Source organism: Pseudophryne corroboree, chromosome 1, assembly GCF_028390025.1.
Source record: "Pseudophryne corroboree isolate aPseCor3 chromosome 1, aPseCor3.hap2, whole genome shotgun sequence".
NCBI lineage: Eukaryota > Metazoa > Chordata > Amphibia > Anura > Myobatrachidae > Pseudophryne > Pseudophryne corroboree.
This window is the reverse complement of record NC_086444.1, coordinates 976,176,894-976,248,982: the sequence shown is the minus strand read 5'-3', so window position 1 is coordinate 976,248,982 and position 72,089 is coordinate 976,176,894. Positions and strand designations below refer to the sequence as shown.

The 72,089-nt window shown below is 46.1% G+C and overlaps 1 long non-coding RNA gene across 1 annotated transcript; it reads right to left on the bottom strand.

The window, feature by feature from the left end:
* Nucleotides 1–41,929: 41,929 nt before the first annotated feature.
* LOC134980234 (uncharacterized) lies at nucleotides 41,930–59,584 on the bottom strand. Its single transcript, XR_010190363.1, has 2 exons — nucleotides 59,338–59,584; nucleotides 41,930–43,140 (listed from the first exon to the last, which is right to left on the bottom strand). It is a non-coding gene; the product is annotated as an uncharacterized LOC134980234 (long non-coding RNA).
* Nucleotides 59,585–72,089: the final 12,505 nt, after the last annotated feature.

Sequence of the window (72,089 nt, the reverse complement as noted above, 5' to 3'; positions counted from 1 at the left end):
CCTGTGATCCAGCTACAGTGCAATCCTGTTATCCTGCTACAGTGCATACTCTACCACAGTGCTATCCTGTGATCCAGCTACAGAGCAATCCTGTTATCCTGCTACAGTGCATACTCTACCACAGTGCTATCCTGTGATCCAGCTACAGTGCAATCCTGTTATCCTGCTACAGTGCATACTCTACCACAGTGCTATCCTGTTATCCTGCTACAGTGCATACTCTACCACAGTGCTATCCTGTGATCCAGCTACAGTGCAATCCTGTTATCCTGCTACAGTGCATACTCTACCACAGCGCTATCCTGTGATCCAGCTACAGAGCAATCCTGTTATCCTGCTACAGTGCATACTCTACCACAGTGCTATCCTGTGATCCAGCTACAGTACAATCCTGTTATCCTGCTACAGTGCATACTCTACCACAGTACTATCCTGTGATCCAGCTACAGTGCAATCCTGTTATCCTGCTACAGTGCATACTCTACCACAGTGCTATCCTGTGATCCAGCTACAGAGCAATCCTGTTATCCTGCTACAGTGCATACTCTACCACAGTGCTATCCTGTGATCCAGCTACAGAGCAATCCTGTTATCCTGCTACAGTGCATACTCTACCACAGTGCTATCCTGTGATCCAGCTACAGTGCAATCCTGTTATCCTGCTACAGTGCATACTCTACCACAGTGCTATCCTGTTATCCTGCTACAGTGCATACTCTACCACAGTGCTATCCTGTGATCCAGCTACAGTGCAATCCTGTTATCCTGCTACAGTGCATACTCTACCACAGCGCTATCCTGTGATCCAGCTACAGTGCAATCCTGTTATCCTGCTACAGTGCATACTCTACCACAGTGCTATCCTGTGATCCAGCTACAGTACAATCCTGTTATCCTGCTACAGTGCATACTCTACCACAGTGCTATCCTGTGATCCAGCTACAGTGCAATCCTGTTATCCTGCTACAGTGCATACTCTACCACAGTGCTATCCTGTGATCCTGCTACAGTGCAATCGTGTTATCCTGGTATGTTACATACTCTACCACAGTGCAATCCTGCAACCCTGCATTCCCTGTTCAAGTGCATCCTGCTATGGTGCAATATCCGCTTCTGAACAATCCTATTGCAAAGTGCCTTCACAGTCCACAGTGTCTCTAGTATTTCCACAGTCTACACTGTTTTCATGTTCTCACAGTCTCCTGGCATCCCGTGTATTCACAGTCTCCTGGCATCCCATGTCCCCTCAGTTCTCCCTTTCATTTTGTGTTCTCTAGTTATTCCTGGTTTATATTTATTGTTTACAGTTGTACACTGCTTTAATAAACTTGCTATTGTACCGTGAACATCAGTCCCTGCTAATATGTTCTCACAATGGGAAATCCAAACGGATTCTGACAATAGGCTTGCCATACTATCCCTTTAAACTGGTACACTCATGAATTACAAAGGTTCTGTGGCTGATTAAAGCATGGTGAGATGCAGGCTTGAAGTCCTCCTGCTACAGAACCTGTGTAATTTCTAAGTGTCCCTGTTTAAAGGGATAGTACGGTAAGCCTAGCTGTACAGTATGTACAGAGTATTACCTAAAATAAAATTTTCCATGTGGTTCCCTTCACTACACAACGGTGAAGCACTGATTGGCTAAAAGTCAGTCACTCTTAGCCAATCAGCAGATGCTGTCATAGAAACCATTTGCACCATTTTGTAGTCCAATAAGCAATCAGCACAATCAGGAGGGAAAACCTCTTTTTTTGGGTAAGCGTCCCCACTTTCCAAAGAATGCCTAGCCTTGGCTAACCAGTTTTGGGGCTGGTTTACGTGATGGCAGCGGGGGCCCTATGATGTTTGTCTTCCTGTCAGTAGCGGCTCCAGGGGTGCTGCACAGTCCAAACTTTAAATAGGGGAGCCTGCAGTTGCTGTGACTGCCCTATTTGAATTTTGGACTGCGCTGCAGCCCCACCTCTGGAGCCTCCACTGCTCCCTGCTATGTCGTAAGCCCTCCGCTGGTTACTGGAAAAAGTGCGGGGACTCAATGCCTTGACTTTGAAGTACCAGACCAGGCTCAGAGGTGTGGGGCTGGTTATTCTTTTGAGGGTGGAATATTTTTGAAATAAAATGTAACCCTTTTCTAACACTAGAATACACCAAAGCCTGCACAGATCATACTGATCTGTTCAGTACTTTAAATCTGCTACAGACTGTCAGTGGATTCATACTTTTATCTTTCAGTGGATTCTATTGTAAAGCTAGAATCCTACTATAATAGTACATGTACGTGCACAAAATGATGAGTGTGACACTCAAAAATGCTCTTCAGTAAATTTGTGATTTTGACTGTAAAACCTTCCGCCAATGTCCAGCTATTTAATTTAGAAGTCAACCTAAGAGGTAAATTTACTAAGCTCCCAATTTGATTTGAGATGGTATTTTCAGCCGAAAATGCATCTCAGTAATTTACTGAACACCATTCACGGCAGAGTTCTACTAATTCGTATTCACTTACATAGCTGACAACACAAATACAAATCAACAGACCAAATATAGTATATAGGGACCTATATACTACTTTACACATTTTGACACACAGAAGCGTACACAGATCTCACTGATCCATGCATGCTTCACCAGCCAAAAGCAGTTCTATTTGAAAGTTCTATTTCTATACGAATTCTATGCTTTTGCGACACTGTTTAACTATTGTCGGCATAGAAAGAAGAATACGAATCCATTGTAAATTCCCGCATTGTATGAGGTACATGTGAAAAACCAACTGTGTTTGAGCAATGGTCTATTGATTCATATTTGTGTTGTCAGCAGGGCCGGTTGTAGAGCTTGTGGCGCCCAGGGCGAAAGTTTTCTCTGGCATGCCCCTCCCCCGGCAGGTAAAACAGGGTTAGTGTGCAACGAAGGCGTGTGCAAAAAATAGGGGCATGGCTTCATAGGGAAGGGTCATGGCCACAGTTATGCCCCCTGTAGTTATGCCCCCAGTAGTTATGTCCTCTGTAGTTATGCCCCCAGTAGTTTTGCCCCGTGTAGCTGTGCCCCCTGTAGTTGTGCCCCCAGTAGATTTGCCTCCATTAGTTGTGCCCCCAGTAGATTTGCCCCCAGTAGTTGTGCCCCCTGTTGTTATGCCCCCAGTAGATTTGCCCCCAGTAGTTGTGCCCCCTGTAGTTGTGCCCCTGTGGATGTGCCCCTGTAGTTCTACCCCCTAGTAGCCCCGTTTACAAACACACACACAAAAAAAAAATAAGAATTTACTTACCGATAATTCTATTTCTCGTAGTCCGTAGTGGATGCTGGGGACTCCGTCAGGACCATGGGGGATTAGCGGCTCCGCAGGAGACAGGGCACAAAAGTAAAAGCTTTAGGATCAGGTGGTGTGCACTGGCTCCTCCCCCTATGACCCTCCTCCAAGCCTCAGTTAGGATACTGTGCCCGGACGAGCGTACACAATAAGGAAGGATTTTGAATCCCGGGTAAGACTCATACCAGCCACACCAATCACACTGTACAACCTGTGATCAGAACCCAGTTAACAGCATGATAACAGCGGAGCCACTGAAAAGATGGCTTACAACAATAATAACCCGATTTTTGTAACAATAACTATGTACAAGTATTGCAGACAATCCGCACTTGGGATGGGCGCCCAGCATCCACTACGGACTACGAGAAATAGAATTATCGGTAAGTAAATTCTTATTTTCTCTGACGTCCTAAGTGGATGCTGGGGACTCCGTCAGGACCATGGGGATTATACCAAAGCTCCCAAACGGGCGGGAGAGTGCGGATGACTCTGCAGCACCGAATGAGAGAACTCCAGGTCCTCCTCAGTCAGGGTGTGCCCCTGACCAAGTATCAGCTCGGCAAAGTTGTAAAGCCGAGACCCCTCGGGCAGCCGCCCAAGATGAGCCCACCTTCCTTGTGGAATGGGCATTTACATATTTTGGCTGTGGCAGGCCTGCCACAGAATGTGCAAGCTGAATTGTACTACACATCCAACTAGCAATCGTCTGCTTAGAAGCAAGAGCACCCAGTTTGTTGGGTGCATACAGGATAACAGCAAGTCAGTTTTCCTGACTCCAGCCGTCCTGGAAACTATATTTTCAGGGCCCTGACAATATCTAGCAACTTGGAGTCCTCCAAGTCCCTAGTAGCCTCAGGTACCACAATAAGCTGGTTCGGGTGAAACACTGACACCACCTTAGGGAGAAACTGGGGATGAGTCCGCAGCTCTGCCCTGTCCGAATGGACAATCAGATATGGGCTTTTTTGAGACAAACGCCGCCAATTCTGACACTCGCCTGGCCGAGGCCAGGGCCAACAGCATGGTCACTTCCAATGTGATTTTAGGAATCCCAGAACTACGTTGAGATCCCACAGTGCCACTGGAGGCACAAAAGGGGGTTGTATATGCAGTACTCCCTTGACAAACTTCTGGACTTCAGGAACTGAAGCCAATTCTTTCTGGAAGAAAATCGACAGGGCCGAAATTTGAACCTTAATGGACCCCAATTTGAGGCCCATAGACACTCCTGTTTGCAGGAAATGCAGGAAACGACCGAGTTGAGATTTCTTCATGGGGCCTTCCTGGCCTCACACCACGCAACATATTTTCGCCACATGTGGTGATAATGTTGTGCGGTCACCTCCTTTCTGGCTTTGACCAGGGTAGGAATGACCTCTTCCGGAATGCCTTTTTTCCTTAGGATCCGGCGTTCAACCGCCATGCCGTCAAATGCAGCCGCGGTAAGTCTTGGAACAGACATGGTACTTGCTGAAGCAAGTCCCTTCTTAGCGGCAGAGGCCATGAGTCCTCTGTGAGCATCTCTTGAAGTTCCGGGTACCAAGTCCTTCTTGGCCAATCCGGAGCCACGAGTATAGTTCTTACTCCTCTACGTCTTATAATTCTCAATACCTTGGGTATGAGAAGCAGAGGAGGGAAGACATACACCGACTGGTACACCCACGGTGTTACCAGAACGTCCACAGCTATTGCCTGAGGGTCTTTTGACCTGGCGCAATACTTGTCCAGTTTTTTGTTCAGGCGGGACGCCATCATGTCCACCTTTGGTCTTTTCCAACGGTTCACAATCATGTGGAAGACTTCCCGATGAAGTCCCCACTCTCCCGGGTGGAGGTTGTGCCTGCTGAGGAAGTCTGCTTCCCAGTTGTCCACTCCCGGAATGAACACTGCTGACAGTGCTATCACATGATTTTCCGCCCAGCGAAAAATCCTTGCAGTTTCTGCCATTGCCCTCCTGCTTCTTGTGCCGCCCTGTCTGTTTACGTGGGCGACTGCCGTGATGTTGTCCCACTGGATCAATACCGGCTGACCTTGAAGCAGAGGTCTTGCTAAGCTTAGAGCATTGTAAATTGCCCTTAGCTCCAGTATATTTATGTGGAGAAAAATCTCCAGACTTGATCACACTCCCTGGAAATTTTTTTCCCTGTGTGACTGCTCCCCAGCCTCTCAGGCTGGCCTCGGTGGTCACCAGCATCCAATCCTGAATGCCGAATCTGCGGCCCTCTAGAAGATGAGCACTCTGTAACCACCACAGGAGAGACACCCTTGTCCTTGGAGATAGGGTTATCCGCTGATGCATCTGAAAATGCGATCCGGACCATTTGTCCAGCAGATCCCACTGAAAAGTTCTTGCGTGGAATCTGCCGAATGGAATCGCTTCGTAATAAGCCACCATTTTTCCCAGGACTCTTGTGCAATGATGCACTGACACTTTTCCTGGTTTTAGGAGGTTCCTGACTAGCTCGGATAACGCCCTGGCTTTCTCCTCCGGGAGAAACACCTTTTTCTGGACTGTGTCCAGAACCATCCCTAGGAACAGCAGACGTGTCGTCGGAAACGGCTGCGATTTTGGATATTTAGAATCCACCCGTGCTGTCGTAGAACTACTTGAGATAGTGCTACTCCGACTTCCAACTGTTCTCTGGACCTTGCCCTTATCAGGAAATCGTCCAAGTAAGGGATAATTAAGACGCCTTTTCTTTGAAGAAGAATCATCATTTCGGCCATTACTTTGGTAAAGACCCGGGGTGCCGTGGACAATCCAAACGGCAGCGTCTGAAACTGATAGTGACAGTTCCGTACCACGAACCTGAGGTACCCTTGGTGAGAAGGGCAATTTGGGACATGGAGGTAAGCATCCTTGATGTCCAGGGACACCATATAGTCCCCTTCTTCCTGGTTCGCTATCACTGCTCTGAGTGACTCCATCTTGATTTGAACCTTTGTATGTAAGTGTTCAAAGATTTCCCATTTAGAATAGGTCTCACCGAGCCGTCTGGCTTCAGTACCACAATATAGTGTGGAATAATACCCCTTTCCTTGTTGTAGGAGGGGTACTTTGATTATCACCTGCTGGGAATACAGCTTGTGAATTGTTTCCAATACTGCCTCCCTGTCGGAGGAAGATGTTGGTAAAGCAGACATCAGGAGCCTGCGAGGGGGAGACGTCTCGAATCTCCAGTCTGTACCCCTGGGATACTACTTGTAGGATCCAGGGGTCCACTTGCGAGTGAGCCCACTACGCGCTGAAACTCTTGAGACGACCCCCCACCGCACTTGAGTCCGCTTGTACGGCCCCAGCGTCATGCTGAGGACTTGGCAGAAGCTGTGGTTCCTGGGAATGGGCTGCCTGCTGCAGTCTTCTTCCCTTTCCTCTATCCCTGGGCAGATATGACTGGCCTTTTGCCCGCTTGCCCTTATGGGGACGAAAGGACTGAGGCTGAAAAGACGGTGTCTTTTTCTGCTGAGATGTGATTTGGGGTAAAAAAGGTGGATTTTCCAGCTGTTGCCGAGGCCACCAGGTCCGATGGACCGACCCCAAATAACTCCTCCCCTTTATACGGCAATACTTCCATGTGCCGTTTGGAATCTGCATCACCTGACCACTGTCGTGTCCATAAACATCTTCTGGCAGATATGGACATCGCACTTACTCTTGATGCCAGAGTGCAAATATCCCTCTGTGCATCTCGCATATATAGAAATGCATCCTTTAAATGCTCTATAGTCAATAAAATACTGTCCCTGTCAAGGGTATAAATATTTTCAGTCAGGGAATCCGACCAAGCCACCCCAGCGCTGCACATCCAGGCTGAGGCGATCGCTGGTCGCAGTATAACACCAGTATGTGTGTATATACCTTTTTAGGATATTTTCCAGCCTCTCAGCTGGCTCCTTGAGGGCGGCCCTATCTGGAGACGGTACCGCCACTTGTTTTGATAAGCGTGTGAGCGCCTTATCCACCCTAAAGGGTGTTTCCCAACGCGCCCTAACTTCTGGCGGGAAAGGGTATACCGCCAATAATTTTCTATCGGGGGAAACCCACGCATCATCACACACTTCATTTAATTTATCTGATTCAGGAAAAACTACAGGTAGTTTTTTCACACCCCACATAATACCCTTCTTGTGGTACTTGTAGTATCAGAAATATGTAACACCTCCTTCATTGCCCTTAACATGTAATGTGTGGCCCTAAAGGAAAATACGTTTGTTTCTTCACCGTCGACACTGGAGTCAGTGTCCGTGTCTGTGTCTGTGTCGACCGACTGAGGTAAATGAGCGTTTTACAGCCCCTGACGGTGTTTTAGACGCCTGGACAGGTACTAATTTGTTTGCCGGCCGTCTCATGTCGTCAACCGACCTTGCAGCGTGTTGACATTATCACGTAATTCCTTAAATAAGCCATCCATTCCGGTGTCGACTCCCTAGAGAGTGACATCACCATTTCAGGCAATTGCTCCGCCTCCTCACCAACATCGTCCTCATACATGTCGACACACACGTACCGACACACAGCACACACACAGGGAATGCTCTGATAGAGGACAGGACCCCACTAGCCCTTTGGGGAGACAGAGGGAGAGTTTGCCAGCACACACCAAAAACGCTATAATTATACAGGGACAACCTTTATATAAGTGATTTTCCCTTATAGCATTTTAATATATATATACATATCGCCAAATAAGTGCCCCCCCTCTCTGTTTTAACCCTGTTTCTGTAGTGCAGTGCAGGGGAGAGCCTGGGAGCCTTCCCACCAGCATTTCTGTGAGGGAAAATGGCGCTGTGTGCTGAGGAGAATAGGCCCCGCCCCCTTTTCGGCGGGCTTCTTCTCCCGTTTTTCTGAGACCTGGCAGGGGTTAAATACATCCATATAGCCCCCAGGGGCTATATGTGATGTATTTTTAGCCAGAATAAGGTACTATCATTGCTGCCCAGGGCCCCCCCCCCCAGCGCCCTGCACCCTCAGTGACCGCTGCTATGAAGTGTGCTGACAACAATGGCGCACAGCTGCAGTGCTGTGCGCTACCTTATGAAGACTGAAGAGTCTTCTGCCGCCGTTTCTGGACCTTCACTTTTCGGCATCTGCAAGGGGGGTCGGCGGCGCGGCTCCGGGACGAACCCCAGGGTGAGACCTGTGTTCCGACTCCCTCTGGAGCTAATGGTGTCCAGTAGCCTAAGAAGCCAATCCATCCTGCACGCAGGTGAGTTCACTTCTCTCCCCTAAGTCCCTCGTAGCAGTGAGCCTGTTGCCAGCAGGACTCACTGAAAATAAAAAACCTAACAAACTTTTACTCTAAGCAGCTCTTTAGGAGAGCCACCTAGATTGCACCCTTCTCGGCCGGGCACAAAAATCTAACTGAGGCTTGGAGGAGGGTCATAGGGGGAGGAGCCAGTGCACACCACCTGATCCTAAAGCTTTTACTTTTGTGCCCTGTCTCCTGCGGAGCCGCTAATCCCCCATGGTCCTGACGGAGTCCCCAGCATCCACTTAGGACGTCAGAGAAAACAATATTCACCAGCCCCGCTCTTGCTTCCCGACCACTGCTGCCTTCCGTCTCTGGCCGCCCACTCCTCTCTATTGGAGAAACGTCATAACGTCTCTCCCATAGCGCCACACAGACACTAGAGTTCAATTATGACCTCTAGCGTCTGACAATGGTGCCGACTGCAGAGGGCGCCCACACAACCCTCAGTGCCTGCTGCAGGCGGAGTGCAGGGTGCGGATGGGCGCCTGCAGACAGCGCCCTGGGCACTCACCCGGCTTGCCCATGCCTAGAGCCGCTCCTGGTTGTCAGCCGTGTAAGTGAATATGAATTGGTAGAACTCTTCTGTTCTGTGAATGGTGTTTAGTAAATTATATTTTCAGCTGAAAATGCCATATGGAATCAAATCAGGAAGGAGCTTTTCGTAAATTTACCCCTAAGTGTCTTGTTTACTTTCTTTAATTGTATTTTGTATGTTAAAATATTGTAGCATATGTATGTTTTCTTAAATTGCTGTTTCTTTGGTCTCATACACAGACAAAACCTTCTAATTTGTCCTCACTTTTAACAGAGCACACAGAGGGCCTAATGCAGAGGTGCAGCAAGTTACATGCATGGCTGCGATTTCGCTCGCAGTGGACTTGCAAAATTCTGCTAATGACTCAGCCTCTGTCTTGTGAAAAGAGACGCCCTCTGCCGGCATCTCACATCTGCTGCAAATAAGCGGAATCATCAGGAACATTAGGCGCACAACAGTTGGACCAATGGGCCTCTTCCACTGCAAACAAATTTAAAGTAGATGACTAGGCAATGCCCAGAAAATGGTACTGAGTCTTCTGACACGCCGTTGTTTTTCTAGCTGCCCCCCATTGCCTCCCCCAAACATTGACTAGCAGTCACTCAATTTGCAAATAAATCCTCTGCGCATCAGCAATTGCTAATAATTCACTGCACATGCGCTTGTGGCTTTGGAGCATGCCCAGTGGTAAATAATCGCTCCACTGCATTCAACATTGCACCTCTGGCTCAGGTCCAGAGTGGGTTCTGCATGCCTCCCTACAATATATAGTGCTACGTACAGAGCCGGCCCTAGCCAATTTGACGGCCCCAGGCTAAATTTTGGCTGGTGCCCCCTAGCACAGCCGCTAGTTCTGCATCTGACCCAGCAGCACTAAGGCAGTGGGGTCCACCGGGGGTTACCCTGTGCCCCTGTGGGCCAGTTCAAACCTGCATAATGCCCCACAGTAATGCCCATAATACACAAAATTCCACAGAATAATGCACCTTACACATATGAACCACATTAGTAATTCCCATAATACACATAATGCCACACAGCAATTCACCTTACACTTATGCCCCACATTAGTAATGCTAGTAGCTTTTTATTTTTATTTTTTATAAAACTTACTTTTGCTTGCTGGTGTGCTTGCAGTCAGTGTGTGCGCCCTTGCAGCTCCCTAGATCCATGACTGTGTTTTGCGAGATGGGGGTGGCAGGATGGGTGAGTGCTTCTGCTCGCACCCGTTAAAGGGTTACAAGGAATGTGACCTCACAGGGTATGCCATCCTTTGCAAGCCTCATCCTTTATTATAGCTTGCTGGTTGGACACAGATGGCAGCAAAGTCCAGATACTGCCATACTTGCTGGTTATACAAAAAGACCAGTATCAAACATGTAGCAACTGTCCATTCTCTTCACTGTGCAGTGTGTTTGCTGGTGTCTGTTACTCCCGGCAACTATATGCCCTTTATTTTATACTGCAGGAGCAATATGCTCTGCTCTCCAGTCTGACGCCTTTGAAAGTCAAGCTGCACTGATGTTTCATATAGAAATAGCACAATGCAACTTACTGACCACTTTACAGTGCTGCATGGCAAGGGAATTTTACGGCATGGACTGACTGAGAAATAAAGTGTGGGGAGAACACTGCTCATGTTATATCCCTGCAGACACCTGGGGTTTGCACAGGGATAAGGGACACAGGATAGCAGGGTCCCCCTCCCCCATGTACACAAGCAGTATAGGTGATGTCAGATTTAGGTGGAGCAGTCTTCCACAATACACATGTGGTATCATAAGGAGCCATCCAGTAATAACCTTATATAGTCAGTGAAAATGTCCAGGAATTGCAGTTACTGGGCTTCTGCTGTCTAAGGTCTTACAAGGCAGGGGCATTCAAGCATGTAGAAGGGAGTTCAAGGGACAGTGTGCATTTTATTTGACAAATGTAAACAGCAGTGTATACAAGTACTGATTGAATACATTTAGAAAGTAACAGATAGTTTGCAGACTGTCCCTCCCAGCATGAGATACTGCAGGGACATGCTTGGATGCCCCTAGACATGCTTGGATGCCCTAGGCAAATACCTAGTCTGCCTATAGCTAAGGCCGGCTCTGACTACGTACTGTATAAGTGCTCCCACAGAACATCATAGTATGCCAAGCATTTGTGAATAATGCACAGATCCATTATTTTTTGGACTTTAAAGAGCTTTACTTAAGAACACAAATTGAAAGCCTGTATAATTGTTTGTGTGTAATAAAAATGAAAAACTATTTTTAAAGATACATATTGATGCTCTCCAGCTTATTCCAACAACTAATGTCAGTTTCTGTGACCAATGTCATAACAGATATAGCCGTGGAAGATAACTAAGGGTTCTTGCGTCGTATCTGAGCAAAGTATACACATATAACTCCAATTACTTCAGTCGCCAGTGAAAGAAATGTCTTTTCATGTCTTTCTTTGTGTAATTGTCTTGATCTATCACTCATTTTTCAACTTACTCAAGGTAAGGACTTTCCTTGCTCTACCTCAGAGGTTCCCAAACTCTGTGCCATGGCTCCCTGGGGTGCCTTGGGACACTTGCAGGGGTGCCCTGGGTTGGTAGTCCAGGACCAAATTTAAATTATTCATGGTCAATATAATAGGCAAAACCAGTGCTGGTGGCTGCCAGTCATAAAATATGTGGCCAAACAGAAGCAAATCTTGTCCCTCACTACACAACTGACCATAAGGATGACATATAAACACAATCTACTTAATGTAATATTTCTTTCTAAATTTCTCAACAAGAAATTTTTGGCCTAGTGGTACCGTGAAAAAAATTCTGATATTCTAGGGCGCCGTGATTCAAAAAGGTTTGGAAACCACTGCTCTACCTCATTCATTGCAACATGACACTATTGCAAACACAAAGGCTTACTAAAACACTGGCGTTAATGAGGGCATATAAAATGTCAGGCTTTTAATGAGGGATTCCTACCTCTCAAGCACTCAGCAGCTAATGGAGCTTGGTAAACATCTCGCTTTGAAATAGTATATACATCCTTTGTTATGTCCATTTAATAGACAAAGCTTAAATTGTCTGTGTTGATGAATACAAGCCAAACATCAGTGGGGGCTGTGTGGGATAAATCAGGGTCTTGTGTAGACTTACAGGTAGGACTTGAGTTTGGTTGTTTTAGCTGCTCTTCCTTTTACAATTATAGTTTGGTTGTTTTGGCTACTCTTCCATGTAAGATTATAGACACTGTAAAAGGGCTCAAATGGAAGCTGATAAAGGGCCTGATTCAGACTTGTAGGCAGATTTAATTGGGAACTGCTCATGCACAGGGCCCATTCTGTGCATGTGCAGAACGTGTCTTGCGTCCTTGCAAGCAGTGCCTCCAAAGTCTCAACCTTATTGACAGGCTGAGGGCATTTGAGGGCAGAAAAGGACGGTGACGAGGTCAATTCCATAAAACGGAGGTTCTTCCTACTTTCAAGAAACCAGCTCTTAGTGCCTGAGCTGCGGATACCCAGGTACTTCCTACCCTCCCTGATACACCTACCTCTCACCACAAGTTCCCGTCCTCTCCTCTTCTCTAGCCTGTTTGTCTATTCTGTAACTCTCTTCAACCCTTATTCCACCTTGTAGCCTGCCCTGTGTTTGTATTCCTTTCCTGTCAGAGGCAGTTCGCACTACACTCTGGAGCTGTACAGGGACCAGGCAGATTCTCACTCTTGACATGCAAGTGCCAGTGGAAGTGTGAAAATGCTTTAATGTCATCTAGCGTGGTGGTGTATTTGTTTTTCTGTGTGTGTGTGTGTGTGTGTGTGTGTTTTAATACTGTCTATGGTGGGGGTGATGTATTAATGTGTGTGTGCATACTCATATTATCTGTGTTATATGTGGGTCACTGATGGTCTCTGCATTAAATGGTAGTCACTGCGACACTCCCTGTATTATATAGCTGTCACTGTAATGCTCCCTGCATTATAAAGTGTCACTGTGATGCTCCCTGTATTATATGATGGTCACTGCAATGCGTCCCACATTATATGGTGGTCACTGTCATGTTCCCTGAATTATTTGGTGATCACTGTGACATTCCCTGTATTATACGGTGGTCACTGCAATGCTCCCGGTATTATATGGCGGTCACTCAGATGCTCTCTCCATTATATGGCAGTCACTGTGATGTACCCTGTATTTTATAGCGGTCATTGTAATGCTCCCTGCATTATATGGCAGTCACTGTGACGTTCCCTGTACTATAGAGCTGTCACTGTAATGCTCCCTGCATTATATGGCGGTCACTGCATCACTCCCTACATTATATGGTGTCACTGCAATGCTTCCTGTATTATGTAGTGGTCACTGCGATGCTTCCCACATTATATGGTGGTCACTGTCATACTCCTTGTATTATTTGGTGATCACTGTGATGTTCCTTGTATTACATGGTGGTCACTGCAGCACTCCCTGTATTATATGGCAGCCACTGTGATGTTCTCTGCATTATATGGTGGTCACTGTGATGTTCTCTGTATTACATTGTGGTCACTGAAATGGCTGTGTATAATATGGTGATTACTGTGATGCTCTGTTTATGGTGATCACTGAGATTTTTTGTACATTATATGACGATGACTGCAACGCACTCTGTATAATATGGCAGACATTGCAACACTCTCTGCTGTACCCTATCATTCGGCTGGCCACACCTCTTCAGCTTTGTGCAACCTCCCTTAAGTGGGCCCCTATCATTGCATTACCCACCCATTTAGTCCTTCATGTCCCAGTCCCAAAATGCTTGCCGACATTAGCAATTCCCTCTGTAGGAGATAGAGGTTTAGGTCAGCGAGTCTGTAGTGTGGCATGGCAAATTGTATGGCATATTGTATCACCAAAGCTTCTGTACCATCAATAGTTTGCTGGTATTTTTGTTAAAGCGTCACTGGGGCAAGCTCCATGATGAAACAATTCACAGAAAATTATGTTATGGACTCTTTACCCAGTCCACTTTACCCAGAACACAATGGGAGGCGGGAGGCATCCCCAAATTCGTGAGACTCCTGTAAATTACAGAAGCATGGAGCAAGTTTATAGTTGAAATAGTCTTGTGTTTTGTTTCTTTTTTTACATTTTCATTATTAACATTTGATCACTACTTGCACATCTGACTTACGAAGTGCCCACTGTGCCAGCCACTGGGTGAAGCTATGCAAAGTTACAATTATGAAAATGACTTAATTTACATTTTTTACTTGGATTATAGCAATGCCATCTAGGCACGTTAGTCACTATTGAACAGATGGGGCCAAATGTAATAGAGTGAGAGTTTCAGAAAGTGAGAGATTTGGTAAGGTTTTTCAGTTTTTTTAAAGCGGCAAAACCAGGTTGATCTTGCTATGTAAATGATTGCCACTTTAAAAAACAACAACTGCAAAACCTTGCCAAATCTCTCACTTTTTGAAACTCTCACTCTATTACATTTGGCCCATGGGGTTAAGGAAATTATCAAAATCTATTCTACAGTAGTTTGGTCAAATGTATTCTATTTCTGTTTTATAGTAACTGCCATGAATAGATAACATCATCAGAACAATGCACCTGATTTAGTTGCAGTTGGAGAGTGCATTCCAAGGAAGCAGTAGCGATACACTAGCATGGTAATGCAGCAGGAGGTGTCTGATAGAAGTAGACAACTCCTGATTACATTAGTGATCCATGCTGCCTCCTAGGATGCAGCATTGGATCACCTGCGACACCATCGGCTGGCTGCATGACCCATGGGGTAGCGCAAGAAACAATCCAACAAAGCAGTCAGGAAATCTCCATCTTCTTTTAGGAGATCCTGGCCTCCCCACCCCAAACGACAGCAGCCTGTCAATCACTTGACAATTTGCAGACGTAGTGCATACAATGATGCAGGACCTGTACTGTGCATGCACAGTATGGATCCTGTGCATGTGCAAAGTATCGTACACCGGTACTTTCCAACATGCAGCCCACTTGTGTTGGGATCTGAATCATAACCAATGTGACGGTAAATGGTATGCACAGGGCCGGTTCTACACCTTGTGGCACCCAGTGCAAAACTTTCCACTGGCACCCCCCCCCACCACCACCCCCGGAGGCAAAGCAGTTAGTGCGCCAAAAAATAGGGGCATAGCTTCATAGGGGAGGGGCGTGGCCACAGTTATGCTCCCAGATTTGCCCCAAGCAGATGTGCCCCCCAGTTGATTTGCCCCCAGTAGATTTTCCACCTGTAGCTGTGCCCCCTGTAGCTATGCCCCCATTAGTTGTGCCCCATTGCTTGTTGCTTTGCCCCCAGTAGTTGTGCCCTCTGTTGATGTGCCCCCTGTTGCTTTGCCCCCAGTAGATTTGACCCAGTAGCTGTGCCCCCTGTTGCTTTGCCCCCAGTAGTTGTGCCCTCTGTTGCTGTGCCCCCAGTGGATTTGCCCCAGTAGTTGTGCCCCCTGTTGCTTTGCCCCCAGTAGTTGTGTCCCCTGTCACTGTGCCCCAGTAGTTGTGCCCCCTGTCGCTGTCAAACACACACACAAAAAACCACCCAATACTTACCACTGCCCCGCTCCTGCTTCCCGACCGCTGCTGCTGCTACTCCGTCTGGCCGCGGCGGCTCCTCTCTATGGGAAAGACGTCACGACGTCTCTCCCATAGCAGCGCCGCACAGACACTAGAGGTCAATAATGACCTCTAATGTCTGTCACAGGAGCCGGCTGCAGCGAACACCCACACAGCCCACGGCGTCTGCTGCAGCCGGGGAGCGGGGTGCGGCTAGGCGGCCGTGCCTGCTGGGTGACTGCGGCTGCACCCCCAGGACGCAGCGCCCCGGGCGCAGGCACTGCTTGCCCGCACCAAGAACAGCTCCTGGGTATGCATAGGATTGGTGTAATCAGAAATGGCATGATTCAGAGGTGGATATAGTGCTGATGTTTGCACAATTGAATGAAAGATACAGAAAACCCCTACAGCGCATGCGTTTCTCTTACTGTGTGACTTTGTACGCTGTTGCGTATGGAATCATGGGCTTTAGGAATGGTGAGGTAAATCCATGGGCATTCATGGGTGGTGATTAGGAGATGGTTTGAAATGAATAGAAACAAGTCATAGGTGTGTTATGGGCGTATTACAGATGTATCAATGCAAGCAGCTGCGTTCTCAGATGCAGTACAGCAGAGGCCATGTTTAGCCGGAGTTGAGAAGGGGACATTCTACCGATGGTGCAGTATTTACAACTGCTAGTTGATTTACATCGTTCACAGTCATAGAAAGTAGGTGTCTCAGGGTTAGCAAATTCTGTTGAACATATGCATTTGCTTCCATCTCTGAATTACAGTAGGCCCATATTCTGGTATATTGGCTATAAAGAGAGTAAATGTAATTCTGTTGTTATCTTCATTAATATACTTTTTTTCTCCCTCCCTCCTAAAATATACAACACAGAACCTTTTTATACTTATTTTTTATTGGTTTTGTGCACCGGAAATTTTTCGGATTTTGTGTTTTGGTTTTGGATTCGGTTCCGTGACCGTGTTTTGGATTCGGACGCGTTTTGGCAAAACCTCCCTGAAATTTTTTTGTCGGATTCGGATGTTTTTTTTTTCAAAAACCCCTCAAAAACAGCTTAAATCGTAGAATTTGGGGGTCATTTTGATCCCATAGTATTATTAACCTCAATAACCATAATTTCCACTCATTTCCAGTCTATTCTGAACACCTCACACCTCACAATATTAATTTTAGTCCTAAAATTTGCACCGAGGTCGCTGGATGACTAAGCTAAGCGACCCAAGTGGGCGGCACAAACACCTGACCCATCTAGGAGTTGCACTGCACTGTCAGACAGGATGGCATTTAAAAAAATACTCCCCAAACAGCACATGATGCAAAGAAAAAAAGAGGTGTACCACGGTCGCTGGATGGCTAAGCTAAGCGACCCAAGTGGCTGGCACAAACACCTGGCCCATCTGTGAGTGGCACTGCAATGTCAGACAGGATGGCACTTAAAAAAATAGTCCCCAAACAGCACATGATGCAAGGAAAAAAAGAGGTGCACCAAGGTCGCTGTGTGACTAAGCTAAGCGACCCAAGTGGCCGGCACAAACACATGGCCCATCTAGGAGTGGCACTGCAGTGTCAGACAGGATGGCGCTTAAAAAAATAGTCCCCAAATAGCACATGATGCAAAGAAAAGAGAAAAAGAGGTGCACTGTGGTCGCTGGACGGCTAAGCTAAGCGACACAAACACCTCAATATCACAGGAATTATTCGTTCTAATCAATGGTATTATTGGTCCAAATCACTGGAAGAAAATGACAAAATCACAGGAATTATTCGTTCTAATCAATGGTATTATTGGTCCAAATCACTGGAAGAAAATGACAAAATCACTGGAATTATTCGTAAACATTTGTAGAAAGTCGCTGCTTTCTGATTACAGAAATGCTCAGATATTCCTGCGAATCCACAATCCCTTCCCAGAGGAAAAAGAAATTGAGAAACAGTTGTTTGAGAACGTTTGTTCTCTTTCCCTTCCAAAGGAACAAACCACTTTCCAAGAAGACTGACTTTTTTGGATTATGGAGACATAATGTTTTTGAATATAAATCCTAAAACAGGTGGTGTAATAGAGCAAGAGAGTGCAAGAGACCAGCCATGCAGTTTCTGAAATATTATGAGAAAATGTTACTGTATTTCATAATCACTCATTCCTAACTCTGCTAAGTACTGTTTGGTATACTGTATCTGGCTTCCATGAGGTAGTTGTCCATTATTTCAGCTTCCATTGACCTTTTTGAAAGCGGTAGAAGTTATTGATTCTTTTTTTTTCCTTTTTTTCTTCCTATTTTTTATTTTCTCCTGCATAGCCCAGTAAAATGTTGCAATGTTAAGTATTGACTTGTGCCTTCTGGGGTCCACTTCTTCACCAAACCCAGCCAAATCTCATCCTAACCAGAGCTGCAAGATACAGCAATGGCCTACTGTACAACTATATACTGTTGGTCACCAAAATGCTGCACTGTAATACTATATATGCTGCTCACAAAAATGCAGCACAGATATGGAATGGATACTTGCAGTGACACAGAGTTGCAAGATACAACAATGGCCTACTGTACAACTATATATTGTTGGTCACCAAAATGCTTCACTGTAATACTATATATACTGCTCACAAAAATGCAGCACAGATATGGAATAAATACTTGCAGTGACACAGAGCTGCAAGATACAGCAATGACCTACTGTACTGTACTACTATTATACTGGTGTTCCCCAGTCCCCACAATAAAGCACACTGAGCACAGATATTTGCAGCACACTGAGCACAGATATGGAGCGTTTTCAGGCAGAGAACGTAGACATTTTCAGCACACTGAGCACAGATATTTACAGCACACTGAGCACAGATATTTGCAGCACACTGAGCACAGATATTTGCAGCACACTGAGCACAGATTACGGAGCTTTTCAGGGAGAGAACGCAGCCACGTCCTCTCCGTTCAATCTCCAATGCATGAGTGAAAATGGCGGTGACGCGCGGCTCTTTATATAGAATACGAATCTCGCAAGAATCCGACATTGGGATGATGACGTTCGGGCGCGTTCGGTTTAACCGAGCAAGGCGGGAAGATCCGAGGCTGCCTCGGACCCGTGTAAAATAGGTGAAGTTCGGGGGGGGTTCGGATCTCGACGAACTGAACCTGCTCATCTCTAGTTTTGTAAAATTATTTTGCAAACGTAAGATGGGTACAGCAATAATACATTAGTTGTCTTCATGAACAAGTTATTGACAACATAATATTACATTAAATAGTGCATAGAGCCACTATGGACCTGATCTGAGTTGTACGCAATTAGAATGCATCTGCAGATTTCCTCTTTAGAAAACTGGGCATGCAGTTTCACTAGGAACTGGTAATAAAACCAAGATTCCTATATTCGAGTACTTGTATAGGAGCTCCGTCCTCTGCATGCAGCCACTGATGTGTTTCATTGAACGGGATACATACGATCATAGGCGCGCGCTGAACATTTTGTTAGGGGGTGAACCACCGAAGGAGCATGTTTAGCACCACCTACTGGGCGTGTCTAGCATCGCCTATTGGCACTCATTGCAATATTAATCACCAGGGACGGACTGGGGTCCGAATTCGGCCCTGGCATGTGTGTGCGTGTATGGGGGCACGCAGGCACTAAAGTCGGGGGCGTGCCGTGAGTCAGGTGGTGGCGTGGACTTGCGGCACGCCCCCATTTCCATGGAGATGGGCGGGGGCACGTGACCAGCACACGGTGGCATGCCACGAGTCATGGGGACGTGGACTCGCGGCACACCTACATTTCTATGGCGATGGGAGGGGAGGCGGAGGCGGGGGAGCGGCTAGAGCAGAGAGCCGGATGGGCAGTCTGGCTCCGTTAATCACAAACCACAAGGGGATAGGCCACTGCAAACGGGGCATGTCAACATGACCCGCCACCTGTTTCTCATCACACTGGGAGCATTCTTTCCATTCCGTATGCACCTTACATATATGGTGGTTTCTCACAACGGGGAACCTCTGAAGAAATGTCCTCCCTGGACAGACAGTGTCTTCAGTCAGTAATCACTATTCATGTAGGAAATGACACGGTCCAGAAGATGCCAGTTTGTACAGGAATATAACCAAGATCATCATCATGCGACAGAGGTACAACCAGACTCGTGTCACCTCCTGCCCCCTGCGTCTCTCACACACACCATCTTCTCCTCCGTGTCTCTCAGCCACACCCTCATCTCCTGGCTGCATCTCTCAGCCACACCATCTCCTCTCCTCCCTGCGTCATCTCTCACCCCCACCATGATCCCCTCCCTGCATTGCCTCTCATCCACACCATCATCTCCCGCCTGTGTCTACCTGATACGCGTGTCTCCCTGATACGCATGCCCATACTAGTGCTCCTTACGCAATGCCCATAGTAGTAGTGCCCCTTACACAATTTGTACTCTGAATCCTTCTCCTAAGAGGAACACTGTGGCTTTGCTGTGGCACATGAGAAGAGACAGAAAAAGAGCGCAGTCAGATGGGGGGAGGGCACACGGCGTGACATCATCAGGCGGAGCTGGGACCGAGAGGAGGTTTCACTGTCGGTGCACCCAGGACAGTGCGGCTGCATAGTCAGCAAAGTAATGAATACACACTACATAGTCCTGGCCGGGCGTCGGGGACATGATTGCCCAGCGCTCTCTGCAATGTGCTGCTGAAGGCGTGGTGTGTGTGAGGGGGGTGCCGGACATTAGGGGGTGCCTGTGCGCACCAGGCACCCCTTTGTGCACGCCTATACATACGATATCCCAGCAGATGGGCGGCTGTCACTATACTGACAGTGGCACCCCGTCTACTGAAATCCCAGCAGCGAGTCCCTTCGCAGGCTCGCTGCACTCGCCACACATTGGACCCACGCTCGCCATAGCTTTTATTCACACTCTGTTGGTGGCATGAACCCACCAACCGAGTGGGAATACTGGGCGAGTATCGGGATACCACTAGTCTGTAAAATGCCGGCTGTCGGGATTCCGGTGTTGGTCTCCTGAACGCCGGGATCCTGACAGCTGGTATATTGACTGCATCCCCATTGAAGAACTTATAGTCATTTTGAGTCTTATGCATCTTAGTTGCTTCTCATCGATCGCTGAATGGGTGTTACTGGGTGGCAAAGGGACGTTCATATGTCAGATCTTCTGCATGGGGTAGATGCTAGAGATGTGCACTTGAAATTTTTCGGGTTTTGTGTTTTGGTTTTGGGTTCGGTTCCGCGGCCGTGTTTTGGGTTCGACCGCGTTTTGGCAAAACCTCACCGAATTTTTTTTGTCGGATTCGGGTGTGTTTTGGATTCGGGTGTTTTTTTCAAAAAACACTAAAAAACAGCTTAAATCATAGAATTTGGGGGTCATTTTGATCCCAAAGTATTATTAACCTCAAAAACCATAATTTCCACTCATTTTCAGTCTATTCTGAATACCTCACACCTCACAATATTATTTTTAGTCCTAAAATTTGCACCGAGGTCGCTGGATGACTAAGCTAAGCGACCCTAGTGGCCGACACAAACACCTGGCCCATCTAGGAGTGGCACTGCAGTGTCACGCAGGATGTCCCTTCCAAAAAACACTCCCCAAACAGCACATGACGCAAAGAAGAAAAAAAGAGGTGCAATGAGGTAGCTGTGTGAGTAAGCTAAGCGACCCTAGTGGCCGACACAAACACCTGGCCCATCTAGGAGTGGCACTGCAGTGTCACGCAGGATGTCCCTTCCAAAAAACACTCCCCAAACAGCACATGACGCAAAGAAGAAAAAAAGAGGCGCAATGAGGTAGCTGTGTGAGTAAGCTAAGCGACCCTAGTGGCCGACACAAACACCTGGCCCATCTAGGAGTGGCACTGCAGTGTCACGCAGGATGTCCCTTCCAAAAAACACTCCCCAAACAGCACATGACGCAAAGAAGAAAAAAAGAGGCGCAATGAGGTAGCTGTGTGAGTAAGCTAAGCGACCCTAGTGGCCGACACAAACACCTGGCCCATCTAGGAGTGGCACTGCAGTGTCACGCAGGATGTCCCTTCCAAAAAACCCTCCCCAAACAGCACATGACGCAAAGAAAAAAAGAGGCGCAATGAGGTAGCTGTGTGAGTAAGATAAGCGACCCTAGTGGCCGACACAAACACCGGGCCCATCTAGGAGTGGCACTGCAGTGTCTCACGCAGGATGTCCCTTCCAAAAAACCCTCCCCAAACAGCAGATGACGCAAAGAAAAAAAGAGGCGCAATGAGGTAGCTGTGTGAGTAAGATAAGCGACCCTAGTGGCCGACACAAACACCTGGCCCATCTAGGAGTGGCACTGCAGTGTCACGCAGGATGTCCCTTCCAAAAAACCCTCCCCAAACAGCACATGACGCAAAGAAAAAAAGAGGCGCAATGAGGTAGCTGTGTGAGTAAGCTAAGCGACCCTAGTGGCCGACACAAACACCGGGCCCATCTAGGAGTGGCACTGCAGTGTCACGCAGGATGTCCCTTCCAAAAAACCCTCCCCAAACAGCACATGACGCAAAGAAAAAAAGAGGCGCAATGAGGTAGCTGTGTGACTAAGCTTAGCGACCCTAGTGGCCGACACAAACACCGGGCCCATTCAGGAGTGGCACTGCAGTGTCACGCAGGATGGCCCTTCCAAAAAACACTCCCCAAACAGCACATGACGCAAAGAAAAAAAGAGGCGCAATGAGGTAGCTGTGTGACTAAGCTTAGCGACCCTAGTGGCCGACACAAACACCGGGCCCATCTAGGAGTGGCACTGCAGTGTCACGCAGGATGGCCCTTCCAAAAAACACTCCCCAAACAGCACATGACGCAAAGAAGAAAAAATAAGATTTTACTTACCGATAAATCTATTTCTCGTAGTCCGTAGTGGATGCTGGGGACTCCGTCAGGACCATGGGGATTAGCGGCTCCGCAGGAGACAGGGCACAAAACTAAAGCTTTAGGATCAGGTGGTGTGTACTGGCTCCTCCCCCTATGACCCTCCTCCAAGCCTCAGTTAGGATACTGTGCCCGGACGAGCGTACACAATAAGGAAGGATATTGAATCCCGGGTAAGACTCATACCAGCCACACCAATCACACCGTATAACTTGTGATCTGAACCCAGTTAACAGTATGACAAACGTAGGAGCCTCTGAACAGACGGCTCACAACAATAACAACCCGATTTTTTTGTAACAACAACAACTATGTACAAGTATTGCAGACAATCCGCACTTGGGATGGGCGCCCAGCATCCACTACGGACTACGAGAAATAGATTTATCGGTAAGTAAAATCTTATTTTCTCTGACGTCCTAAGTGGATGCTGGGGACTCCGTCAGGACCATGGGGATTATACCAAAGCTCCCAAACGGGCGGGAAAGTGCGGATGACTCTGCAGCACCGAGTGAGAGAACTCCAGGTCCTCCTCAGCCAGGGTGTGCCCCTGACCAAGTAGCAGCTCGGCAAAGTTGTAAAGCCGAGACCCCTCGGGCAGTCGCCCAAGATGAGCCCACCTTCCTTGTGGAATGGGCATTTATATATTTTGGCTGTGGCAGTCCTGCCACAGAATGTGCAAGCTGAATTGTACTACACATTCAACTAGCAATCGTCTGCTTAGAAGCAAGAGCACCCAGTTTTTTGGGTGCATACAGGATAACAGCAAATCAGTTTACCTGACTCCAGCCGTCCTGGAAATCTATATTTTCAGGGCCCTGACAACATCTAGCAACTTGGAGTCCTCCAAGTCTCTAGTAGCCGCAGGTACCACAATAAGCTGGTTCAGATGAAACGCTGACACCAACTTAGGGAGAAACTGGGGACGAGTCCGCAGCTCTGCCCTGTCCGAATGGACAATCAGATATGGGCTTTTGTGAGACAAAGCCGCCAATTCTGACACTCGCCTGGCCGAGGCCAGGGCCAACATCATGGTCACTTTCCATGTGAGATATTTCAAATCCACAGATTTGAGCGGTTTAAACCAACGTGATTTGAGGAATCCCAGGACTACGTTGAGATCCCACAGTGCCACTGGAGGCACAAAAGGGGGTTGTATATGCAGTACTCCCTTGTCAAATTTCTGGACTCCAGGAACTGAAGCCAATTCTTTCTGGAAGAAAATCGACAGGGCCGAAATTTGAACCTTAATGGACCCCAATTTGAGGCCCATAGACACTCCTGTTTGCAGGAAATGCAGGAATCGACCGAGTTGAAATTTCTTCGTGGGGCCTTCCTGGCCTCACACCACGCAACATATTTTCGCCACATGTGGTGATAATGTTGTGCGGTCACCTCCTTCCTGGCTTTGACCAGGGTAGGAATGACCTCTTCCGGAATGCCTTTTTCCCTTAGGATCCGGCGTTCAACCGCCATGCCGTCAAACGCAGCCGCGGTAAGTCTTGGAACAGACATGGTACTTGCTGAAACAAGTCCCTTCTTATCGGCAGAGGCCCTGAGTCCTCTGTGAGCATCTCTTGAAGTTCCGGGTACCAAGTCCTTCTTGGCCCATCCGGAGCCACGAGTATAGTTCTTACTCCTCTACGTCTTATAATTCTCAGTACCTTTGGTATGAGAAGCAGAGGAGGGAACACATACACCGACTGGTACACCCCTGGTGTTACCAGAACGTCCACAGCTATTGCCTGAGGGTCTCTTGACCTGGCGCAATACCTGTCCAGTTTTTTGTTCAGGCGGGACGCCATCATGTCCACCTTTGGTCTTTCCCAACGGTGCACAATCATGTGGAAAAAACTTCTCGATGAAGTCCCCACTCTCCCGGGTGGAGGTCGTGCAGAGGAAGTCTGCTTCCCAGTTGTCCACTCCCGGAATGAAAACTGCTGACAGTGCTATCACATGATTTTCCGCCCAGCGAAGAATCCTTGCAGTTTCTGCCATTGTCCTCCTGCTTCTTGTGCCGCCCTGTCTGTTTACGTGGGCGACTGCCGTGATGTTGTCCCACTGGATCAATACCGGCTGACCTTGAAGCAGAGGTCTTGCTAAGCTTAGAGCATTGTAAATTGCTCTTAGCTCCAGTATATTTATGCGGAGAGAAGTCCCCAGACTTGATCACACTCCCTGGAAATTTTTTCCTTGTGTGACTGCTCCCCAGCCTTTCAAGCTGGAATCCGTGGTCACCAGGACCCAGTCCTGAATGCATAACTGTGGCCCTTTAGAAGATGAGCACTCTGCAGCCACCACAGAAGAGGCACCCTTGTCCTTGGAGACAGGGTTATCCGCTGATGCATCTGAAGATGCGATCCGGACCATTTGTCCAGCAGATCCCACTGAAAAGTTCTTGCGTGAAATCTGCCGAATGGAATCGCTTCGTAAGAAGCCACCATTTTTCCCAGGGCCCTTGTGCAATGATGCACTGACACTTTTCCTGGTTTTTGGAGGTTCCTGACTAGCTCGGATAACTCCCTGGCTTTCTCCTCCGGGAGAAACACCTTTTTCTGGACTGTGTCCAGAATCATCCCTAGGGACAGCAGACGTGTCGTCGGAGACAGCTGCGATTTTGGAATATTTAGAATCCACCCGTGCTGTCGTAGAACTACTTGAGATAGTGCTACTCAGACCTCCAACTGTTCTCTGGACCTTGCCCTTATCAGGAGATCGTCCAAGTAAGGGATAATTAAGACGCCTTTTCTTTGAAGAAGAATCATCATTTCGGCCATTACCTTGGTAAAGACCCGGGGTGCCGTGGACAATCCAAACGGCAGCGTCTGAAACTGATAGTGACAGTTTTGTACCACGAACCTGAGGTACCCTTTGTGAGAAGGGCAAATTTGGACATGGAGGTAAGCATCCTTGATGTCCAGGGACACCATATAGTCCCCTTCTTCCTGGTTCGCTATCACTGCTCTGAGTGACTCCATTTAGAATAGGTCTCGCCGAGCCGTCTGGCTTCAGTACCACAATATAGTGTGGAATAATACCCCTTTACTTGTTGTAGGAGGGGTACTTTGATTATCACCTGCTGGGAATACAGCTTGTGAATTGTTTCCAATACTGCCTCCCTGTCGGAGGTAGACGTTGGTAAAGCAAACTTCAGGAACTTGCGAGGGGGAGACGTCTCGAATTTCCAATCTGTACCCCTGGGATACTACTTGTAGGATCCAGGGGTCCACTTGCGAGTGAGCCCACTGCGTGCTGAAACTCTTGAGACGACCCCCCACCGCACCTGTTTGTACGGCCCCAGCGTCATGCTGAGGACTTGGCAGAAGCGGTGGAAGGCTTCTGTTCCTGGGAATGGGCTGCCTGCTGCAGTCTTCTTCCCTTACCTCTATCCCTGGGCAGATATTATGGGGACGAAAGGACTGAGGCTGAAAAGACTATGTCTTTTTCTGCTGAGATGTGACTTGGGGTAAAAAAGGTGGATTTTCTAGCTGTTGCCGTGGCCACCAGGTCCGATGGACCGACCCCAAATAACTCCTCCCCTTTATACGGCAATACTTCCATGTGCCGTTTGGAATCTGCATCACCTGACCACTGTCGTGTCCATAAACATCGTCTGGCAGATATGGACATCGCACTTACTCTTGATGCCAGAGTTTCGCATATATAGAAATGCATCTTTTAAATGCTCTATAGTCAATAAAATACTGTCCCTGTCAAGGGTATCAATATTTCCAGTCAGGGAATCCGACCAAGCCACCCCAGCGCTGCCCATCCAGGCTGAGGCGATCGCTGGTCGCAGTATAACACCAGTATGTGTGTATATACTTTTTAGGATATTTTCCAACCTCCTATCAGTTGGCTCCTTGAGGGCGTCCGTATCTGGAGACGGTAACGCCACTTGTTTTTATAAGCGTGTGAGCGCCTTATCCACCCTATGGTGTGTTTCCCAACGCGCCATAACTTCTGTCGGGAAAGGGTATACCGCCAATAATTTTCTATCGGGGGAAACCCACGCATCATCACACACTTCATTTAATTTATCTGATTCAGGAAAAACCACATGTAGTTTTTTCACACTCCACATAATACCCTTTTTTGTGGTACTTGTAGTATCAGAAATATGTAACATCTCCTTCATTGCCCTTAACAAGTAACGTGTGGCCCTAAAGGAAAATACGTTTGTTTCTTCACCGTCGACACTGGAGTCAGTGTCCGTGTCTGTGTCTGTGTCGACCGACTGAGGTAAAAGGACGTTTTAACGCCCCTGACGGTGTTTTAGACGCCTGGACAGGTACTAATTGGTTTGCCGGCCGTCTCATGTCGTCAACCGACCTTGCAGCATGTTGACCTTATCACGTAATTCCTTAAATAAGCCATCCATTCCGGTGTCGACTCCCTAGAGAGTGACATCACCATTACCGGCAATTGCTCCGCCTCCTCACCAACATCGTCCTCATACATGTCGACACACACGTACCGACACACAGCACACACACAGGGAATGCTCTGATAGAGGACAGGACCCCACTAGCCCTTTGGGGAGACAGAGGGAGAGTTTGCCAGCACACACCAAAAACGCTATATTATACAGGGACAACCTTTATATAAGTGTTTTTCCCTTATAGCATTTTAATATATATATACATATCGCCAAATAAGTGCCCCCCCTCTCTGTTTTAACCCTGTTTCTGTAGTGCAGTGCAGGGGAGAGCCTGGGAGCCTTCCCACCAGCCTTTCTGTGAGGGAAAATGGCGCTGTGTGCTGAGGAGAATAGGCCCCGCCCCCTTTTCGGCGGGCTTCTTCTCCCGTTTTTCTGAGACCTGGCAGGGGTTAAATACATCCATATAGCCTCCAGGGGCTATATGTGATGTATTTTTAGCCAGAATAAGGTATTATACATTGCTGCCCAGGGCGCCCCCAGCAACGCCCTGCACCCTCCGTGACCGTTGGTGTGAAGTGTGTGACAACAATGGCGCACAGCTGCAGTGCTGTGCGCTACCTTCATGAAGACTGAAAATCCTTCTGCCGCCTGTTTCTGGACCTTCAATCTTCAGCATCTGCAAGGGGGGTCGGCGGCGCGGCTCCGGGACGAACCCCAGGGTGAGACCTGTGTTCCGACTCCCTCTGGAGCTAATGGTGTCCAGTAGCCTAAGAAGCCAATCCATCCTGCACGCAGGTGAGTTGAACTTCTCTCCCCTAAGTCCCTCGATGCAGTGAGCCTGTTGCCAGCAGGACTCACTGAAAATAAGAAACCTAAAAACTTTTTCTAAGCAGCTCCTTAAGAGAGCCACCTAGATTGCACCCTGCTCGGACGGGCACAAAAACCTAACTGAGGCTTGGAGGAGGGTCATAGGGGGAGGAGCCAGTACACACCACCTGATCCTAAAGCTTTAGTTTTGTGCCCTGTCTCCTGCGGAGCCGCTAATCCCCATGGTCCTGACGGAGTCCCCAGCATCCACTTAGGACGTCAGAGAAAAGAGGCGCAATGAGGTAGCTGTGTGAGTAAGCTAAGCGACCCTAGTGGCCGACACAAACACCGGGCCCATCTAGGAGTGGCACTGCAGTGTCACGCAGGATGTCCCTTCCAAAAAACCCTCCCCAAACAGCACATGACGCAAAGAAAAAAAGAGGCGCAATGAGGTAGCTGTGTGAGTAAGATAAGCGACCCTAGTGGCCGACACAAACACCGGGCCCATCTAGGAGTGGCACTGCAGTGTCACGCAGGATGTCCCTTCCAAAAAACCCTCCCCAAACAGCACATGACGCAAAGAAAAAAAGAGGCGCAATGAGGTAGCTGTGTGACTAAGCTTAGCGACCCTAGTGGCCGACACAAACACCGGGCCCATCTAGGAGTGGCACTGCAGTGTCACGCAGGATGGCCCTTCCAAAAAACACTCCCCAAACAGCACATGACGCAAAGAAGAAAAAAAGAGGCGCAATGAGGTAGCTGTGTGAGTAAGCTAAGCGACCCTAGTGGCCGACACAAACACCTGGCCCATCCAGGAGTGGCACTGCAGTGTCACGCAGGATGTCCCTTCCAAAAAACCCTCCCCAAACAGCACATGACGCAAAGAAAAAAAGAGGCGCAATGAGGTAGCTGTGTGAGTAAGATAAGCGACCCTAGTGGCCGACACAAACACCGGGCCCATCTAGGAGTGGCACTGCAGTGTCACGCAGGATGTCCCTTCCAAAAAACCCTCCCCAAACAGCACATGACGCAAAGAAAAAAAGAGGCGCAATGAGGTAGCTGTGTGACTAAACTTAGCGACCCTAGTGGCCGACACAAACACCGGGCCCATCTAGGAGTGGCACTGCAGTGTCACGCAGGATGGCCCTTCCAAAAAACACTCCCCAAACAGCACATGACGCAAATAAAAATTAAAGAAAAAAGAGGTGCAAGATGGAATTGTCCTTGGGCCCTCCCACCCACCCTTATGTTGTATAAACAGGACATGCACACTTTAACCAACCCATCATTTCAGTGACAGGGTCTGCCACACGACTGTGACTGAAATGACGGGTTGGTTTGGACCCCCACCTAAAAAGAAGCAATTAATCTCTCCTTGCCCAAACTGGCTCTACAGAGGCAAGATGTCCACCTCATCATCATCCTCCGATATATCACCGTGTACATCCCCCTCCTCACAGATTATCAATTCGTCCCCACTGGAATCCACCATCTCAGCTCCCTGTGTACTTTGTGGAGGCAATTGCTGCTGGTCAATGTCTCCACGGAGGAATTGATTATAATTCATTTTAATGAACATCATCTTCTCCACATTTTCTGGATGTAACCTCGTACGCCGATTGCTGACAAGGTGAGCGGCGGCACTAAACACTCTTTCGGAGTACACACTTGTGGGAGGGCAACTTAGGTAGAATAAAGCCAGTTTGTGTAAGGGCCTCCAAATTGCCTCTTTTTCCTGCCAGTATAAGTACGGACTGTGTGACGTGCCTACTTGGATGCTGTCACTCATATAATCCTCCACCATTCTTTCAATGGTGAGAGAATCATATGCAGTGACAGTAGATGACATGTCCGTAATCGTTGTCAGGTCCTTCAGTCCGGACCAGATGTCAGCATCAGCAGTCGCTCCAGACTGCCCTGCATCACCGCCAGCGGGTGGGCTCGGAATTCTGAGCCTTTTCCTCGCACCCCCAGTTGCGGGAGAATGTGAAGGAGGAGATGTTGACAGGTCGCGTTCCGCTTGACTTGACAATTTTCTCACCAGCAGGTCTTTGAACCCCAGCAGACTTGTGTCTGCCGGAAAGAGAGATCCAAGGTAGGCTTTAAATCTAGGATCGAGCATGGTGGCCAAAATGTAGTGCTCTGATTTCAACAGATTGACCACCCGTGAATCCTTGTTAAGCGAATTAAGGGCTCCATCCACAAGTCCCACATGCCTAGCGGAATCGCTCTGTGTTAGCTCCTCCTTCAATGTCTCCAGCTTCTTCTGCAAAAGCCTGATGAGGGGAATGACCTGACTCAGGCTGGCAGTGTCTGAACTGACTTCACGTGTGGCAAGTTCAAAGGGCATCAGAACCTTGCACAACGTTGAAATCATTCTCCACTGCGCTTGAGACAGGTGCATTCCACCTCCTATATCGTGCTGAATTGTATAGGCTTGAATGGCCTTTTGCTGCTCCTCCAACCTCTGAAGCATATAGAGGGTTGAATTCCACCTCTTTACCACTTCTTGCTTCAGATGATGGCAGGGCAGGTTCAGTTGTTTTTGGTGGTGCTCCAGTCTTCTGTACGTGGTGCCTGTACGCCGAAAGTGTCCCGCAATTCTTCTGGCCACCGACAGCATCTCTTGCACACCCCTGTCGTTTTTAAAAAAATTCTGCACCACCAAATTCAAGGTATGTGCAAAACATGGGACGTGCTGGAATTTGCCCATATTTAATGCACACACAATATTGCTGGCGTTGTCCGATGCCACAAATCCACAGGAGAGTCCAATTGGGGTAAGCCATTCCGCGATGATCTTCCTCAGTTGCCGTAAGAGGTTTTCAGCTGTGTGCGTATTCTGGAAAGCGGTGATACAAAGCGTAGCCTGCCTAGGAAAGAGTTGGCGTTTGCGAGATGCTGCTACTGGTGCCGCCGCTGCTGTTCTTGCGGCGGGAGTCCATACATCTACCCAGTGGGCTGTCACAGTCATATAGTCCTGACCCTGCCCTGCTCCACTTGTCCACATGTCCGTGGTTAAGTGGACATTGGGTACAACTGCATTTTTTAGGACACTGGTGAGTCTTTTTCTGACGTCCGTGTACATTCTCGGTATCGCCTGCCTAGAGAAGTGGAACCTAGATGGTATTTGGTAACGGGGGCACACTGCCTCAATAAATTGTCTAGTTCCCTGTGAACTAACGGCGGATACCGGACGCACGTCTAACACCAACATAGTTGTCAAGGCCTCAGTTATCCGCTTTGCAGCAGGATGACTGCTGTGATATTTCATCTTCCTCGCAAAGGACTGTTGGACAGTCAATTGCTTACTGGAAGTAGTACAAGTGGTCTTCCGACTTCCCCTCTGGGATGACGATCGACTCCCAGCAGCAACAACAGCAGCGCCAGCAGCAGTAGGCATTACACTCAAGGATGCATCGGAGGAATCCCAGGCAGGAGAGGACTCGTCAGAATTGCCAGTGACATGGCCTGCAGGACTATTGGCATTCCTGGGTAAGGAGGAAATTGACACTGAGGGAGTTGGTGGGGTGGTTTGCGTGAGCTTGGTTACAAGAGGAAGGGATTTACTGGTCAGTGGACTGCTTCCGCTGTCACCCAAAGTTTTTGAACTTGTCACTGACTTATTATGAATGCGCTGCAGGTGACGTATAAGGGAGGATGTTCCGAGGTGGTTAACGTCCTTACCCCTACTTATTACAGCTTGACAAAGGCAACACACGGCTTGACACCTGTTGTCCGCATTTCTGTTGAAATACTTCCACACCGAAGAGCTGATTTTTTTGGTATTTTCACCAGGCATGTCAATGGCCATATTCCTCCCACGGACAACAGGTGTCTCCCCGGGTGCCTGACTTAAACAAACCACCTCACCATCAGAATCCTCCTGGTCAATTTCCTCCCCAGCGCCAGCAACACCCATATCCTCCTCATCCTGGTGTACTTCAACACTGACATCTTCAATCTGACTATCAGGAACTGGACTGCGGGTGCTCCTTCCAGCACTTGCAGGGGGCGTGCAAATGGTGGAAGGCGCATGCTCTTCACGTCCAGTGTTGGGAAGGTCAGGCATCGCAACCGACACAATTGGACTCTCCTTGTGGATTTGGGATTTCGAAGAACGCACAGTTCTTTGCGGTGCTTTTGCCAGCTTGAGTCTTTTCATTTTTCTAGCGAGAGGCTGAGTGCTTCCATCCTCATGTGAAGCTGAACCACTAGCCATGAACATAGGCCAGGGCCTCAGCCGTTCCTTGCCACTCCGTGTGGTAAATGGCATATTGGCAAGTTTACGCTTCTCCTCCGACAATTTTATTTTAGGTTTTGGAGTCCTTTTTTTACTGATATTTGGTGTTTTGGATTTTACATGCTCTGTACTATGACATTGGGCATCGGCCTTGGCAGACGACGTTGCTGGCATTTCATCGTCTCGGCCATGACTAGTGGCAGCAGCTTCAGCACGAGGTGGAAGTGGATCTTGATCTTTCCCTAATTTTGGAACCTCAACATTTTTGTTCTCCATATTTTAATAGGGACAACTAAAAGGCACCTCAGGTAAACAATGGAGATGGATGGATACTAGTATACTTATGGATGGACTGCCGAGTGCCGACACAGAGGTAGCTACAGCCGTGGACTACCGTACTGTGTCTGCTGCTAATATAGACTGGATGATAATGAGATGAAATCAATATATATGTATATATAATATCACTAGTACTGCAGCCGGACAGGTATATATTATATATTTATTATGTAATGACTGATGACGGACCTGCTGGACACTGTCAGCTCAGCAGCACCGCAGACTGCTACAGTAAGCTACTATAGTAGTATGTATAAAGAAGAAAGAAAAAAACAACAACCACGGGTAGGTGGTATACAATTATGGATGGACTGCCGAGTGCCGACACAGAGGTAGCTACAGCCGTGGACTACCGTACTGTGTCTGCTGCTAATATAGACTGGATGATAATGAGATGAAATCAATATATATGTATATATAATATCACTAGTACTGCAGCCGGACAGGTATATATTATATATTTATTATGTAATGACTGATGACGGACCTGCTGGACACTGTCAGCTCAGCAGCACCGCAGACTGCTACAGTAAGCTACTATAGTAGTATGTATAAAGAAGAAAGAAAAAAACAACAACCACGGGTAGGTGGTATACAATTATGGATGGACTGCCGAGTGCCGACACAGAGGTAGCTACAGCCGTGGACTAACGTACCGTGTCTGCTGCTAATATAGACTGGATGAGAATGAGATGAACTCAATATATATGTATATATAATATCACTAGTACTGCAGCCGGACAGGTATATATTATATATTTATTATGTAATGACTGATGACGGACCTGCTGGACACTGTCAGCTCAGCAGCACCGCAGACTGCTACAGTAAGCTACTATAGTAGTATGTATAAAGAAGAAAGAAAAAAACAACAACCACGGGTAAGGTGGTATACAATTATGGATGGACTGCCGAGTGCCGACACAGAGGTAGCTACAGCCGTGCACTAACGTACTGTGTCTGCTGCTAATATAGACTGGATGATAATGAGATGAAATCAATATATATGTATATATAATATCACTAGTACTGCAGCCGGACAGGTATATATTATATATTTATTATGTAATGACTGATGATGGACCTGCTGGACACTGTCAGCTCAGCAGCACCGCAGACTGCTACAGTAAGCTACTATAGTAGTATGTATAAAGAAGAAAGAAAAAAACAACAACCACGGGTAGGTGGTATACAATTATGGATGGACTGCCGAGTGCCGACACAGAGGTAGCTACAGCCGTGGACTAACGTACTGTGTCTGCTGATAATATAGACTGGATGATAATGAGATGAAATCAATATATATGTATATATAATATCACTAGTACTGCAGCCGGACAGGTATATATTATATATTTATTATGTAATGACTGATGACGGACCTGCTGGACACTGTCAGCTCAGCAGCACCGCAGACTGCTACAGTAAGCTACTATAGTAGTATGTATAAAGAAGAAAGAAAAAAACAACAACCACGGGTAGGTGGTATACAATTATGGATGGACTGCCGAGTGCCGACACAGAGGTAGCTACAGCCGTGGACTAACGTACCGTGTCTGCTGCTAATATAGACTGGATGATAATGAGATGAACTCAATATATATGTATATATAATATCACTAGTACTGCAGCCGGACAGGTATATATTATATATTTATTATGTAATGACTGATGACGGACCTGCTGGACACTGTCAGCTCAGCAGCACCGCAGACTGCTACAGTAAGCTACTATAGTAGTATGTATAAAGAAGAAAGAAAAAAACAACAACCACGGGTAAGGTGGTATACAATTATGGATGGACTGCCGAGTGCCGACACAGAGGTAGCTACAGCCGTGGACTAACATACTGTGTCTGCTGCTAATATAGACTGGATGATAATGAGATGAAATCAATATATATGTATATATAATATCACTAGTACTGCAGCCGGACAGGTATATATTATATATTTATTATGTAATGACTGATGACGGACCTGCTGGACACTGTCAGCTCAGCAGCACCGCAGACTGCTACAGTAAGCTACTATAGTAGTATGTATAAAGAAGAAAGAAAAAAACAACAACCACGGGTAGGTGGTATACAATTATGGATGGACTGCCGAGTGCCGACACAGAGGTAGCTACAGCCGTGGACTAACGTACTGTGTCTGCTGCTAATATAGACTGGATGATAATGAGATGAAATCAATATATATGTATATATAATATCACTAGTACTGCAGCCGGACAGGTATATATTATATATTTATTATGTAATGACTGATGACGGACCTGCTGGACACTGTCAGCTCAGCAGCACCGCAGACTGCTACAGTAAGCTACTATAGTAGTATGTATAAAGAAGAAAGAAAAAAACAACAACCACGGGTAGGTGGTATACAATTATGGATGGACTGCCGAGTGCCGACACAGAGGTAGCTACAGCCGTGGACTAACGTACTGTGTCTGCTGCTAATATAGACTGGATGATAATGAGATGAAATCAATATATATGTATATATAATATCACTAGTACTGCAGCCGGACAGGTATATATTATATATTTATTATGTAATGACTGATGACGGACCTGCTGGACACTGTCAGCTCAGCAGCACCGCAGACTGCTACAGTAAGCTACTATAGTAGTATGTATAAAGAAGAAAGAAAAAAAAAAAAAAACATGGGTAGGTGCTAGGTGGTATACAATATTATATATATATTATATACAATTATATATATATATATATATATATATATATATAATATATATTAAACTCATAAACTGGTGGTGATTTATTAAACTGGTGGTCAGGTCACTGGTCACACTATCAGCAACTTGCAAGTAGTACTCCTGAGTCCTAAGCAGACAATCACAATATATTATTATACTGGTGGTCAGTGTGGTCACAAACAATGGCAGTGTGGCTGGCACTCTGGCAGCAAAAGTGTGCACTGTACGTTATATGTACTCCTGAGTCCTGAGTCCTGCTCTCAGACTCTAACTGCTCCCCACTGTCAGTGTCTCCCCCACAAGTCAGATAATACAGTCACACTATCTCTCTCTATCACTTCAGCAAGTACTAGTAGTAGTAGTACTCCTCCTAATGCTCCCCAAATTACTACTGTGTCTCTCTCTGTCTCACTCTCTTCTCGAATCTCTATAAACGGAGAGGACGCCAGACACGTCCTCTCCCTATGAATCTCAATGCACGTGTGAAAAATGGCGGCGACGCGCGGCTCCTTATATAGAATCCGAGTCTCGCGATAGAATCCGAGCCTCGCGAGAATCCGACAGCGTGATGATGACGTTCGGGCGCGCTCGGGTTAACCGAGCAAGGCGGGAAGATCCGAGTCGCTCGGACCCGTGTAAAAAAACATGAAGTTCGGGCGGGTTCGGATTCCGAGGAACCGAACCCGCTCATCTCTAGTAGATGCTGTTACTGAGGGTGGTGCAGTCACATACATGTGTTCCACTCAGTATACAGGCGCATGTTAGCATAGGATCTCTGATCGCTGGAACTGACTGCCTTACATGTCATTTAAAATCAGGCACTAAATATTTTCTCCGTTGTAGAAGTTATATTCTCAGTTTCTGTCACTCACTGTCACAAAGTCAGATTAAAGGTCATTAAATTCATAGGTCAGGGTTGACCTAAACAGCCATAGCACACACTAAATGTTGGTTGCATAGCAGAAAAGGCTTGGGGGGTCATGCCGAGTTGATCGCTCGCTAGCAACTTTTTGCTGTGCTGCGATCAGATAGTTGCCGCCTATGGGGGAGTGTATTTTCGCTTTGCAAGTGTGCGAACGCTTTTGCAGCCGACGGCACTAAAAAGTTTTTTGTAGTTTCTGAGTAGCTCTGGACTTACTCAGCCGCTGCGATCACTTCAGTCTTTTTGGTCCCGGAATTGACGTCAGACACCCGTCCTACAAACGCTCGGACACGCCTGCGTTTTTCCAAACACTCCCAGAAAATGGTCAGTTGACACCCACAAATGCCATCTTTCTGTCAATCACCTTGCGATCGGCTCTTTGCACTGGTACGACGCGCCTGCGCATTGCAGTGCATACGCATGCTCAGTTTTGCTGAGATTTAACCTGATCGCAGCGCTGCAAAAAGTTGCTAGCGAGCGATCAACTCGGAATGACCCCCTTGGTTGGGTGCATAGAAACAGGAGATAACTAAAAATTTTCTTTTGGGTTACATTTTTTTTTCAGCTCACACTGAAATAGTTCTTTAATGAATGAAACATGTCAGTGGATTCAGAGGGCAGAACTCTTATAGTGTACAAGTAGCCGGAGATAGGAATCTTTCTTTCATTACTAGTGGAACATGTAAATAGACAGCAATGTCTTACACAACAGCATCTGTCTTTGATACATGGATACAGCGAGGGACTGCAGTTTAGTTGGGACTCTGAACGCTGAGTCCCAGTAATACTCTCTTGCTTTGTAACTAATGTTACGTATATATGAGTCCTCATACATCCAGCCTCAATACGCCATGCAGCACGAGATGCCTGGCATGATGAGCTGCCAGGTCCCAAGCAACTCTGGTACTGACGAGCATCTTTGCACTGATTAATTTGATATATGACATGTGTATATTGGCCCTCATTCCGAGTTGATCGGTCGCAAGGCGAATTTAGCAGAGTTACACACGCTAAGCCGCCGCCTACTGGGAGTGAATCTTAGCTTCTTAAAATTGCGACCGATGTATTCGCAATAATGCGATTACTAACTACTTAGCAGTTTCAGAGTAGCTCCAGACTTACTCTGCCTGTGCGATCATTTCAGTGCTTGTCGTTCCTGGTTGACGTCACAAACACACCCAGCGTTCGCCCAGGCACTCCCACCGTTTCTCCGGCCACTCCTGCGTTTTTTCCGGAAACGGTAGCGTTTTCAGCCACACGCCCCTGAAACGCCGTGTTTCCGCCCAGAAACACCCATTTCCTGTCAATCACATTACGATCGCCGGAGCGAAGAAAAAGCCGTGAGTAAAAATACTTTCTTCATAGTAAAGTTACTTGGCGCAGTCGCAGTGCGAACATTGCGCATGCGTACTAAGCGGATTTTCACTGCGATGCGATGAAAAATACCGAGCGAACAACTCGGAATGAGGGCCATTGTGTGTGACTGAGGGGGTTATTCAGAGTTGTTAGCAAACCAAAAAAGTTAGCAATTGTGCAAAACCATGTTGCATGGGGCAGATATAACGTGCACAGAGAGACCGCAAACAGTCCGGACACGCCTGCGTTGTCTCCCAACGCCACTGCAACGCCCTGCGACCACCTCTGCCTGTAAATCAGGCAGAGGCGATCACACATGTGAGATGCCTTTGCATCTCACTGTGTGTGCATGCGCAATGCGGCTGCTGCGTGTGCGCACACGGCATAGGGCTTGATCACTGCTGCTGCAGCGACCAGGTCTGAATTAGGCTCTCAGTTGTTGCATAATTATTATTTTTTTTAAAATCTTTTTGTGCTACTATTCATTATTTATTATAATTCTGCTTGATTCGTAACTAATCTATGACCAGTATATGTCCTTTAAATATATAGAATTTAAAGTAATGACAGCATCAATTACATGCTAGAATAACAAAAACAGTCTAACCTTAATAAGTAAAATACTTCACATTAACAAGTCTCTGTCTAAAAACTCCACCCAAAATATTGCAGTGAGCAAATCCAAGTGGACACAGTATAGTGGGAGATTTAATTACAATGATAGTGCATGGAAACTATGGGAACTTTAAGTGAGTTATGCAACAGTGACCTCTAGTGGATAAAAAATAGAATAAATGGGAATGTGACTCTCCCCTGCTGGCGCTAATCCTTAACACCTAAATGCTATTGTGGCAGGCACGTGTGATAATACACATAATATAATAATGCACTGGAAGTAAATAAAAAAAATAAGAATTGAATATGTGAAACATGAAATATAAAATGCAATATAAAGAAAGCAAATGAGGCTGAATAGCCCAGAAGGGGAAATGTTCTTACCAATTAGTGTAGAATAGATGGAGCCGCAGGTGTTTAGAAGCAGAGTATCCCTGGTTAAAATACCCTGCTTGTGGCTCCAATGCTTGTATTCCCAAAATCAATCCAGAGTCAGATCAAAATGTCAGTGTCAGTTCCTTAAAAGAGGGATAGAATTTTACTTACTTCCAGTGTATTATTATATTATGTGTATTATCACACGTGCCTGCCACAATAGCATTTAGGTGTTAAGGATTAGCGCCACCATGGAAAAGTCACATTCCTATTTTTTCATTGTCTTACCCTTGGAGTTCATTGGACTGATAAAAGCAGAGCTGAAAGAGGACCCCTGGACTGATACAGCAGAGCTCACAGAGCACCCCTGGACTGAAACAGCAGAGCTCACAGAGCACCCCTGGACTGATACAGCAGAGCTCACAGAGCACCCCTGGACTGATACAGCAGAGCTCACAGAGCACCCCTGGACTGATGCAGCAGAGCTCACAGAGCACCCCTGGACTGATACAGCAGAGCTGATAGAGCACCCCTGGACTGATACAGCAGAGCTCATAGAGCACCCCTGGACTGATACAGCAGAGCTCACAGAGCATCCCTGGACTGATACAGCAGAGCTGATAGAGCACCCCTGGACTGATACAGCAGAGCTCACAGAGCACCCCTGGACTGATACAGCAGAGCTCACAGAGCACCCCTGGACTGATACAGCAGAGCTCACAGAGCACCCCTGGACTGATACAGCAGAGCTCACAGAGCACCCCTGGACTGATACAGCAGAGCTCACACAGCACCCCTGGACTGATACAGCAGAGCTCACACAGCACCCCTGGACTGATACAGCAGAGCTCACAGAGCACCCTTGGTCTGATACAGCAGAGCTCACAGAGCACCCCTGGACTGATACAGCAGAGCTCACACAGCACCCCTGGACTGATACAGCAGAGCTCACACAGCACCCCTGGACTGATACAGCAGAGCTCACAGAGCACCCCTGTACTGATACAGCAGAGCTCACAGAGCACCCCTGGACTGATACAGCAGAGCTCACAGAGCACCCTTGGTCTGATACAGCAGAGCTCACACAGCACCCCTGGACTGATACAGCAGAGCTCACAGAGCATCCCTGGACTGATACAGCAGAGCTCACAGAGCACCCCTGTACTGATACAGCAGAGCTGATAGAGCACCCCTGTACTGATACAGCAGAGCTGATAGAGCACCCCTGGACTGATACAGCAGAGCTGATAGAGCACCCCTGGACTGATACAGCAGAGCTCACAGAGCACCCCTGGGCTATACACCTCATGCCAAATATACAGAGTACTGACAGACACCTCCATCCAGTACTCTCCACAGCTGAAGTGAAGATGGCGCAGAACACGGGGACCTTTATAAAATCCAAAACCCGCGAGAGTCCGACAGCGGGAAGATGACGTTCGGCCTCTCTTTGGGATCCGAGTCTGGCACCCAAGCTTAATTTTTTGGGTAAGTGAATATATTCTGCTGCCCCTTGATGGGATAAACCCTTATGAATATATTCTCTAAGTGCATTTCATTTAAATTTGGGCCTGTACATGGACTCTTGGCATGCATCACCGATTTACTGTGAATAGTTGTAGTGGTGTAGTTTGTAATATCCTAGTTCTAGGTGGTATGGTAATATAAATTTGGGCTCCCTTTGCAAAAGTGTAGCAATATGTATCAGACCATACAGAATTCTTAGCAATAAAACAGAAGAGAAAAAACAGAAGAGAAAAAACAACAACACATAACCCATAGGAAAATAATAAAATACATAGGCTTCATATGAAGAACAACAAACACACTGGGCCGTGATAGGAAAAAAGAAAACACATTGGCCCTGATAGGAAAATATAAATCACTGGCCACCAATAGGAAAAAAATAAACCTCATGACCCCAGATAGGAAAAAAAACTAAAAACACAATGCCCCCTATGAAAAAAACATAACATGCCAAGATTCTGCATATCATTAGTGTTTTGTAATTCTGAACCCCCAAGTGTCTGTCCAGTTGGTTGGCTAAGCTGCAGTCTTGTCCTTTGATGTTGAAGTCCTATCATAAGGAACTCTGTTTTATCAGGATTCAGTCGCAGCCAACTGACACTCATCCACTCCTGGAGCACAGCTAGACAGCCATTTAGGGTTGTTATTGGGTTCTCAGTAACCGGAGCAAAGGACCGGTAGAGTTGTGTATCATCTGCATAGCAGTAGTAGACCTGGCCATGGTGCCTGGTGTTTTCACCCAGTGGTAGCATGTATACTTCAAAAAGCATGTACAGTAGTTCATACTATAGAACTTTATGGGACACCACATGGCAGTGGCACTGGTAATCAGAGCCGGCGCTACCCGCTCAGCAGAGTCTGCAATGCAGGGAGGCACTGTTTTGGAGAGGCGCTCTCCCTGTTGCATGTACGATGCTGCCCGCCTCCTCCACCCGCCTTCCTCCCTCTGGAGAATGCTGCAGCGGACCTACAGTATTCAGTCTCGAGCAGGTGAAGTGAGCTGATGCTGTGTGTGGTCTCCGGGAGTCCCGAATACAGGACACATGAGTGGTGCTGAGCAGTCACGTGACCAGGAAGTGTCAGCTCTACATGGGTGCGGAATGTGTGTGTGTATGTGCGTGTTTGTGTGTGTATGGTGGCACAGTATATGTGTGCGTATGGTGGCATAGTGTATGTGAGCACAGTGTGTATGGGGGCACAGTGTATGTGTGGGTATGTGTATGGTGGCATAGTATATCTGTGTGTATGGTGGCACAGTGTATGGGAACACAGTGTGTATGGGGGCACAGTGTATGTATGGGTATGTGTATGGTGGCACAGTATGTGTGTGTATCATAGCACAGTGTGTATGGTGGCATAGTATATGTGTGTATCGGAGCACAATGTGTATGGTGGCACAGTATATGTGTGTATGGGGGCACAGTGTGTATGGTGGAACAGTATATGTGGGTATGGAGGCACAGTGTATGTGTGTGTGGATGTGTGTATGGGAGCACAGTGTGTATGGTGGCACAGTGTATGTATGTGTATGGTGGCATAGTGTATGAGTGTGTGTGTATGGTGGCACAGTATATGTGTGTATGGTGGCACAGTGTATGTCTGTATTGGGCACAGTATGTGTGTGTATGGGGGCACAGTGTGTATGGTGGCACAGTATATGTGTGTATGGGGACACGGTGTATGTGTGTGTGTATGCGTGTATGGGAGCACAGTGTGTATGGTGGCATAGTGCATGAGTGTGTATGGTGGCATTGTGTATGTGTGTATGGTGGTACAGTGTATGTGTGTGTGTGGATGTGTTTATGAGAGCACAGTGTATATGGTGGCATAGTGTATGTATGTGGATGGTGGCACAGTGTGTGTATGGTGGCACAGAGTATGTGGGCACAGTGTATATGTGACACCCTAAAGTAGGTATCACTGAAGTCAACAATTTACAGGTAAGTATTAGGAAGTCTAACCCTCTGGTTTAATGTGTTACTATATCTTTTCTGGTGTTCCTCACCTGGACCTAGTGTCTGTAGCTTCTAACAGGAATAAGTTTCACCAGCAACTTACAATATAGTTCAGGATATATTGCACACAGGCATTGATTACACAATTTCTCTATATGAATTTTTATTCTACTGAAACACTGCTATAAGTTTTTCTCAGCTGTAGAAATTTGAGATTATCTCATATAATGGCAATTTAGATTAACCTCAATGTCTATGCTAGTCACATACCATTTTCATGCAAAGAACAATAAAGCACAAGAAACAATATCCACATTTGACAATCCTTACACACTAATATACAGTTTTAAGCAATCACCTGAAAATACTCTTATAATTGGGGCCCCGTAAAAAACCTTTAGTTTTGTAGCTAGCTACATTGAGTATAGTGCACCTTTCTAGGAAAGTTATATCCTGAGAATAGTTAATACAAGTCTTGGATGAAGGTAGCAATGGATGGATTACAACAAATGAAGTGTAGCAGGTTCTGTCCAGCCGTGCAGTTTTGCAACTTCTAATATGATGCAGCACACTATTTTTAGGCAACTGTGAGTCTATTTTGCTAGTCTGGATGTAATATTAACTGATTGTACTGTAGGTGCTATTTTCTTAAAGGAGGCTCTCTGCGATATCCACATGGCTGTGTCAGGCAATAAGTAGGTTTACAACTGTGCCACTTAATCCTGACTCATCCTTAAATGCAATATAGGCAGCTAAGGTGTCTCTGTCCCTGTTATGAGCAGTCTCTCTATATCTGGAAGGGCTTGCAATGAATAGGTGGTGAAACAGGGTTACTGACCTGTACTCCAAAAAGGTTACTGTACTCAATTGTTACATTTACACTGTCTGACTGGGAGCAGTACATCAGCTGCAGGCCCCTGTGATATTGAGTCCTGAATCCTTTAAGCTGTCTGTGTAACTAAGGCAGTATTGTTCCTTACTGCGCTACAAAGTTCTGGCTGTGTGCTGAGAAAACTGCGGCACATGACTGTCTGCTTCTGCACAGAGGTGCTTACTGCTATTTGATGGCTCTTATCAGTCTCATAAAGGGTGTTATTACTATAGAAACTGGCTAATTTACTGTATAAAACTGTGATCTCTTGTATACCAGGGAGTCTGTGATAGGGAGTGTGAGAATGTATAGTCTGCAATGGGGCTCCTGGATCTCACTAGAAGTGGCTATTTTGCCTCAGGGCTGACGTAGTCTGCTCACCACTCCATAGACACTCTCTTTGTCAGCTGCTGGGCTCTGATTTATTGAAGATCAGGTAAGGAGTCTCCTTTGGTCACCATGTACACCACCAAATCAGCTCAGCACCTTCTGCTCCTAGGTCCTGTTTCACTCTGCCCATCCTCCTAAGATGGCCGCCGCCCAACTGCCAACAGACTCGGCACACGGCTGTTAACTGTCCAAGCGCATGACAGCTATAGCATAGAAAATGTTCTTAACCCTTTCCTTGCTGAAGTCTCAAAGTATTTAGCCACGCTGTATTTTGTAGAGGGGGAAAAAGGGCGCAGAAATAAGTTAAATGTCCGTGGCAACTCTGATGGGGTGTCACATATCAACCCGCTAGAATTATACGTGTCCCCACGCATATCAGCAAACAACCTTGCAGTTGTGAAATTCAAATACAGTCTTTACATTACACTATATTTAACATAAATAACATTAGAAGACGTTCTGTTTTAACTTTCAAGACTTCACTTCAAGTTTTAGAAATTTACCATAAACGTTAACACAGTCAGTTTGCCATATAGCAACAGTAACATTAAACACTTCTAACACTTACTTTTTCCAAAACTATTGTATAAACTGATATGTTTGTTATATAATCACTTTTACATTTTCTTTTGCCAGTATCTAATGGGAAGAAATCCCTTTGGGCCTCTTTCCTGATCTTCTTGATGACTGTTGCAAAATTGAGACAAACTCTTCACCTCTTATTGTGGTGTATTCACAGTCTTCGCAATGCCACTCTGGGAAAAGCCATGTTACAGCCTCTTTTGTTTTATTAGAGGGTTTTGCAGGAATATGAGGTTCAGACATTGACCTAACGGAATTTGGTGCAATGGGTTTAGAGGAAACTTCCAAGGCTTCTGCTGCAGCCATGTAGATCACTTTCTCTGTGACTTCTCCCCGGTCGGCTACACCTGAATCTGCCTGATCAAGGCAGGCCGTACTGGAACTGATGTCCTTGACTCTGGCCTCACCTAAACATGCTGGATCTGGAGGCAGCTGTGGTCGGATTATGTCTTGCAAGCTCTGCTGCACAGTGTCAACTCTCTCCTCCGCCATTTGCTCATATAGTGGGTAGCAACATGTCCCATCAGGCTGTGGTGGATATGCACTTTCTGCCACATTATCCCCTTCTTTGCTCTCCTCTCCACCTTCACTGTATTGGCAGCTTTGCTGATAATCACATGGAGCACCTCTGTGACAATAATGCTTGCGATTTGATGCATCTCTACTGCCTTGCACTGGAGCACCACCAGGACCAGTTACATTAGCTGCCTGCGGACCTTTTTCTCCATTGACAACATCAAACTCAACCGTTTCTCCTCTCTCCAGACTTCGGAAATAAGTCCGGGGGTTGTTCTTCTTTATGTCCGTATAATGTACAAACACATCTTTCTTGGTGTTAGGACAATTTATAAAGCCATAGCCAAACCACACGTTAAACCAAACGACTTTCCCCTTAACTTTTCTTGCACTGACTACAGGCTCTGTAGCTGGTGTTGTGACCACTTCAGTTTGATTCTGGTCTACAACATGAAGGTCCACATCTCTGGGCTGTCTTTCATCGATGCTCCAGTTTGTCTCTCCTCTGCACTTTTCATGTTGCTGCATGAAATTCCGCAATTGCTGTGTCATTTAATTTATCCCATGGGTCAGCTCAGCGACTTGCACTCCTATAGTACTTAATAGATCGGTCCTTGGCACCTGATCACCCTGTGCAACAACTTCTTTAGGTGAGTGCAGATCCAATTTCAGATTTGTGATCTCTGGAGGGTATTTTTCTTCTTGGATTCCCAACATCTCAGGGCAGGACATTTCTTGCATCTGTAACGTCCCTACCACTTTAATGGCAGCTTCTTTGAAGACCAAAAATGAGCTATTTGATAACTGTAGCTGAAGGAGGCGTAAATGCGACTTCACTATCTCACCATGGGATCCCTCTATAAATTTATTAATAAATATTTCATCTGTTGGCCGAATTTCTGTTAGATCTATGACCTGTAATGCTCGAAGTGCCTCCTGAAGATTGAGTGCAAAGTCACGCAGTGTTTCTCTTGGCCGCTGCTTTTTCGTGTAAAAAGCCACCTTAAGTTCAGATAACGGTCTTGTTTCAAATGTGGCAGCTAGTCGGTTCAAGATGAGGCCTAAGGTTTCTCTTTTTTCCTCTGGCCATGAAGTCACCTCTCTTAGGGCTGTGCCTTTTAGCTGCCCTATAAGAATCTCCACTTGCTGTTGTTTGCTCAATTGGTATAAACGGAACAATTACTTCATTTTGTTCCTAAATTCAGTCCATGTGTTCTCTTCAGAACCTCGAACATCTCCGCTATATGTTGGAATCCATGGAGCCCCAAAGTAATACGGCAAGATGATTGGATTTATGCTGGCCATGGTTGGGTGAGTATTTGACAAATCCCCCGCTGCTTGATCATCAGAAGACATGTTCGTATCCTGTTCGTACGACGCCAAATGTGACACCCTAAAGTAGGTATCACTGAAGTCAACAATTTACAGGTAAGTATTAGGAAGTCTAACCCTCTGGTTTAATGTGTTACTATATCTTTTCTGGTGTTCCTCACCTGGACCTAGTGTCTGTAGCTTCTAACAGGAATAAGTTTCACCAGCAACTTACAATATAGTTCAGGATATATTGCACACAGGCATTGATTACACAATTTCTCTATATGAATTTTTATTCTACTGAAACACGGCTATAAGTTTTTCTCAGCTGTAGAAATTTGAGATTATCTCATATAATGGCAATTTAGATTAACCTCAATGTCTATGCTAGTCACATACCATTTTCATGCAAAGAACAATAAAGCACAAGAAACAATATCCACATTTGACAATCCGTACACACTAATATACAGTTTTAAGCAATCACCTGAAAATACTCTTATAATTGGGGTCCCATAAAAACCTTTAGTTTTGTAGCTAGCTACATTGAGTATAGTGCACCTTTCTAGGAAAGTTATATCCTGAGAATAGTTAATACAAGTCTTGGATGAAGGTAGCAATGGATGGATTACAACAAATGAAGTGTAGCAGGTTCTGTCCAACCGGGCAGTTTTGCAACTTCTAATATGATGTCAAAGTCAGAAAAATATCTCTATACACACTGCCATATTTGCACCTCATACACGTCCGCGCTGCGCATGCGTACGCTCTCCCGTGCGTGCGCATACTCACAGTCGCGGGCACCCGCAGGCGCACGGTATGCGTATTTACGGTAGAGTTTATGTGATCGTAGCGTGCGACTCAATCGTTACATATTTTAACTATATAATGTATTTTGTAGATCATGGTCTCTTTGATAGATTCTGAAAGTTTAGTTAATATAGCATGTTCCTGGACAGAGGGATCCCTCTTTGTATTGTACGAAGGGTCTAACAGGAGTCATACAGTGGTGTTTAGTACCCATCGGAAGAGTATTTAATTAGCAATATTCCGGTGTTGGTTTGGAGCGGATTAATCGCTCGTGTGAATAGTTATGGACATAAGAAGTTTATGTCCATTTACTATTATTTGCTCTTACTTAGCCATGCGGCGGGAAACCCAGTATCCCACCCACCTGAGCAGTTGGAAATCGTCACAGCCCACCTGTATGAATCAACCTATGACCTTTTGTTATAATGCGAAGCCGAATTCCTGTGTCCAATGAACAATGAGATTGTAGGGACCATTGAATTGTATTGTGTGTGGGGCATAAATAGACAAGCCGATCACATCCAGCTCACTCTTCAACGGTTATCATTGCTGAAAATCGGGAGCTGGATGTCCAGAGGCGCATGCGATCGTTCCCCTTGTGCGTAAGTGTTTCTCCGCAATCATATTGTTCTTACTGTTATTGTGAGCCATTTCTCTCTATTTCTCTCTCTTCTCCTCTTTCTCTCTTATTTTCCCTTAAAACATAATTGTAGTGTATTGTATTTCCTGTGTAGTTATCTGGTTAGGTAGTCTATGTTATATTGTAGTGTATGACTTGTATTGTGTTAATTCTTTTTGCAAGTATATCATTCATAATATATATATATATTAGGCGTTGGACCCTAAGCCCAGGTATCTGTGTATTTCTTGTAGTGTTAAGTATTCACAGAGCGTCGGTGACGCTCAAACAGCTTTTAGGTTAATAAGGTTACACTAGGTTGCATCTACACCCTATCTCTACACTAAGGCTTTACAGCATATTACATTGTTTATGGTTTAGATATAAAGGTTTAACATTGTGAGCGTCAGCGCCGCTGGTGATCTCCTCGTGGTCCCGAGCGTCCGCTACGCTATAGCGAATCATTACGTTAGACGGCAGCCAATAGCGTGCCTGCCTGTGATCTCTTGGCCGTGAGCGAACGTGACGCTTGAGCGTCTCGACTACGGCTTAGCGATTGCTACGCAACGAGCGTACCCTTACGGTACTCCATACGTGAATAACGTACAGTGTTCTTAGACCTCATAAAGGGTTTTATATAAGATAAATATTTAGCTTTATCAATTGGCGGCTCGCCCGTCCTTCACATATCTGCACTAGGTAATTTCAGCAGACATTATCCAGCAGCAAAGGGCGGGAGGTCATATTCCTCGTAGTGCTGTTTGGATAAGCGTCTGCTTCACTTAGTAAAGGGTGCTGAAGGAATCCGGGACCGGAGGTAAGAACAAAACGATAGTGTCTTTTTAAAACTGTTTATTTCTGTCTTGCGTACACACGCACGCATATCTGCATTTCTTTTCATTCGTGTATTTTCATATATCACTCTCCTGTTTGCCATTGTATAATTGATAAACGTACTAAGAGAGATTTGCCACTATTTCATAGTTAAAAAGTAAAGGTAATACAGTTAAGGTATAGAAATACACACAGCTCTACCTAAAGGTAAAAGGAGAGATTGGTGTGGTGTGCGGTAGATGGTCGAGGATCATCTACATTGATAAACGTGTTAGTTTTGTTACGGTGGACAAAGACTGGTGTACACGTGTCTCTAACAAAGGGAGAGACTCGCGTACGCAAAGGGCCGACGCACGCAGCGTAAATTACGCAACGGAGCGTCTGGGTACGCCCACGTAACTCAAGTCACACGATAGTGTTGATTTTTAAATAGCGCAACAGGCGATAAATAGCGCAACAAGCGATAAATAGCGCAACAGGCGATAAGTAGCGCAAATCTATTTTAAAAATTCGAAATTTAAATTAATAGATCCTTCTCCTAATTTGTAACACATCTGGTCTAAAGAGAAATTTCTGCGCAGAAATAGAAATAGAAACAAAAGTGTATATGTGGTGAGTGAGTGTTTGTTTTTACAATTTTGAGGATTGAACCAAAAGAAATCATCGAGTTCTCGTGAGGTACATACGTGTAAGTGACATGCACGGTGGCTAGGGAGGCATCCTTGGTTAAACATAAAATTTGAGCATTAGAGTATAGCAGACCAGGAGGTCATACTGTAGCAGACCAGGAGGTCATAACAGACCAGGAGGTCTAGGTACAGCAGACAAGGAAGTCCGCTATAGAGTCCACAGGCACAACACCAAAAAAAAGGGTTGGTGCAACACCCATATAGGCCATACAAGCTCTTGCTGAAGGAATTCGCAGCCGCAATTTTCGATTCCGCTGGTCGCTCCGTACATAAGATTAGTTGCTTATGTGCTGAACGATTGTACCGCACGTAATTGTGTGCATTAGTAAACCTGACCGGTACTATTTGTGTACGAAGGTCATAAACGCTATTTGTACATTCTAACGTGATTTGTGTAATTTTTTATTTTTTCAAAAAGGGAAGTTCGCTGGTCACTCAGGAACTATCTGACAACCACACCTTTACTGGAAAGGGTTAATGCTCTGCGGATCACACTCACATGTTCCAGTAAACAAAGGTTAATAGGGGCCCTGGGTCGAGTACGCCAGCACTATATCAGTGTGATCAGGTCGTATTGGTCGGCGTGGGCGAGTGAGTGAGGTGCTCGGTAAACTTCACCGTCAACCTATCGTGAATATCTTGGTTTTTTGTAAGGTTCCGTAACACCTGCAAATTATGGGGGCCAGTTGTTCAGGAAGGGGGCGATCAACCTCGGTTCGGGTTGATTCTATAAACCGACCAGTCGGGTCGGCAAGGTACGTAATGTGTGAAAAGTACGGAAGTCACACAGAAGCTTTATGTGATGAATGGGAGAGAATGACAGTACATGACGGGGAGAAATTCCCAAGAGTAGGTAGCTTCAGCACAGAAGTGTTAACGAATTTAAGGAGAAGGATATGTCTCATTAAATCAGCAAAGAGACGAATCAAGCATTATGATTATTTGCAGTTGTGGCAACAGGAGGGTGACATACAGAGAGGATTGGCTCAGGCGGCGGGATCTGGCTCGATCAGGAAACTGATAGCCACGGCCCCACCGCCACCATACATATCAGGAGAGAAATTGGTTGCGGAGAATGACGCACTAAGGTGTAACAAACAAACACTTAGCAACTGTGTAAATGTTAAAGATAATGTTAACCAATTAACCAATGCAAGTATTAACCCGTGCAAGTTGTACCCTGTTTTGAACTTTCCCCAGGAGTGTGATCAAGAGGACGAATCGGCAACAATATCAGCGCTCTCTCTAGCAGCCACCATATCAGAAACAACAGTAGGCACGGCCCAACCCATAAGATTAGTAACAAAGCCCCCTAGCGGAGGGACAGGTGAGGTCGTATCAACGGGTAAGTACGGCACCATACACTATGCTGAAACTATTTCACCACAAACTGCAGAATCTACACAGAATGATGTTGTTAGAATTAATCCTGTTAAGGTAATAGTAGTGCCAAATGGGAAAACGGACACTTCAGGAGTCACTCCTGTTAGGAATATCGCCATGTATAGCCCGTTTACCCGAATGGAATTAAGGACCATAGTGTCTGAATTCCCTGACCCTAGAAAAGATTTAGTTGCTAGCCAAAAATACATCAGAGACCTAGGAAACACTTTAGAGCCCAATAATAAAGATTGGCAAGTACTGCTAAGAGCTTGTTTACCCTCCAATGTCGACGCAGCTCAATTTTTAGTTGACTGTGGATTAGATCAGGATGTACCTCTTACAGATGTGTACAACAAAGATAATGTAAAAAGAATAAGTTTACAGTTAAAGGAGTATTTCCCAGCGGTAGTTAAATGGAACAAGATATTCTCCATTAAACAAAAGGAGTCAGAAACAGCTGCAGAGTATTTTCACAGAGCATTATCAGAGATGGCAAAATACACAGGCATAGAGGACATTAAAACAAACATAAACCATCGAGAAGTAGCAGTATCGGTACTGATGGATGGTTTAAAAGAGTCATTAAAGACTAGGGTACAGACCACACAACCATGTTGGCGAGGTCTGTCTGTGGCTACTTTGAGAGAGGCTGCTATTGATCACGACCGGAATATCACCAGACACAGGGAGTCACAAGGTGATAAGTTAATGTCAGTAAGTATACAGGCCCTGACCACAAAACAGCCTGTGTTAATATCACCAAACCCTGTGGGTAAGTCAAATGTGGTAACATGTTATTTTTGTCACAAACAGGGACACTTTGCACGAGACTGTAGATCGAGAAATGTACCAAAATCTTATCAACCCCCTAGACAACGACACGACACACGACATTGGGATCAGGGTCCACAGAGACGGAGTTATGAGCCACATACAGGGGAAACAAAAAGATACCCCCCAAACAGAGACTGGCACGCCTCTGGTAGTTCCCAGCTAACTCCCTCACAAGTAGTTGCTGCCAGCGGGATTCAGGGAGGTCACCATACCCAATAGGGGTGTGGCCATACCTGTAATCTGCAGCCAGTAAAATTGATTGCAAGCCTTGGAAGTGAACCCGAAGTTGCAATTAATGTAGCTGGTAAATCATTAAACTTTCTTGTAGATACGGGGGCGGCCAAATCAGTGATAAATTCGACAGTGGGCATGAGAACCACTGGTAGGACAATTCCAGCCATGGGAGTAACAGGAGTAGTCCAGCATTACCCTGTTAGCAAACCAGCCGAGATTACAATAGGGCCTTTACATACCAAGCATTCCTTTTTGCTGGCTGCATCGGCACCGACTAATCTCCTGGGAAGAGACTTACTGTGTAAAATGGGGTGCGTCATTTATTGTACTCCTGAAGGTGTATTCTTGGACATACCTGAGAATCACGCTCAGGAAGTGCGAGACATGTTAGACTCCCCATCAAAATTAATGTCACATACCATTATGACAAATAGGACTCCCTCCCAAGTAGAAGAAATGACATCTCAGATACCAGAGTCACTTTGGACTAAAGATGGACAGGACACTGGATTAATGGCAAACGTAGCTCCGGTAGTTGTACAAGTAAAAGATGGTAGGATAGCTCCAAAAATCCCACAGTACCCTCTGAAGCCAGAGGTGGAGTTAGGAGTGTACCCAGTAATAGAGCGCTTGCTACAACAGGGCATTCTGGTAAGAACGTCCAGCACTGCCAATAGTCCCATCTTCCCTGTGAAAAAGAGTGGGGGGAGGGGTTACCGGCTAGTGCAGGATTTAAGGGGGATTAACAAAATAGTTGAGAGTCAGTTCCCCGTAGTGCCAAATCCAGCTGTCATCCTAATGCAAATCCCTCCCACTGCGAAATTTTTCACTGTTATTGACCTCTGCTCCGCTTTCTTTTCGGTACCTCTGCACCCTGACAGCCAATATTTGTTTGCATTTACATACAGAGGAGTCCAATACACATGGACTCGATTACCACAAGGATTCATAGATAGTCCAAGTATATTTTCCCAGGCTTTGCATGATTGTTTACAGTCTTTCCAACCAGAGAGTGGATCAGTATTAATACAGTACGTGGATGATCTACTACTGTGTTCTGATTCATTGGAAGCATCCCTGAAGGATACGAAACAGCTCCTGTTTCATCTTTCAGACACAGGACACAAGGTTTCCAAAGACAAGTTGCAATTATGCCAAACTAAGGTAAAATATTTGGAACACTGTCTAACACAAGGACTGAGACACCTGACCGCTGATAGAATTCAAGCAATTAGAGACATGACTCTGCCACAAACCCAGCAACAGATCAGAACGTTTTTAGGAATGTGTGGGTATTGCCGTAACTGGATCCCAGGATTTTCCATTCTAGCGTTACCTTTGCAGGAGATGGTCTCCTCAAACAAACCTGATCGGATTTCGCATACAGACGAGTCTGAGACGGCATTTGAGAGACTTAAACAGTGCCTAACGCAGGCACCAGCATTAGGTATGCCAGACTATGGGAAACCCTTTGAGCTGTACGGAACAGAAAGTGCTGGTTGCGCGGCAGGCGTACTAACCCAAAAGCACGGTGATGCCAGCAGGCCAGTAGCATATTACAGCGCTCAGCTAGACACGGTAGCGCGATCCCTCCCCACATGCTTGCGAAGCGTTGCTGCGATAGCATTGCTAGTAACGAAAAGCGAAGATGTAGTGCTAGGTCACAACCTCACAATTCATACACCACATGCAGTGTCAGCCTTGCTAAATTCTGCCCAAACCAGGCACGTCTCATCAGCGCGGTTTACAAGATGGGAATTGGCACTAATGGCCCCCGTAAACATCACCATAAAGAGATGCAGTGCATTAAATCCTGCAACGTATCTCCCAGGTGTGCCTGGACAGGCACAAAGGGTGGAGGATGAGAGTGGTGGGGAAGGAGAATTTAACACAAAGGAGGACACACATGATTGTATGGAATATTTGACCCAAAATTTTACCGCAAGGCCTGACATCAGTGACAACCCACTGGAAGATGTAGATCTAACTTTCTACACGGACGGTAGTTGTCATAGACAGTCAGACTCGGGAGACTTGTGTACTGGATACGCAGTCGTAGATGACCAAGGCACCATAGAAGCGGAACCGCTAGGCCCACCTCACTCAGCCCAGGTTGCTGAACTGGTCGCCCTAACCAGAGCATGTGAATTGGCTAAGGGCAAATCAGCCAATATCTACACCGACTCTAGATACGCATTCGGGGTAGTCCATGATTTCGGAGCCCTATGGCGCCTCAGAAACTTCATGACAGCAGCTGGTACACCGGTAGCGCATGCAGCTCACATAAAAAGGCTTCTAACAGCGATACAGGAACCCGACAGAGTGGCTGTTATCAAATGCAAAGCACACACATATAGCCAAGACCCAGTATCACTTGGTAACAGCCGAGCAGACGAAGCTGCTAAGTTAGCAGCTGGTACCCCCAGACAGACAGACACCACACAACTGATGGTATTTAATACCATCAACACACAGAAGTTGTGTGAGATGCAAAATTTGTGTTCCACACAGGAAAAGGCAGTCTGGAAGGCAAAAGGATATGGCCAGGAGTCCTCAGGACTCTGGACGGATGGACACGGTAAACCAGTGGCCCCCAGAGCATACCTTCCATGTTTAGCTGAGGCAGCTCACGGGCTGACTCATCTGGGCAAGGAGGGGATGTGCAAGTTGGTAAGAGCATATTGGTGTGCCCCAGGATTTTCATCTCATGCGAGTAAAAGAGCAATGTCATGCCTTACCTGTTTGAGAAAGAACATCGGAAAGGCAATACCTACAGAACCATCTCATATCCCACCTGCCGGCGGCCCTTTCCAGGTAATACAGATTGACTTTATTCAATTACCCCCTTGTCGAAATTTGAAATATGTACTTGTTTGTATAGATGTTTTCTCAAATTGGGTCGATGCATTTCCGGCGGCCACAAATACCGCTATGTTTACTGCTAAGAAAATTGTGCAGGAATTTGTATGTAGATACGGTATCCCTAGAATAATTGAGAGCGATAGGGGTACCCATTTTACAGGTGATGTCTTTCAAGGAATGTGTAAGTTGATGGGAATTGATAGCAAGCTGCACACTCCATACCGTCCACAGGCGAGTGCGAAAGTGGAAAGAGTGAACAGCACTATTAAAAATAAACTGAGTAAAGTGATGGCAGAGACAGGATTGACATGGCCAGAAGCTTTACCCATTGTACTGTACAGCATCAGAACCACTCCCAGGTCCCCTCTTAATCTGTCTCCCTTTGAAATCTTGTTTGGTCGACAACCGCATGTTATGATTAACCCTCAGGATGATTTGAAGTGTAACAATGAAGTGACTGTAAAATACTTGATTAACATGAGTAAACAGTTAAGGAATCAAAATGATAATCTGAAGTTGGTGATTCCTGATTTACCAGATAGTAATTGTCATGACATTGAACCTGGGGATTATGTAATGATACGGAATTTTCTACGCTCAGGTTGCCTTATTGACAGATGGGAAGGACCATACCAGGTCTTATTGACTAGCACTACAGCATTGAAGGTTGCTGAGAGAGAGACTTGGGTTCATTCGTCCCACTGTAAGAAGGTTGCTGATCCAGAGAGGTCCCGTGATAAGGAACAGATGGTAGAGGTTGTATCACTGGAGTGTCTGTTCCAGGAGGATTGAGGCGGCACCTGAGCATTGAAAATCACAAGACCAAAAGCAGTTGTCGATCCCCTGTTCCCTTTTATTGTTTTTCTCCAACTTCCCATCCCCTCTCCCTCAAATTATTTTTTCCCCCTTCTCATTCTTCTCCGTTTCCTCCTACAAGATGGACTTGCCCCAAGAGACTGTGATCCGGATTTTCCTGTTGACCATGATGTTGACCAGAGCAGTCTGTTCCGGCGAGAGTACCATGGAGGTCGAGAGAGGTTCTGGAATGGGTTCTGATGATAAAGATGGAGGCGTAATTTTCCAAGAACAACTTAACCAACAAGTAAAGGCGAGTATCAGAAAACGATCCGATAGCATTGACAATAGAAGGAATTGTGAAGGATTGTTAGCTGAAGAAAACTGTATCTGTAGGCTCTGTGACAACGTAGTGGAGGATGGGTGCATTAAGAAATGCCAATCCAGTTTTAATATCCATATGGACCGGCATCCATTGAGTGACTATCACTCCTTAGTGGGTAGTGTGTTAAATAAAACAGATTGTTGGGTATGCTCTCAAGTACCTCAAGGTCATAGCAAATCAGGGCTAGTACCATTTCCTTTAACGTTAGGGGAGGTACTTGAGTTAAGTGGTGGGAGACCGGTGGACAGGAGGTTTAATATCTCCAGCCCTCCTAGTTTGAAGCTCCACCAATACCATGTGGATAGGTCCCTATTATGTTTTAACATCTCCAATCCCCGAAAGCCAGGAAATTGGGAAGTATCATGGAGTAACCAAACCATGACCTTTTCGCATAGAGCAGATAGAATGCCTACAGATACAGAGCTTATACGCCACATAGCCAGTAGAGGAAAATCTTTCCGATATAGGTATACCTTAGGAAATAGGATTACGAGAGTTGGAGAGGTATCACCAGGATACTGTGCACATATCGTACAACCTGATACGTGTACTAAGCAGATGGAAGAATTAGGGTTAGGAGATTTCACATGGAAGGTGTGTAATATGGTTATGTCCTACTCCGTCCCATATGTTCTCCCCGATGATGCATATTTCATATGCGGGAGAAAGGCGTATAAGTGGCTTGCCCCAAACTCTGAAGGATTGTGTTATATTGGAAAAGTACTGCCTGAAGTAATGACTGTATCACATGACAAAATGAAAGACATACACCGTGTTGCCCAAACTCCTTATACTCACACCCATTACGAGCACGTAGTTAAACGGCACCTGATAGAAAGAACAGAGCATCCGGCCTCTGACATGATCCATGAATCCACCGGGATTCAGTTTCTAATCGCGTTAGACATCACTCGCACCGCCAGAGGAGTGTTGAATTATAAATACATATCTGCGCTTGCAAATTTGTTAGATAATATCACTGAAATGTATGATGACACATTTAGGTATACTGGAAGAGAACTTCAAGCTTATAAAACAGAACTGGTACAGCATAGAATGGTTCTTAATTACCTCACAGCAGTAACAGGCGGATATTGTGTCACACTGGCAACACAATACGGCGTGAAATGTTGCACATATATTACGAATAGCACCGAGGACCCGGTCGAGGTCATAGACCAAAAGATGGACGATATTCTCCAACTGAAGTGGGAATTTCGCAGGAGACACAATCTCACTCTCGCTGCTGTAGGTAATGAGCTGACTGGTTGGGTGTCATTGTTGAACCCACGAAATTGGTTCTCTGGTTTAGGAGACTGGGCTCAAGGAGTCATAATGGATGTTGGGAAGTTTCTTCTATGTATCTTAGGTGTTGTCATATCAATTGGTTTGATATTTAGATGCGGTCAGGCTTTAATGAAGTGCAATCGTCGTACTAGGGTAATGAGTCTGAGGAGTGAGGAAACTGTAATTCCAATGGATTTGATTTATGACCCAAATGTAGAAACAATGATGTGATGAAAATGCGATTTCTACGGTCCGTTTCTTTCACCTGTTTTTCCGTTTCCTCCAAGGTAAAAAGACCCACTTGGACGAGGAATTTGATGAGCCGATATACAGACAACAGATGGATTAAAGAAGAAGCTTTGACAACCTGATACACAGATTTTTGATGAACTTTGCCATAGATCCCCAGTTTCCCTAGAAATTTTAAAATTACGCTAGCCCAACACTTTTGTAAATCTATGGACATTGACAAAGCTTTTGCTCGCACCTTTTGGGCAAAAGCGCAAAGAAGACTGCATTCAACAGACACCGAACAAGACTTCAACCGACAAATGTTCATTTACCTGACATAGAATACCACTGCATTTACCGTAATTATGTCTTTTCTTCATCTCTACAACCTTCAGGTAATTACACACATAGTATAGGGAATACAGGCACAGATATCAGCAATCACATATTCCCCCATTCATGTATCATCAACTAAAATGTGCTCCCCCATTTTGTTACAACCAAAAGCCGAAAAGAGCTCGGTAAAGTTTGACAGCCCATCCACAGACCCGTACCACGGGATAAGAAGGAATTCAAATGTATACTTCGCAATGCCTCGAAGCTTGATGTACAACACGTACGGCACGATGATACATGACCCCCCCAAACATGGATTCATACACACATGCTTCTACTATCTCACTAGGTCATACCCTCTTCACACCTTCTCCACTCTCCTCCCTTACCCAACCATGGAAATGTATTAACCCCTGACATATATTTTTCTCTTTTTGAAATGTTTTAGAAGGTGGCAGTTATTGTTGACTGCCAAAGGGTGGACTGTCAAAGTCAGAAAAATATCTCTATACACACTGCCATATTTGCACCTCATACACGTCCGCGCTGCGCATGCGTACGCTCTCCCGTGCGTGCGCATACTCACAGTCGCGGGCACCCGCAGGCGCACGGTATGCGTATTTACGGTAGAGTTTATGTGATCGTAGCGTGCGACTCAATCGTTACATATTTTAACTATATAATGTATTTTGTAGATCATGGTCTCTTTGATAGATTCTGAAAGTTTAGTTAATATAGCATGTTCCTGGACAGAGGGATCCCTCTTTGTATTGTACGAAGGGTCTAACAGGAGTCATACAGTGGTGTTTAGTACCCATCGGAAGAGTATTTAATTAGCAATATTGCGGTGTTGGTTTGGAGCGGATTAATCGCTCGTGCGAATAGTTATGGACATAAGAAGTTTATGTCCATTTACTATTATTTGCTCTTACTTAGCCATGCGGCGGGAAACCCAGTATCCCACCCACCTGAGCTGTTGGAAATCGTCACAGCCCACCTGTATGAATCAACCTATGACCTTTTGTTATAATGCGAAGCCGAATTCCTGTGTCCAATGAACAATGAGATTGTAGGGACCATTGAATTGTATTGTGTGTGGGGCATAAATAGACAAGCCGATCACATCCAGCTCACTCTTCAACGGTTATCATTGCTGAAAATCGGGAGCTGGATGTCCAGAGGCGCATGCGATCGTTCCCCTTGTGCGTAAGTGTTTCTCCGCAATCATATTGTTCTTACTGTTATTGTGAGCCATTTCTCTCTATTTCTCTCTCTTCTCCTCTTTCTCTCTTATTTTCCCTTAAAACATAATTGTAGTGTATTGTATTTCCTGTGTAGTTATCTGGTTAGGTAGTCTATGTTATATTGTAGTGTATGACTTGTATTGTGTTAATTCTTTTTGCAAGTATATCATTCATAATATATATATATATTAGGCGTTGGACCCTAAGCCCAGGTATCTGTGTATTTCTTGTAGTGTTAAGTATTCACAGAGTGTCGGTGACGCTCAAACAGCTTTTAAGTTAATAAGGTTACACTAGGTTGCATCTACACCCTATCTCTACACTAAGGCTTTACAGCATATTACATTGTTTATGGTTTAGATATAAAGGTTTAACATTGTGAGCGTCAGCGCCGCTGGTGATCTCCTCGTGGTCCCGAGCGTCCGCTACGCTATAGCGAATCATTACGTTAGACGGCAGCCAATAGCGTGCCTGCCTGTGATCTCTTGGCCGTGAGCGAACGTGACGCTTGAGCGTCTCGACTACGGCTTAGCGATTGCTACGCAACGAGCGTACCCTTACGGTACTCCATACGTGAATAACGTACAGTGTTCTTAGACCTCATAAAGGGTTTTATATAAGATAAATATTTAGCTTTATCAATGATGCAGCACACTATTTTTAGGCAACTGTGAGTCTATTTTGCTAGTCTGGATGTAATATTAACTGATTGTACTGTAGTTGCTATTTTCTTAAAGGAGGCTCTCTGCGATATCCACATGGCTGTGTCAGGCAATAAGTAGGTTTACAACTGTGCCACTTAATCCTGACTCATCCTTAAATGCAATATAGGCAGCTAAGGTGTCTCTGTCCCTGTTATGAGCAGTCTCTCTATATCTGGAAGGGCTTGCAATGAATAGGTGGTGAAACAGGGTTACTGACCTGTACTCCAAAAAGGTTACTGTACTCAATTGTTACATTTACACTGTCTGACTGGGAGCAGTACATCAGCTGCAGGCCCCTGTGATATTGAGTCCTGAATCCTTTAAGCTGTCTGTGTAACTAAGGCAGTATTGTTCCTTACTGCGCTACAAAGTTCTGGCTGTGTGCTGAGAAAACTGCGGCACATGACTGTCTGCTTCTGCACAGAGGTGCTTACTGCTATTTGATGGCTCTTATCAGTCTCATAAAGGGTGTTATTACTATAGAAACTGGCTAATTTACTGTATAAAACTGTGATCTCTTGTATACCAGGGAGTCTGTGACAGGGAGTGTGAGAATGTATAGTCTGCAATGGGGCTCCTGGATCTCACTAGAAGTGGCTATTTTGCCTCAGGGCTGACGTAGTCTGCTCACCACTCCATAGACACTCTCTTTGTCAGCTGCTGGACTCTGATTTATTGAAGATCAGGTAAGGAGTCTCCTTTGGTCACCATGTACACCACCAAATCAGCTCAGCACCTTCTGCTCCTAGGTCCTGTTTCACTCTGCCCATCCTCCTAAGATGGCCACCGCCCAACTGCCAACAGACTCGGCACACGGCTGTTAACTGTCCAAGCGCATGACAGCTATAGCATAGAAAATGTTCTTAACCCTTTCCTTGCTGAAGTCTCAAAGTATTTAGCCAGGCTGTATTTTGTAGAGGGGGAAAAAGGGTGCAGAAATAAGTTAAATGTCCGTGGCAACTCTGATGGGGTGTCACATATATATGTGTATGGTGGCATAGTGTATGTGTGAGTGTATGGTGGCACAGTATATGAGTGTATGGGGGCATAGTGTGTGTATGTGTATGGTGGCATAGTGTATGCGTGTATGTATGGTGGCACAGTATATTTGTGTATACGGGCACAGTGTATATATGTGTATGGTGGCATAGTGTATGTGTGAGTGTATGGTGGCACAGTATATGAGTGTATGGGGGCATAGTGTATGTATGTGTATGGTGGCATAGTGTATGTGTGTATGTATGGTGGCACAGTATATTTGTGTATACCGGCACAGTGTATATATGTGTATGGTGGCATAGTTTATGTGTATGTATGGTGGCATAGTATATGTGTGTATACGGGCACAGTGTATATATGTGTATGGTGGCATAGTGTATGTGTATGTATGGTGGCATAGTATATGTGTGTATACGGGCACAGTGTATATATGTGTATGGTGGCATAGTGTATGTGTGTGTATGGTGGCACAGTTTATGTGTGTATGGGGCACTGTGTGTGTGTGTGTGTGTGTGTGTGTGTGTGTGTGGTTGCATAGTGTATGTGTTTGTGTATGGTGGCACAGAATATGTGTGTATGGGGTCAGTGAGTGTATGTGTGTATGTATGGGGGCATAATGTATGTGTGTGTGGATGTGTTTATGGGAGCACAGTGTGTATATGTCTGTGTATGGTGGTACAGTGTATGTGTGTATGTGGGCACAGTGTATGTGTGTGTATGGGAGCACAGTGTGTATGGGGGCACGGTGTATGTGTGTGTATGGGAGCACAGTGTGTATGGGGGCATGGTGTATGTGTGTGTATGGGGGCACAGTGAATGTGTGTGTGTGTATATGAATAAGATTGTTCTACTGTGTGGTGTAATTTGAATTGGTGGTACTATTGTGTGGCTAATGCTATGCCCCTTCTTTGTTAGACTCCACCCCTTTGCGGCATGCGTCTTCGTGCACACTTTCCCTTTGTTAAGTATGGGACAGAGGGCACTAATTTATAGTTTGCAGGAAGGCGCAGAACACCCTAGCGCCGGCCCTGCTTGTAATGATGCGTATACTCTGAAGCTCTCCGTGACCTGGCGGTGAAAATGATTTGAACGAGCTAAGGACTGTGCCATCCAGTTCACAGAAAATATTTATGCGCTCAATCAGAATCCTATGGTCCATGGTATGAAATGCTACAGAGAGACCCAGAAGGATTACAGGTGCATACACACTTGCCGAGAAACTGAACGACCGAGAAAAATCTCATTTTCACCCTTCCTGAGCAACGCCGCTCACTTTCTTGGCAAGTGTGTATGTCGCCGCTGACCAGCGATGTGTGGCCCCGCGGGTCATTAACGTCCCACGCTGTTGGCCGTGCAGGCAGCTCAATTTGAACTGTCGTCCGCTACATGACGTCACTGAGAGATATGATCGTTATATCGCTGTGTGTGCAGCCTGCCACCAACCTCCCTGGCCCGGTAGGGGAAACGCTAGGTGATGTTGCTCATAGACTGAATAGTTACCTCGGTCTCTTGCCATCAGAAGCTCATTTAACACACACACCAGGGCTGCTTCAGTGCTATATCTTCTCCTGGAATGGATCACAAATATCGTGGGTTATCAGGCAGGTTTCCAGTTGATTTGCAACCACTTTCTGAATAACCTTTTTTTTAAATGAAGGTTTGATACCGGTCTGTACTTGGTCATGCATTCAGGATCTAACTTTTTTAAGAAGAGGTCCAACAATTGCTTCCTTGGACCCTCATACGCCACGGATCGGAGATGCTTTGTGTTCGCATTCACCCAACCCATTGGCAGCAATGCGCATGTACAGGCTATCATATTTTGGTTGCATTCCATAAAGATGCGACCGCAATATGATTGACAGCGGTGGGCAATGGGGGAGGGAGGGGGGGGGCATTTTGAGAAAAACGCAGGTGTGCCCAGAGCATTATCAGGGCTGCTGTGTGATGCCAAATGCAGCTGCTCCGATAAAAAAAAATGTAAACGGTGCGTCTGCCCTCACAGATAGGTTGTGCAGGCAGGGGGCTACCCTTAAATTGCGGTGACAGCAATGCGATTGCAATTGAATTGCAATCTTATCGTTTGGGGAAATTTGCATGCTGGGCGACCTTGCCCTGTGCTGGGCGCTCCAGCATGCTATCATTAGCAGTTGCAGTTTTGATTTTACCAAAACTGCAACTCATGCTGAATAAGGTCCTTGGTACTTAAGCACTCCTTTGATGGCACTGTGGAGATTCCAGCCAGGATGGTGTATTCTTTATCTGCAAAGAAGTTTGCAAATTCGTTGCATCTTGCCTGGCTTGCAACGCATTTCCCCTGTACGGAAAAGCTGAGCTGGCCTTTTGTTTGCTGCCATGATCTCATTTGACAGGAACCCTGATTTCTTATGAGTGATTGTGGATTGCTATTCTTCATAATGCTTTATTAATTGTACCTTATCCTCTACCAGGTTAGTCCTCCTACATCGTATGTCAAGTTTACACCCCGTTTTCTTGAGCTGATTAACTCTGTTGTCAAACCAGGGAGGTTGATGATGTGGTTTTCTAGGTCGTATACGCAGAGCGGCGATAATATCAATTGCAGCCATCTTTACAGACACCCACTATTACAGAGAGATACAGATATCTGGTCAACTCCATGGGCAAAAATTTAATTTGAGTTGTCAGAAGATCATGGAAGGTGTTGTATTTGAGTAAAGCTCTTTTACATAAATTATATTTTATTGGCTGTATAACACCCCCCCCCCCCCCCACCTTACACTAAACATGTCTTTATGTTTTCTTTTCACACCCACTTTTCAGCCTCTGCTCGCTGTTTGAAAAACTTGCTGATTTTGGTCCAAGGCTAAAAGTTGTCAGCATACACAGAGAAATACAGACTTGTATGCAGACTTGTATGCATCTAGTGATGCAGCCACCTCTATGTGTGCACCTGATTTGCCACTACTTACTGTATCACCAATGAGCACTGGCACTTATCTTATACTAGGTGCTAAAGAGTCACCTTCAAAAAGACATAAAAGCTTATGTACAATTCTTCATTACCCAGAGTTCAGTTGATCATCCCTCATTGAAACTTGCCAATATGAGAACACCCCATTACAACTAGAGATGAGCGGGTTCGGTTTCTCTGAATCCGAACCCGCCAGAACTTCATGTTTTTTTTCACGGGTCCGAGCGACTCGGATCTTCCCGCCTTGCTCGGTTAACCCGAGCGCGCCCGAACGTCATCATGACGCTGTCGGATTCTCGCGAGGCTCGGATTCTATCGCGAGACTCGGATTCTATATAAGGAGCCGCGCGTCGCCGCCATTTTCACACGTGCATTGAGATTGATAGGGAGAGGACGTGGCTGGCGTCCTCTCCGTTTAGAATAGATTAGAGAGACACTTGATTTACTAATTTTGGGGAGCATTAGGAGTACTCAGTACAGTGCAGAGTTTTGCTGATAGTGACCAGTGACCACCAGTTTTATTTATAATCCGTTCTCTGCCTGAAAAAAGCGATACACAGCACACAGTGACTCAGTCACATACCATATCTGTGTGCACTGCTCAGGCTCAGGCCAGTGTGCTGCATCATCTATTATCTATATATAAATAATATTATATATATCTGTCTGACTGCTCAGCTCACACAGCTTATAATTGTGGGGGAGACTGGGGAGCACTACTGCAGTGCCAGTTATAGGTTATAGCAGGAGCCAGGAGTACATAATATATTATATAGTGAGTGACCACCAGACACACAGTGCAGTTTATTTAATATATCCGTTCTCTGCCTGAAAAAAGCGATACACACAGTGACTCAGTCAGTCACATACCATATCTGTGTGCACTGCTCAGGCTCAGGCCAGTGTGCTGCATCATCTATATATATTATATATCTGTCTGACTGCTCAGCTCACACAGCTTATAATTGTGGGGGAGACTGGGGAGCACTACTGCAGTGCCAGTTATAGGTTATAGCAGGAGCCAGGAGTACATAATATTATATTAAAATTAAACAGTGCACACTTTTGCTGCAGGAGTGCCACTGCCAGTGTGACTAGTGACCAGTGACCTGACCACCAGTATATATAATATTAGTAGTATACTATCTCTTTATCAACCAGTCTATATTAGCAGCAGACACAGTACAGTGCGGTAGTTCACGGCTGTGGCTACCTCTGTGTCGGCACTCGGCAGCCCGTCCATAATTGTATATACCACCTAACCGTGGTTTTTCTTTCTTTCTTTATACATACATACTAGTTACGAGTATACTATCTCTTTATCAACCAGTCTATATATTAGCAGCAGACACAGTACAGTGCAGTAGTTCACGGCTGTGGCTACCTCTGTGTCGGCACTCGGCAGCCCGTCCATAATTGTATATACCACCTAACCGTGGTTTTTTTTTCTTTCTTTATACATACATACTAGTTACGAGTATACTATCTCTTTATCATCAACCAGTCTATATATTAGCAGCAGACACAGTACAGTGCGGTAGTTCACGGCTGTGGCTACCTCTGTGTCGGCACTCGGCAGCCCGTCCATAATTGTATATACCACCTAACCGTGGTTTTTTTTTCTTTCTTTATACATACATACTAGTTACGAGTATACTATCTCTTTATCATCAACCAGTCTATATATTAGCAGCAGACACAGTACAGTGCGGTAGTTCACGGCTGTGGCTACCTCTGTGTCGGCACTCGGCAGCCCGTCCATAATTGTATATACCACCTAACCGTGGTTTTTTTTTCTTTCTTTATACATACATACTAGTTACGAGTATACTATCTCTTTATCAACCAGTCTATATATTAGCAGCAGACACAGTACAGTGCGGTAGTTCACGGCTGTGGCTACCTCTGTGTCGGCACTCGGCAGCCCGTCCATAATTGTATATACCACCTAACCGTGGTTTTTTTTTCTTTCTTTATACATACATACTAGTTACGAGTATACTATCTCTTTATCAACCAGTCTATATATTAGCAGCAGACACAGTACAGTGCGGTAGTTCACGGCTGTGGCTACCTCTGTGTCGGCACTCGGCAGCCCGTCCATAATTGTATATACCACCTAACCGTGGTTTTTTTTTCTTTCTTTATACATACATACTAGTTACGAGTATACTATCTCTTTATCAACCAGTCTATATATTAGCAGCAGACACAGTACAGTGCGGTAGTTCACGGCTGTGGCTACCTCTGTGTCGGCACTCGGCAGCCCGTCCATAATTGTATACTAGTATCCAATCCATCCATCTCCATTGTTTACCTGAGGTGCCTTTTAGTTGTGCCTATTAAAATATGGAGAACAAAAATGTTGAGGTTCCAAAATTAGGGAAAGATCAAGATCCACTTCCACCTCGTGCTGAAGCTGCTGCCACTAGTCATGGCCGAGACGATGAAATGCCAGCAACGTCGTCTGCCAAGGCCGATGCCCAATGTCATAGTACAGAGCATGTCAAATCCAAAACACCAAATATCAGTAAAAAGCCTCTTTTTTTCTTTGCGTCATGTGCTGTTTGGGGAGGGTTTTTTGGAAGGGACATCCTGCGTGACACTGCAGTGCCACTCCTAGATGGGCCCGGTGTTTGTGTCGGCCACTAGGGTCGCTAATCTTACTCACACAGCTACCTCATTGCGCCTCTTTTTTTCTTTGCGTCATGTGCTGTTTGGGGAGGGTTTTTTGGAAGGGCCATCCTGCGTGACACTGCAGTGCCACTCCTAGATGGGCCCGGTGTTTGTGTCGGCCACTAGGGTCGCTAATCTTACTCACACAGTCAGCTACCTCATTGCGCCTCTTTTTTTCTTTGCGTCATGTGCTGTTTGGGGAGGGTTTTTTGGAAGGGACATCCTGCGTGACACTGCAGTGCCACTCCTAGATGGGCCCGGTGTTTGTGTCGGCCACTAGGGTCGCTAATCTTACTCACACAGCTACCTCATTGCGCCTCTTTTTTTCTTTGCGTCATGTGCTGTTTGGGGAGGGTTTTTTGGAAGGGACATCCTGCGTGACACTGCAGTGCCACTCCTAGATGGGCCCGGTGTTTGTGTCGGCCACTAGGGTCGCTAATCTTACTCACACAGCTACCTCATTGCGCCTCTTTTTTTCTTTGCGTCATGTGCTGTTTGGGGAGGGTTTTTTGGAAGGGCCATCCTGCGTGACACTGCAGTGCCACTCCTAGATGGGCCCGGTGTTTGTGTCGGCCACTAGGGTCGCTAATCTTACTCACACAGCTACCTCATTGCGCCTCTTTTTTTCTTTGCGTCATGTGCTGTTTGGGGAGGGTTTTTTGGAAGGGACATCCTGCGTGACACTGCAGTGCCACTCCTAGATGGGCCCGGTGTTTGTGTCGGCCACTAGGGTCGCTTATCTTACTCACACAGCGACCTCGGTGCAAATTTTAGGACTAAAAATAATATTGTGAGGTGTGAGGTATTCAGAATAGACTGAAAATGAGTGTAAATTATGGTTTTTGAGGTTAATAATACTTTGGGATCAAAATGACCCCCAAATTCTATGATTTAAGCTGTTTTTTAGGGTTTTTTGAAAAAAACACCCGAATCCAAAACACACCCGAATCCGACAAAAAAAATTCGGTGAGGTTTTGCCAAAACGCGTTCGAACCCAAAACACGGCCGCGGAACCGAACCCAAAACCAAAACACAAAACCCGAAAAATTTCAGGCGCTCATCTCTAATTACAACACAGCATTGGGCATACACTCATTACTGGAGCATGTGCAGAGTAAAGTAACTTGAATTAACATAACAACACACACTCTGCAAACGTGGAAACATTCAAGTCTTTATCAGCCCTAGACAGTCTATACCTTTTACAAATAACACGATTAGGTAAAAACGTTCTTTGTAAGAAGCACTAACTTAATATTTAAGGAGGCCGTAGTTCTTTTAAAAGGTTATCTGCTGTTTGTCAGGTGTATTAAATATGAAAGACATTAGAAATGTGCAGGCACCTTATAATGTAGTAAACGAGTGTAAATATTAGCAAGGCATATATAAACCCAGATACACTTATATACACACCGAGGCACAAGAAACTTTTCTTTTGATTGTAAAAAATCCATCAAACTCAAATACAGCAGATTAGTCAAATATGTCACAAAATCCCATGATATGTTCATGGTCAATGAAAAAGTGTCTATCAGCTTCAGAGGTGAACTAGTAATCAGCCAATCAGAAGTGCCTAGCTTGCACTGGCAACCATCATCATAACTCTGCACTCGCACTTTTCCCGACAGGCATATATATATGTCACTGTGTGGGTCTGTATGTGCTTTAACTTACATGACATTCGCTTACTGTAGGCCTGATTCAGGTCTCAAAGTATGTGCGGCACATGCTGCAAAGTTCCGATGTTCAGTACTTTTCACATGTGCCAGACTCATACAGTATGGGTGTGCGATGGCGGACACAGATCAGCAGCAGACTGTCAGTGTCAGTCTGCTGCCATTTGGGTGCAGGGTGGTGGCAACATTGGCATCTATTTCACAAAACAAAGGCATGTCGCCACCATTGCATGAGATGAAAAAGGAAAGGATCTTCGTCAAAGTATGGCGATTCCGTGGCCTCTGTTGGATCTGCGGGGGCTCACTTGCACAACCCCATGGGTTACAAATCTGGCCGATGGTGTCACAGATGATCCAATACTGCGTCTTAAAACGCAGCTCATATCATTAATGCATGCATGAAGCGTGATACTTCCTGCTGCATTACCATATTACTGCCATCGCTGTTACTTCCATGTAATCAGCACCGATAGCACCTCCAACCACATCTGAATCCTGCCCCAAAGGCGGACTGTTCCTTCCCACCCTGCCCTACCTCTCCATGCACAAGCAGGTGCAATTGTCAGATGTGAGCAAATCTGTATACAGACATATAAGGGCAACCTGTTTTGTGGGAATGTGCAATATATATTTGCAGATGTTACCTACACAAACAGGCATACCCCTTCCAAGGAGGAGGATTAACATTTTTTTTTAAACAATTGAAACTTCAATAAAGCAGCAAATATCAGAAATAGTACACAAAACATTTGCATAGTAGGTGAGTCAAAATGTCTATGTCGGGGTTACAAGAGGAAATCATATAATACAAGTCACATATATAACCTATATCCGAAATGACAAATATGAAAACCAAACGCAAAGATGTTTAAACATCAAACATGATTGGCGGGTCATATAGGAAAACCTGTGTCTCAATCCATAATATCTTTTCAAAGCATTTCAGTACAGAGCCTTTAGTGGAATGTGGTAGAATGTCCAGGTAGTTTTCCCACGAATCAAAAAACAGTTTAAAGCGGGTCTCTTTTTGGAGAGAAGCCTCCAGCCAGTCCATATGGAAGATAAAGAAAAGTTTTTCCTTAAACAATGTAATAATAAGAATTTACTCACCGGTAATTCTATTTCTCGTAGTCCGTAGTGGATGCTGGGTACTCCGTAAGGACCATGGGGAATAGACGGGCTCCGCAGGAGACTGGGCACTCTTAAAAGAAAGATTAGGTACTATATCTGGTGTGCACTGGTTCCTCCCTCTATGCCCCTCCTCCAGACCTCAGTTAGGGAAACTGTGCCCGGAAGAGCTGACATTACTAGGAAAGGATTTGGAATCCAGGGTAAGACTCATACCAGCCACACCAATCACACCGTACAACTTGTGATAACTATACCCAATTAACAGTATGAACAACAACTGAGCCTCATTCAACAGATGGCTCATAACAATAACCCTATAGTTAAGCAATAACTATATACATGTATTGCAGAAAGTCCGCACTTGGGGCGGTCTCCCAGCATCCACTACGGACTACGAGAAATAGAATTACCGGTGAGTAACTGACGTCCTAGAGGATGCTGGGTACTCCATAAGGACCATGGGGATTATACCAAAGATCCCAAATGGGCGGGAGAGTGCGGATGACTCTGCAGCACCGAATGAGCAAACTCAAGGTCCTCCTCAGCCAGGGTATCAAACTTGTAGAATTTTGCAAAAGTGTTTGATCCCGACCAAGTAGCAGCTCGGCAAAGTTGTAAAGCCGAGACCCCTCGGGCAGCCGCCCAAGAAGAGCCCACCTTCCTCGTGGAATGGGCTTTTACTGATTTAGGATGCGGCAGTCCAGCCGCAGAATGTGCAAGTTGAATCGTGCTACAGATCCAGCGAGCAATAGTCTGCTTTGAAGCAGGAGCACCCAGCTTGTTGGGTGCATGCAGGATAAACAGCGAGTCAGTTTTTCTGACTCTAGCCGTCCTGGAAACATAGATTTTCAGGGCCCGGACTACGTCCAGCAACTTGGAATCCTCCAAGTCCCGAGTAGCCGCAGGCACCACAATAGGTTGGTTCAAATGAAACGCTGATACCACCTTTGGGAGAAATTGGGGACGAGTCCTCAATTCTGCCCTGTCCATATGGAAAATCAGATATGGGCTTTTACAGGACAAAGCCGCCAATTCTGACACACGCCTAGCTGAGGCCAAGGCCAACAGCATGACTACCTTCCACGTGAGATACTTCAACTCCACGGTCTGAAGTGGCTCAAACCAATGTGATTTTAGGAAATCCAACACAACGTTGAGATCCCAAGGTGCCACTGGAGGCACAAAAGGGGGCTGAATATGCAGCACTCCCTTAACAAACGTCTGAACTTCAGGCAGTGAAGCCAGTTCTTTTTGAAAGAAAATAGACAGGGCCGAAATCTGGACTTTAATGGATCCCAATTTTAGGCCCATAGTCACTCCTGACTGTAGGAAGTGCAGAAATCGACCCAGCTGAAATTCCTCTGTTGGGGCCTTCCTGGCCTCACACCAAGCAACATATTTTCGCCATATGCGGTGATAATGTTTTGCTGTCACATCCTTCCTAGCTTTAATCAGCGTAGGAATGACTTCATCTGGAATGCCCTTTTCCATTAGGATCCGGCGTTCAACCGACATGCCGTCAAACGCAGCCGCGGTAAGTCTTGGAACAGACAGGGCCCCTGCTGTAGCAGGTCCTGTCGGAGCGGCAGAGGCCAAGGGTCCTCTGAGATCATTTCTCGTAGTTCCGGGTACCAAGTTCTTCTTGGCCAATCCGGAACGATGAGTATAGTTCTTACTCCTCTCTTTCTTATTATCCTCAGTACCTTTGGTATGAGAGGAAGAGGAGGGAACACATAAACCGACTGGTACACCCACGGTGTCACTAGAGCGTCCACAGCTATCGCCTGAGGGTCCCTTGACCTGGCGCAATATCTTTTTAGCTTTTTGTTGAGGCGGGACGCCATCATGTCCACCTGTGGCCTTTCCCAACGATTTACAATCAGCTTGAAGACTTCTGGATGAAGTCCCCACTCTCCCGGGTGGAGGTCGTGCCTGCTGAGGAAGTCTGCTTCCCAGTTGTCCACTCCCGGAATGAACACCGCTGACAGTGCTAGCACGTGATTCTCCGCCCATCGAAGAATCCTTGTGGCTTCTGCCATCGCCATCCTGCTTCTTGTGCCGCCCTGTCGGTTTACATGGGCGACCGCCGTGATGTTGTCTGACTGAATCAGCACCGGTTGGTTTTGAAGCAGGGGTTCTGCTTGACTCAGGGCATTGTAAATGGCCCTTAGTTCCAGAATATTTATGTGTAGGGAAGTCTCCTGACTCGACCACTGTCCTTGGAAGTTTTTTCCCTGAGTGACTGCCCCCCAACCTCGGAGGCTTGCATCCGTGGTCACCAGGACCCAGTCCTGAATGCCGAATCTGCGGCCCTCGAGAAGATGAGCACTCTGCAGCCACCACAGCAGATACACCCTGGCCCTCGGGGACAGGGTGATCAACCGATGCATCTGAAGATGCGATCCGGCCCACTTGTCTAACAGATCCCACTGAAAGATCCTTGCATGGAACCTGCCGAAGGGAATTGCTTCGTAAGAAGCTACCATCTTTCCCAGGACTCACGTGCAGTGATGCACCGACACCTGTTTTGGTTTCAGGAGGTCCCTGATCAGAGATGACAATTTCTGGGCCTTCTCCTCCGGGAGAAACACCTTCTTCTGTTCTGTGTCCAGAATCATGCCCAAGAATAGCAGACGCGTCGTAGGAATCAGCTGCGACTTTGGGATATTCAGAATCCAGCCGTGCTGTTGTAGCACTTCCCGAGATAGTGCTACTCCGACTAACAACTGCTCCTTGGACCTTGCCTTTATAAGGAGATCGTCCAAGTACGGGATAATTATAACTCCCTTCTTTCGAAGGAGTATCATCATTTCGGCCATTACCTTGGTAAATACCCTCGGTGCCGTGGACAGACCAAACGGCAACGTCTGGAATTGGTAATGACAGTCCTGTACCACAAACCTGAGGTACTCCTGGTGAGGTGGGTAAATGGGGACATGTAGGTAAGCATCCTTGATGTCCAGTGACACCATAAAATCCCCCTCTTCCAGGCTTGCAATAACCGCCCTGAGCGATTCCATTTTGAACTTGAACTTCCTTATATAAGTGTTCAAGGATTTCAAATTTAGAATGGGTCTCACCGAACCGTCTGGTTTCGGTACCACAAACATTGTGGAATAGTATCCCCGTCCCTGTTGAAGGAGGGGAACTTTGATTATCACCTGCTGAAGGTACAGCTTGTGAATTGCCGCCAGTACTACCTCCCTTTCCTTGGGAGCAGCTGGCAAGGCTGATTTGAGGTAACGGCGAGGGGGAGATGCCTCGAAATCCAGCTTGTATCCCTGAGATACCACTTGTAGAACCCAGAGATCCACCTGTGAGCGAACCCACTGGTCGCTGAAGTTCCGGAGACGCGCCCCCACCGCACCTGGCTCCACCTGTGGAGCCCCAGCGTCATGCGGTGGACTTAGTGGAAGCAGGGGAGGATTTTTGTTCCTGGGAACTGGCTGTCTGGTGCAGCTTTTTCCCTCTACCCCTGCCTCTGGGCAGAAAGGACGCGCCTCTGACCCGCTTGCCTTTCTGAGGCCGAAAGGACTGTACTTGATAATACGGTGCTTTCTTAGGCTGTGAGGGAACCTGTGGTAAAAAAGTCGACTTCCCACCTGTTGCTGTGGATACGAGGTCCGAGAGACCGTCCCCAAACAATTCCTCACCCTTATAAGGCAAAACCTCCATGTGCCTTTTAGAATCAGCATCACCTGTCCACTGCCGAGTCCATAATACTCTACTGGCAGAAAAGGACATTGCATTAATTCTAGATGCCAGCCGGCAAATGTCCCTCTGTGCATCCCTCATATATAAGACGACGTCTTTAATATGCTCTATGGTTAGCAATATAGTGTCCCTGTCAAGGGAATCAATGTTATCAGACAGGGAATCAGACCACGCTGCTGCAGCACTACACATCCATGCTGAAGCAATAGCAGGTCTCAGTATAGTACCTGAGTGTGT